We start from the raw sequence: 72,089 nt of genomic DNA, 5'->3' as shown, positions 1-72,089 counted from the left end.
CAACATTTGTAATTTAAATAAATGGTTTATAAAATAACAAATTTTTAAGGCAAACATGTAGAAGATTTTGATTTAAATTAAAATTATATAGTTTCGCTAATGCATAACTGAAAATGTGTTTTAGATGTGGACATAAAAATTTTCAACAAAATGATGAGTTCCATTACACACGTATTAATTGACAACAAATAATGACATATAACCTACATGACAACAACGCAGCCTGAAACAATATTTTCGCTAGTACTGCTTATCAGGGGTGTAAAAAAAATCAAATGAACTAAATTAAATTATGAATTGATCCAAACCGTACTAAAATAATCATATTTTTTAAAAAAACTGGATCAAAACCAAAATCATTTTCTTCGAACCAATTCAATAACTGAATTTAAAAAAAAAAAAACAAGAGTAAATATCTTTTTTGGTCCTCACCAAATTTTACGATACCCGCTTTAGTCTCTAGCAAATAAAAAGTCTATCGTGGTCCCTTAAAAATTCAAAATGGACTCATCTTAGTCTTTTTAGGGGCTAATATGGGTCTTTTTTGAATTTGTGAGAAATTACGATTTCAACTAAATGGATATATTTTGAATTTCTTAGGGACCACGATGGACCTTTTTATTTGCTAGGGACTAAACCGGGCATTATGAAATTTGTTGAGGATCAAAAAAGATATTTACTCAAAAACCAAATCACTTTATCAATTCGAGTTAAAAATTGTACCGAACAAAATCATATTTAGTCTTAGGAGTGTGAACAAATTATTAAATGAACCAAATTGAACGACAAACCAAACAAAACCACATCATATTTTTTTGAACCGGTTTAAAAATCAAACAATTTTCTCTCAACTCTCAAGACTGAATCACTTTTTAAAAAAAGTTTGGTTTTTCCCAACTGAACCACTTTTACGGTTTGATTTAATATAAAAAACCAAACGTGCACATTCCTACTGATCATTTTTTACATCATTTTTAAAAAAGTAATACATCTAACATAGAAACGTAATACATCTCACTTTTTTTACATTAGATAAAGGAAAAAATGTTTATTCTTTAAAATGACACAACTTATATTCTTTTACTCTCACAAAGAGGTAGGACCCATACTTTTATTTTATTTTGTCAACTCTCTCTTCTCCTTTATCTATCTCTTTTTCTTTCTTAAAATGACATTACTTTACATCTTTTAAAATGATACACACTTTTCTTTCAGATAAAACAGTATCTATATGGGAGCACTGTGCTAGCAGCCTGCGTCGTTATGTTGGGTGATGATCCTTTTTCTTATGTCATCATCACAACTTTTGAGGTCATATTCAATGAAGAAAAAGGCATTAAGTGTCTGTATACATCGTACAATAATTTCAAAAAACATGAGCGCATGCATGGAAAGTGGCTATTTTCACACTGCATTTTGGTCTAAATTTTCTTTTTACTCCACGCCACCCTATCTCTTTCCTTCCTTCTTTCGCAACTGCAACCGCAAATTTCCAAACGCAGCCATGACAACTGTAACGCTTCATTTCCTTTCAAACAACTTAGACAGCCAAAGCTCCTCTGAGAAACAATAATGCTCAGTATTTAAAAAAATAAAATAAAATAATGCTCATCACATATTAATCTTAGGAAGAGATTATCTCTTTTGCCTTACAACCTGTTACCATTATTTTTATAATTATTAGATCAAAATCAAATCAAAGTGAGAGTCGTTAATTTGATGTTAATCCAACGACAATAAAAATAATTATAAAAGAGATTGTGAATATAACCTCCTTTTTATACATAATTCTAGCACTTTTTTTCAATATAATAAAATAAAAAAATTATGAGATTACACTTTGTTTGTGAATTGTTTAAATTGTATTATTGGAATGCAAGATCCCATTGATCATTTCATTTACCAGTTATCTTACCCGCGTTCTGCATAATTTATTTTATATTTTTTAGACAGAAATATTAAAAGCTTTTATGATTATATTACATTTTTGAATATTTAATATTGAATAAATACTTTTACAATTTTTCCCTGTATGTAGGTAAATAGAATGTTGAAAATTAATCTCAATTTTGTTATATGTTGATAGTTATATATAAGAATTATTTTCTAATAAATTGCTTTTAATTATTATTTTGAGAAACTTTATAAGTTCATAAATATGCCTTTCCCTTTCAAATCTCTATGGTTCATTTGAATCTCATTCTTAGTTGTTTTCAGAGGTCAGTTGAGGAAAAATAAAGGAAGAGAAATATAGGAAGAGAAACTTTCATTATTCCTTCGTCCTGGCTTTTCAAATTCCAACATGGAGTATATAGAATTATGGGAGTTGAAGGACATATATTACATGAATTTTATAGCTCCGACAAATGAATTTTTTTTTTTTTTTTATAACTCTCATATTATAAGTTTAAAAAATATTAACAAATACACTAAGCCTCGTTTTACTGGCAAAAAAATTTATTTATTGCAATTTAATTAAATAATTACGCAAATATGACAGTTTTTAAAAATTTTACAGATCTATTGCACAATGTGACGCCACTTTTGGGCGTCTCTACCCTAGGGTAAGACGCCCCATTGGGGCGTCACATGTGACGCCCAAAAGTGGCGTCACATTGTGCATCTTATATAATCCTCCACCCCTCCATTCACTCTTCACACCTCTTCTCTCTCTTCACACCTCTTCTTCTCTCACTCTTCATATTTATTCCCTTTAATTTAGTATTTGAATTTTATTTCTACTATTTAAGAATGAGCTTACGTCCTGATTCTGTTCGTGTTGTGTTATATTACAATGGTAGGAAGGTAGAAGATCGACGAGGTGTCATGTTTAAAGGTGAAAAAAGGCGGACATGTATCCAACGCAACGCAACCATTGGCGAACTGCATCAGAGAATTCGGCAGAAATTAAGTCTTCAAGGAAATCAATGTATCACTCAGATCACGACAAGGTTATTGCAATGTGATAAATACATTAGTTTGCAGGTGGTTGACGATGAAGACCTAGAGATGACAATGGAAGAATTTTTCAACCAGTCAAGGACAGATTTTTTGGAGTTGTATGTCAACATCGCCGCAACCGAGAATGTTCCCTTACCGGTGAGGTCAGTTGATTTAAATTCTCCCCGTCTTCCATCTTTGTCTGCCGCTCATGCGTCTCCAGTTGGTAACTATTCTGAGGGAGATGAAAATGATCCGACTTGGGAAATGCACGACGACGACGACAACGATGAAAATATCGCAATGGAAGAACGTCTTCTGGGGGAGGATGCTAGTGCTTCCGAAGGAGATGAAGGTGCCGACATGGGTGCGTCTCAAATCCCAATATTCCATCAACCAGTGGTCGCGCAAATGCCGCAGTTGCATGACGTCTGCCCCATTAGGTATTCATCATGAAGGTAATTGAAATAATGTGTATATAGTTGAGTAGATACCTTATTTAATACCTGAATTAGGAAGTTTGAATTAAAAAGTTACAATCCGCAGTTGCAGGTGACGAAGCTGTTATTCCTTTTTGGGAAGGAATTCCGCCTTATTCCTACATTGATTTGAGTTATCGAAGCGAACAAGAATCTTGCACTGATGGTACGGTCTTAGGATCAGATTCAATACAAGGTCTGTGGCAACTGGGTGACAAGTTAATTGTCAATCAAGAATTTGTAACAAAAAAAGATGTCCAAATGGCACTTAAGCACCTCCTCATTAGGGAGCATCAAGAAGCAATTGTAATTGAGAGCACGCCTACAAAGTTATCCATGAAATGTTGTGCGTATGATAAGGGTTGCCCGTGGCGCGTTAGGGCCATGAAACCAGTGTTTGGTGAAAATTGGAAGATTACGAGATGGGGTGGAGATCACAATTGTTTGAATGAGCACATTTCCCAGGGACATAGACCACTCGATGCAGACATTATTGCAGATCTCGTCATAGGTACGTATTTATTTACTGTAATGACATGTCAACGTTTACGTACTGCTGTGTAATTAAATTCGTTCGATGTTATCGATATATGGGTCCTCTTTAATGCAGGAATGATAAAGGAAGAACCATCTGTGTCAATCTCTTTGGTGCAAGAAAGGATAACCTCTAAATATGGCTTTAAAGTTTCTTACAGAAAGGCGTGGTATGCGAAGCAGAAAGCGATGACAATTATGTACGGTGATTGGGAGGAATCGTATGCTTTTTTGCCAAGGTGGTGCGAATACATGCTTCGCTTTTCTCCAGGTTCATTTTATAATATCCAAACAAATGATCTTTATGCAAAGCAGAGCTTAGTTACTAGAAAAAAGGTGTTTCATCGCATATTTTGGACGTTTAGACAGTGTTGTGAGGCGTTCAAATTTGCGAAACCCGTCATATAAAGGCAAATTGTTGGTGGCCACAGCCCAAGATGGTAATGATGAATGTTTACCGATTGCTTTTGCCATCGTTGAAGGCGAGACCTTGGATGCATGGAACTATTTTCTTATTAATATTTGTGCTCATGTTACTGACATGTCAAACATATGTTTGATCTCTGATCGGCATCGTAGCATAATATCTACTGTGGAGAATAACCCTAATTGGCAGCCACCAAATGCATATCACGTATTTTGTATTCGTCATATTGCAAGTAACTTCAATCAAAAGTTTCGGAATGAAGGTTTGAAGCGGATGTTAAAGAATTTATGTATACTCATTGACACGATGCATATTTATGTCATTCCATTATGTTTATCAATTTATGTTTAATTTGTGGATGTCCATTATGTGCAGGTTATACTCCAGCCATGGTTGATTTTGAAAGGAATCTTGCGGGCTTCCGTGAAAGTAGTCCTCAAATTGCTGAGTGGATTGATGCGATTCCTAAGAAAAAGTGGTCGCGAGCCTACGATATTGAAGGACGGAGGTACGGTCATATGACAACAAATTTGGCAGAATCTGTCAATAGGGTGTTGAAGGGGGCCAGAAATATGCCTATAACTGCATTGGTTAAGCATACATATAGCAGGTTGGTTCATTATTTTGTTGAGAGAGGAACAAATGTTGTTGCACAACTTGAATCAGCTCATCGTCACTTCAAAAATGTTGTTGAATTGGTCAAGAAGAACCAGGTAGATGCACGTCCCTCAACTCGCTTACGGGGAACATCCAAGGACAACTACGGATCTGGCTGTATCTGGACTGGTGGTGCCTCCGGTCCAGGCTCATCAACTTGTGAATTCTCACGAAAGATACCAATAAGCTTGCCAATCTCTTCATAAATATACTCAATGCTGACTCGAAAAAACTCCTCCGCAGACAAGGCATGATACAACATCTCTAAACCGTCAATCTGTATAACAAAATGTGTGAGCAATGTCATAATTTAAGTTTAAATATGAATGTGTGCACAAATTTTACAAACTCACAATTCGTCCCAACTTTGCTGCCCTCCGAGAGATGTATCTCTTTCCCCTGGCTCTGTACCACTCCAAGTACGCATGATTATGTGACATCAACCCTAGCAATGGAGAGGGGACAACAATATGATGGTGCCTGGCCTGCCATCTCGCAATCCACGGACTTAGCTTAAGCCTCCAATTCTCTTCAACCTTCTGTAACACCCCGTATATATCCGGTAATGTTATCATACTATCGTATTAAGCAGCGCTTAATTAAAAATGCGGAATATCTTTTTCTTTTCAATTATGATGTCATTATCATTACCAACTTGCTTATTAATCAATTAATAAAACATCGCATGTATGTAATTGCAATAAAACAGCTAACTGAAATACTTCATAATATAGATAATCAAAGTGTGGCTCTAGTCACGGAACTACAACAACGTAGACCGGACCATCTAACAGTTTATACAACTCCAGTCTAAAAGTACTAACAAAAGTGTCATGGACAATCCCCATGCTCACTCAAATAAGGCAACATGCCCAACATCAGTCTCAACAACAACATAATCATAAATAGCGGAAAACATAAACAGCACCCAAATCCAGTCATGGCAGCAATACAGCATAATATCATAATCAGCTAAGCTCTGGCCTCCTGCCACCAGAGGCATCAGTCACCATACTACCTGAACCTGAAATAAGCATTCCCCAAACGTGGGGTGAGATCTCTAAACAAGAAATCTCATAAAGACAAGGGGTCCTCAAGGATCTTCCACCCCAAGCTCACTTACATGTGCAATATAAGTTCAAAAGCAGTTTATCATCATCAGTTCTAAAATAGTGCAATGTAGCAGATAATCATGTCATGTGTGTCAATTCTATTCTACTGGCCAGAGAAATGCAGGATTTATATACGCCAAATACCCACACATAGTGCAAGACGCCACTTGCATTTACCTCGGATCACCATATCGTATGACGCCACATACTCAGGCTTACCGTCAAGATGAAACAACACATGCATATTAAAAGCCATTACAAATAAAGCTCAACAGCAATTCAAATATTCAAAGCATGTAACACAGCATGCATATAACCACACCCCCATGGGACATGGTGGAACCACAACATGGCTAAACTGATGACACGAAAGCTTACCTTGCAAGCTAACACCCAAAGCCAAGAGTCCACCGCTCAAAGTCAGAACACAGCAGACTCACAATCTGTTATGGACCAATACTATATCAATAATAATGCACCACAAGCATATAACTTAAAGACAACGCCTTTCCTTTACGTTTTACGTCTTAAGGCTCCATACCAAGCCATAAGCCCTTAATCACTTGATTCTGACTTAGTTCATTAATTACAGAAGTTCAACTTCATAAATCTAGGGTCCACAAACCCCCAATAGCCTACTGTACACACAGCACAACTACTGTTCTACGAAATCCCAGAATATCCGGATATTCCTCGGGACCATATCCGGATATGCAATATCCGGATATTTCACTGTACATATCCGGATATCCAGATTCCCATATCCGGATATCCAAATCCCATATCCGGATATCACATATCCGGATATTTCTCGGGCAGATATCCGGATATTTCACGACAGAATGCAGAAACTGCATTTCGTGAAGATATCCTTCCAAGGTTGGGTTTTTACCGATTTTAAACACCTAAACATGCATTTCTAGGTGTGTTTGACATTACCCAACGTTAAGTGATCATCTTTTAACCTTTACATGCATCAAGGTTCCATTTTTAAGCATAAAACTCATGATCAAAGGGTGGTACAACATACCAAGGCTCAAAACTCAGAACCAAGAGGCCCTTGGAGCTCACCAACAATCCCTCAACCTCTGACTAGAACAGAACACGAAAATGCTAGCACAAGATGGTTCCTTTCTTCACAAAGGTAGCTTCTTGAAGCTTCACAAACCAAGAAGAAGGTGGCTCTCAACCCACACCCCAACTCAGCACACCCCCTGACCAGAAACAGTGACTAAAACCCCAAGCAAAGCACCCTCACACCCTCACAAAGATGATTCCCAAGTGTTTACAAGGAGAAAAGAGAAGGATCAATGCCAAAGGTCCCAACTTGGCTCAAGAGAAGGTGAAGGAGACCAAGGAGAACAGTTCTGGTCAGCCACCAACACAAACTCACGCAGCCAATTCTATTTTCTAGGGTATTGTGCCATTAAAGAGGGTATATATAGCTCACTCACAGATTAACACGCAGTATTAACTTTAATTGTTACGCTTAGCATTTTAATTCCAAACTTTGGAATATGAAACTACACATTTTTCCAAGAATTATCATATTTTTCTTATAATTTTCGGAGCACCTTTTCGGTACGCGCTTTTCAAAGCCAGTACCGGTTTCTAGCACAATCTCTCATTATTTGGACTTAAAACTCGTTTTACAAGTCCTACATATTAATCTAGTAATTATCATGCACTTATTATAATTTTCCGGGATACTTTTTCGATACGCATTTATACCGACTAGCAGAACTGGTATCTGCACTTTTCGTCAGAAAAGCGACTTTCAGCATTGTTACTCACTTACTGTAATTATTAGAGCCTCATAATAATTATTAGGGTCAATTATGAAATTATTTCCTAATTTTGCATAATTAATTAATTAAAATTCCTTAATTAACGGTGCGGGTTCTTACATTCACCCCACCTTTTTAGGATTTTGTCCTCAAAATCAGAATATACATGTCTCGGAAGTCGGGATATTGCCGGAGAAGCTCTTCCTCTCGCTCCCAGGTACATTTCTCAGGAGTTCTTCCTGACCATTGCACTTTGACCATCGGAATGATCTTGCTCCTCAGCTGCTTCTCGCCACGACCGAGAATCTAGAGTGGTCCTACGGGAGTCTTTAAGTTCTCCCGAACCTCCACATCATCCGGTTGCACCACGTGCGAAGGATCCGCTACATACTTCCGTAGCAGAGACACGTGAAACACGTCGTGAATGTTGGTTAGGTTCGGAGGCAAGGCAAGCCGGTAGGCAACAGGCCCTACTCTACCAAGAATCTGATATGGCCCAATAAACCGTGGGCTCTGCTTCCTCACTCCGAGTGCCCGTCCAACCGTGGGCTCTGCAGGGTGATATCTTGGACAAAATCCAAGCCAAACAACTCACGATCCCCAACCTCAGACCAGCAGGTAGGTGTACGACACCTCCTACCGTAGAGCGCCTCGTAGGGTGCCATGCCCAGGCTAGCATGGAAACTGTTGTTATACGAAAACTCCACCAATGGAAGGTACCTATCCCATGTCGAGCCCTACTCCAACGTGCAAGCCCGCAACATGTCCTCCAAGGTCTGGCTAGTCCGCTCAGTCTGTCCATCAGTCTGAGAGTGATAGGTTGTACTCAGTCTCAACTGCGTACAAAAAGCTCCCTGCAGCGCCTCCCAGAACCGAGATGTGAACTTCGGGTCCCTATCACTAATGATACTCTTGGGAACCCCGTGAAGCCTCACGATCTCGCGAACAAACAGTTTGGCCAACTGCTCTGTAGTGAAGCTATCCTTCACTAGAAGAAAATGGGCAGACTTTGTCAATCTGTCCACAATGACCCATATCGAGTCACAGCCAACCTGAGTCTTCGGCAAACCCACAACAAAGTCCATGGAAATGCTCTCCCATTTTCACTCTGGAATCTCAAGAGGTTGAAGCTTACCAGACGACTTCTGGTGTTCAATCTTCACCTTCTGGCAGATCAAACACTTAGACACATACACAGCTATGTCCTTCTTCATTCCTGGCCACCAGAAATTCCTTTTCAGGTCTTGGTACATCTTCGTAGCACCAGGGTGAACAGTAAACTGCCCCTTATGGGCCTCCGCCATAACCTCTTCAGTCAAAGGACCTCGAGGAATCACAACACGTTTATGAAACAACAGAAGTCCATCCTCATTCCAAGACACACCGTCTTGGTTCTTCACGTAGTTGAGACACTCTCTCTGCACTTGCGCCTCTTAGATCTTCTCCATAAGCTCATTCCTGACTCTCACAGTCTCCATCTCGAGAAGTGAACCCCCAAACAAGGTGGTCACCTTCAGATCTCGAAACTTCTCTATGAGGTCGAAGTCACCCATCGTCAAACTGGATAGACTCACGGATTTCCGACTCAAAGCATCAGCTACCACATTGACCTTGCCAGGATGGTACTTCAACTCAAAGTCGTAGTCCTTCAGAAATTCCATCCATCTCCTCTACCTCATGTTCAGCTCCTTCTGATCAAACAGATACTTCAAGCTCTTGTGATCACTGAACACCGCAAACTGCATGCCAAACAGGTAATGCCTCCAAATCTTGAAAGCAAACACAATCGCAGCCAACTCCAAATCATGAGTCGGGTAGTTCTCCTCATGAGGCTTCAACTGCCTCAAAGCAAAAGCAACAACTCTACCAGACTGCATCAACACACAGCCCAGCCCCTTTCCAGAAGCATCACAGTAAAGCTCAAACTGCTCCTCAGGATCAGGAAGGATCAACACAGGTGAAGAAGTCAATCTCTCCTTCAACTCCTGAAAGCACACCTCACACTCGTGAGTCCACACAAATCGAGTCTCCTTTCGGGTAAGGCGAGTCAAAGGGAGAACCATCGTGGAGAAACCCTTGATGAACCTCCGATAATAACCTGCCAAACCTAGGAAGCTCCTCACCTCCGTAACTGTCTTGGGCCTCTCCCAATCCAGCACGGCCCCAATCTTGTTGGGATCCACTGCAACTCCATCTGCTGAAATCACATGCCCCAGAAACTTGACTGATTTCAGCCAAAACTCACACTTAGAAGGCTTAGCATAAAGCTTTTTCTCCTTTAGAACTTGCAAAACAATCCTCAGATGCTCTGCATGCTCCTCCTCAGTCTTGGAGTAAATCAGAATGTCATCAATGAAGACGATAACAAATTGATCCAGATGCGGCTGGAAAATCCTATTCATGTAATCCATGAACATTGTCGGTGCATTGGAGAGTCCAAACGGAATCACCAAATACTCAAAGTGACCGTATCTCGAACGAAACGCGGTCTTAGGGATATCTTCCGGCTTCACCCGAATCTGATGGTATCCGGACCAGAGATCAATCTTGGAATACACGCAAGCACCCCTGAGCTGATCCAACAGATCATCAATCCGAGGAAGGGGATACTTGTTCTTGATCGTCACCTTGTTCAACTGCCTGTAGTCGGTGCACAATCGCATTGTCCCGTCCTTCTTCTTCACAAAGATGACTGGTGCTCCCCAAGGAGACACACTCGGTCGGATGAAATCTTTTGCTGAAGGATCCTCAATATGCTTCTTCAGCTCAGCCAACTCCAGTGGCGACATCCGATATGGAGCTAAAGAAATCGGCCCACACCAGGTAACAAGTCAATGGAGAACTCTATCTCCCGCTATGGCGGAAACTCAGGAATCTCCTCAGGAAACACCTCGAGGAACTCCCCCACCACAAGAATGCCAGTGATATTCTCCCGTGTCCCACTCACCAAACCTCCCAACATGACATAACCAAATGCCCCTGCTCTCAAGGCCTTCCTAGCCTGCAGCAAAGAAATATATGGCGAGGAACTAGCTGTGGAATCACACGGAGACATCACCATGTGCTTTGCACAGCAATCAATCAGTGCACAGTTTCTAGACAACCAATCCATGCCCAGAATAATCTCCAAGTTGGCCATCGGCAATCCTATCAGATCCACCGAGAACTCACGGCCATCCCACTGAAACGCTACATCGCGATGTACAGTGGTAGAATCACATATTTCTCCGGTGGCGGTAGTCACCCGAAACGGTGGAGAAAGCACAGACATGGGCAACTCAAGCCCCAAAGCAATCGAGGTAGCAACAAACGAATGCGTAGCCCCGGAGTCAAACAATGCATCAACAACAATACCACCAATAGACACAGTACCTTTAACAAGGTTCGGAGCGCAGTCCGACAGCTGCCTATCCAAGGTGTACACACTCCCAACAGAAGGTGGCACTGCAGGTGCCGAAGTAGAAGCCATCGGAACCATCTACAAAGGAACTGCCTGAACAGCTGCAGCTCTCGCCGTCGATGACGGACAGTCTCTAGAAAAGTGGCCCTCCTTGCCACACTGGAAACAGATCAACTGACCCGAAGCACAACGGCCAGCATGCTCCTTTCCGCACCCCGCACGTCTCGGAGTGGAAGGAGGCCTAGCAAAACTCCCCTGCTGTGAAGCAGCCCTCTTGAACTGACCAGGCGCCTGCCTAGTCTCCAACTGTTTACCCTTGCCCTTCCCAGCAAACCTCTTGTCCTTCCAGGACGTAGGAACAGGAGTGGAACTAACAGTCCCCTTGGTCTCGTCGCCCTTGGCCCTCTTTGTAAGAACCTGCACCGTTAATTAAGGTATTTAATTAATTAATTATGCAAAATTAGGAAATGATTCCATAATTGACCCTAATAATTATTTATGAGGCTTAATAATTATAATAAGTGGGTTAGAATGCTGAAAGTAGCTTTTCGGAAGAAAAGTGTAGATTCCGGTTCTGCTGGTCGGTATAAATGCGTACCGAAAAAGTATCCCGGAAAATTAATGTAAGTGCATGTTAATTACTAGAATAATATATAGGACTTGTAAAACGAGTTTCAAGTCCAAATAATGAGAACTGGTGCTAGAAACCGATACTGGCTATGAAAAGCGCGTACCGGAAAAGTGCTCAGAAAATTATAAGAAAAATAAGATAATTCTTGGAAAAATGTGTAGTTTCATATTCCAAAGTTTGGGATTAAAATGCTAAGCATAGCAATTAAAGCTAATACTGCGCGTTTAAGTGGCTTGAGACTATTTATACTCATTTAAGGGCTCACAACCCTAAATAACAGAAAACCAGCGTGAGTTTCTCCTTGGTGGCTGACCTCCTATACTGTTCCATTGCCATCTTCTTCATTTTGAGACTTTGTGATCATTTTATGCTTGTTTCTTCTTAAAACCTTCTTCCTAAACACTTGTTCTTGTTTGAGTGAGCCTTGGGAGGTTGGAAGACACCATTTTCTGAGTGACCAGCCACTGTTCTTGTCTGTTTGGGGGCTGACCTTGGTGGTTGGGTTGAGAGAAGCCTTGTCTTGGTTTTTAGTGGTCCAAGTGTTGATCTTTTGTGCTAAAGGGTCAACCTTTCTTACCATTTTCGTGCATCCTCGTGTGACAGTAGCTTGAGACTGATTGTGAGCTCCAAAGGGCAACCTTTCCTTCTGTTTTGAGCTGGGGTATGTGTACCAACCTTTAACTTGAGTTTAAATGCTTAAAAATGGTACCTTGATGTATCTAATGACTAAAAGATGATAACTTGTTGTTGGGTAATGCTTAACACACCTAGAAATGCATGTTTAAGTGTTTAAAATCGGTAAAAACCCAACCTTGAAGGATATCTTCACGAAATGCAAAAACTGCATTCTGTCGTGAAATATTCGGATATCTGCCCGTGGAATATCCAGATATTGGATATCCGGATATGATATCCGGATATGTGATATCCGGATATGGGGTTTTGGGATATCTGGATATTGGATATCCGGATATGGGAATCTGTATATCCGGATATTACATATCCGGATATGGACAGTGAGATATCCGGATATTGCATATCCGGATATGGTCCCGAGGAATATCCGGATATTCTGGGATTTCGCAGAACAGTAGTTGTGTTGTGTGTACAGTAGGCTATTGGGGGTTTGTGGACCCTAGTTTGATGAAGTTGAACTTCTGTATTTAATGGACTAAGCCAGAATCATGAGATTAAGGGCTTGTGTCTTCGTTAGAAGCTTTAAGACATTAAAACGTAATGAAAAGGGGTTGTCTTTAATTTGTATGCATGTGGTACATGTTTATTGATTTATATTTGGTCCATATCAGATTGTGATCTGCTGTGATTGGACTTTGAGCTTGTGGCATTGGATAGCTAGCTTAGAGGTAAGCTTTCGTGTCCTCGGTTTAGCCATGTTGTGGTTCCACCATGTCCCATGGGGATATGGTATATGCATGCTGTGTTACATGCTTTTGATGTTTTGGAAATGCTGTTGAGCTATGGTATGTTAGTGCCTTGTTGATATGCATGGAGGTGTTCCACCTATACGGTAAGCATGAGTATGTAGAACATACAAGAGGGTGAGACTGTGGGTGAGGTGCAAGCGGTGTTCCTTGTACTACATGTAGGGAATAGACGTATTCCTACATTTCTCTGGCTAGTAGATAATGATTACACACATGCCATAGATATCTGTTGCACTACATAGTTTTGGAACTGATAATGATATAAATGCTTTTAGAACTTATATTGCACATGTAAGTGAGCTTGGGGTGGAAGATCCTTGAGGACCCCTTGTCTTACTGAGATTTCTTGTTTAGAGATCTCACCCCACGTTTGGGGAATGCTTATTTCAGGGTCAGGTAATGTTGAGACCTCAGGCGGCAGGAGGCCGGAGTTGAGTTAGATTGCTGTTATATTTTGCTGCCATGATTGGATGCTGGATATGCATGCTGCTTATATGCTTATAGCTTCAGTTTATGGTTATGGAGTTTTGTGTTGAGACTGGTTGTTTACTGTGTTTATTTGGTGAGCATGGGGATTGTCCATGACACATAGTGTGGTTATGTCTTGTTTATGTCTTGAGTCTTTGGAGTTGTAATAATATATCAGGATATTGTCCGGATTACGAGATGTAATGCCGTGATTTAGATACACACTTTATTTATATATTGAGGTATTTCAGTAGATGTCTTATTGCAATTTACATACAGGCGATATTTTATGAAATTGATTAAGTAATCAAGTTGGTGATTGATAATGACGTCATAATTGAAAAGAAAAAGAATATTCCGCATTTTTAATTAAGCACCGCTTAATACGATGTAATGTTAATATTCCAAGTATACACGGGGTGTTACATTTTATGGTATCAGAGCAACGGTTCAAGGGAAAAGCCTGTATGTATTGCAATGATTAGGATGTTTGGTTGTGTTTGTTTTGTGTGTTTGCTCCGTCGAGTATTATTATGATAATGCATATGTGACCACATTGCGTGGGCCTGATCAACTCATTATTTGTGTAACTTATGCAGAGTTATGGTAAGACCCGGGAGAAACCGCGAGACTTCGGAGGATCGGCCCGATCCTGTCCTGGCTGCATTGGCTGAGATGCAGGCGGCTCGACAATCCGACCAGGAGGCCATGAGAATGGCAAACCAGGCCATGCTGGACGCCGTCAGAGAGGCGAACAGGAAGGCCACTGAGGACGTGTTGGAGGCCAACCGTCTGGCGAACATGACGATGTTTAGAGTCATGTTGGAGGAGATGAGGAATGGCCTTGATGTTGGTCATGTTCCTCCGCCACCACCTCCACCACCACCTCCACCCAGTCTGCAGGATGACTCTCAGAGTCAGATGGGTGATGGCATTCATCTTACGGGGGCTATGCAGACCGTCCCTGTTTTTGTTGAGGATCGAGATGAGATCGACCGCCTGCTGAATGCTTTCCGTAAGCATAAGCCACCTACCTTTGATGGATCCTTTGATCCTGTTGCTGCGGCGCGTTGGCTACAGGCGTTGGACAAGATATTTCGGGTCATGCAGTGCACAGATCCGCAGAAGTTGATGTTCGCTACTTATATGCTGGAGGCCGATGCCCATGAGTGGTGGACAAACCTTTCTCATGTCTACGAGATGCAGGGTCATGTGATGACTTGGCCTATGTTCGAGGATTTCTTCTTGGGTCAGTACTTTCCATATGACGCTCAGGAGAGGCAGCAGGGAGAGTTTGACAGATTGGTTCAGGGCTCGTTGTCTGTGGACGAGTACCTGGCCAAGTTCAACCAGTTGGTGAAGTTTGCACACTTCAGGATGGCGAGGCCTACTCCTACATTTCTGGCTGCTAAGTTCCGCAGGGGACTTAGTGAGGATATTGTTGGTTACCTAGCTGGTTCTGCTTCTAGAGATTTTAGGACACTGGTTCAGCAGTGTCGTGATATTAAAGATTATTACAGCTCGAGTAAGGCCAAGAAGGCCAAGGTTGCTGAGGCGACGAAGGTTGCAGCTGGTAGTTCCACTTCTTGGCGAGACAGGAAGTTTGGGAACAACGGCAAGGGTAAACAGTTGGCAGCTCGGCAGGTGCCGAGTCAGTTCAAGAGGACTTCTGCTCAGGGGAGTGCAGCGAGACCTCCTGCTCCCAGGTGTTCGGGATGCAAGAAGACTCATTTTGGGCCGTGCTCTACCGGCCAGTTGATTTGCTTTTAGTGTGGCAAGGAGGGCCATTTCTCCGGAGACTGTTCGTCGGCGACGGCGAGGGCTACTGCAGTGCAGGCAGTGCCACTTCAGATGGTTCCCCTTCCATCTACTTCGGCACCGGCAGTGCCACCATCTTCTGGAAGAGTTTATACTCTGGATCGTCAGCAGTCGGATCGAGCTCCGAACCTTGTTAGAGGTACTATTACGATTGGTTCATCAGCTGTCGATGTTTTGTTTGACTATGGGGTTACGCATTCTTTTGTTGCTACCCCGATTGCTGTGGGGCTTGAGTTGCCCATGTCTGTGCTTTCTCCACCGCTGCGGGTGACTACCGCCACCGGAGAAAGATCTGATGCTACCACTGTTCATCGCGATGTGGCGTTTCAGTGGGATGGCTGTGTTTTCTTGGTAGATCTGATAAGGTTGCCGATGGCCAACAAGGAGGTTATTCTGGGCATGGATTGACTGTCCAGAAATTGTGTGATGATTGACTGTTGTGCCAAGCGTGTAGTGTTGTCTCCGTGTGATTCCACAGCCAGTTCCTCGCCGTACATTTCGTTGCTGCAGGCTAGGAGAACCTTGAGAGCAGGGGCATTTGGTTATGTCATGTTGGGAGGTTTGGTGAGTGGTACACAGGAGGATATCACTGGAATTCCTGTGGTGAGGGAGTTCCTCGAGGTGTTTCCTGAGGAGATTGCTGAGTTTCTGCCACAGAGGGAGATAAAGTTCTCCATAGATCTGTTGCCTGGTGTGGGGCCGATTTCTTTAGCTCCATATCGGATGTCGCCACCAGACTTGGCAGAGCTGAAGAAGCATATTAAGGATCTTTCAGCGAAAGATTTCATTAGACCGAGTGTGTCTCCTTGGGGAGCACCGGTTATCTTTGTGAAGAAGAAGGACGGGACAATGCGATTGTGCACCGACTACAGGCAGCTGAACAAGGTGACAATCAAGAACAAGTATCCCCTTCCTCGGATTGATGATCTGTTGGATCAGCTAAGGGGTGCTTGCGTGTATTCCAAGATTGATCTCCGGTCCGGATACCATCAGATTCGGGTGAAGCCAGAGGATGTCCCGAAGACCGCATTGCGCTTGAGATATGGTCATTTTGAGTACTTAGTGATTCCGTTCGGTCTCACCAATGCACCTGCTGTGTTCATGGATTACATGGACCAGATTTTCCAGCCGTACTTGGATCAGTTTGTGATCGTCTTCATTGACGATATTTTGATTTACTCCAAGACGGAGGAAGAGAATGTGGAGCATTTGAGAACTGTTCTGCAAGTGCTGAAGGAGAAGAAGCTGTATGCGAAGCCTTCCAAATGTGAGTTTTGGCTCAAGTCTGTGAAGTTTCTTGGGCATGTTATTTCTGCTGAGGGAGTTGCAGTGGATCCGAACAAGATTGAGGCTGTGCTAGATTGGGAGAGACCCAAGACAGTTACAGAAGTGAGGAGCTTTCTGGGTTTGGCAGGTTACTATCGGAGGTTCATCAAGGGATTCTCCACCATGGTTTTGCCATTGACTCGCCTTACTCGGAAGGAGACTCCATTTGTGTGGACTCACGAGTGTGAGGTATGATTTCAGGAGTTGAAGGAGAGACTGACTACTGCTCCTGTGTTGGTCCTTCCTGATCCTGCGCTTGAGATTGAGCTTTACACCGACGCCTCCGGGGAGGGGCTAGGTTGTGTGTTGATGCAGTTGGGCAAAGTGATTGCCTATGCTTCGAGGCAGTTGAAATCTCATGAGGAGAACTACCCTACTCATGACTTGGAGTTGGCTGCTATTGTGTTTGCTTTCAAGATTTGGAGGCATTATCTTTTTGGTTTGAGGTTTGTGGTGTTCAGTGACCACAAGAGTTTGAAGTACTTGTTCGACCAGAAGGAGTTGAACATGAGGCAGAGGAGATGGATGGAGTTCATAAAGGACTACGACTTTGAGCTAAGGTATCATCCTGGCAAGGCCAATGTGGTAGCTGATGCTTTGAGTCAGAAATCCAGTAGTTCATCCAGTTTGCTACTTGGTAACTTTGATGTGGTTGAGAAGTTCCGAAACCTGGCTGTGACCGCTCCGTGTGAGAGTGTACTTCTCGGGTTGGAAGCAGCAGATGTTGTGAACGAGCTGCTAGAAAAGATTAAAGAGGCACAAGTTTAGAGAGAGTGTCTGGATTATGTGAAGAACCAAGACGGTGTGTCTTGGAACGATGATGGATTGCTTTTATTTCAGCAGAGGATTGTGGTTCCTCGAGGCCCGTTGACAGAAGAGGTTATGGCAGAAGGCCATAAAGGTCAGTTTTCTATCCACCCTGGTGCTACTAAGATGTATCAAGACTTGAAGAAGAACTTCTGGTGGCCGGGCATGAAGAAGGATGTTGCTATCTTTGTGTCCAAGTGTTTGGTTTGCCAGAAGGTGAAGATTAAACATCAGAGACCGTCTAGTGAACTTCAACCTCTTGAAGTACCACAGTGGAAGTGGGAAGGTATTTCCATGGACTTCATGGTGGGATTGCCGAAGACTCAGGCGGGTTGTGACTCTATTTGGGTCATTGTGGACAGACTGACGAAGTCTGCCCATTTTCTTCCAGTGAAGGTGAGCTTCACTACATAGCAGTTGGCCAAGCTTTATGTCCGCGAGATTGTGAGGCTTCACGGGGTGCCCGAGAGTATCATTAGTGATAGGGACCCGAAGTTCACATCTCGGTTCTGGGAGGCGCTGCAGGAGGCTTTTGGTACGCAGTTGAGATTGAGTACCGCCTATCACCCTCAGACTGATGGACAGACTGAGAGGACCATCCAAACCTTGGAGGACATGTTGCGAGCTTGCACATTGGAGCAAGGCTCGGCATGGGATAGGTACCTTCCGTTGGTTGAGTTTTCTTACAACAACAGCTTTCATGCTAGCGTGGGCATGGCGCCCTATGAAGCACTGTATGGTAGGAGGTGTCAGACTCCTACTTGCTGGTCTGAGGTTGGAGACAAGGAGATTTTTGGCTTGGACTTTGTCCAAGATACCACCTTGCAGATCCAGATGATCCGTGAAAAGTTGAAGCAGGCGCCGAATCGCCAGAAGAGCTACTATGATGTCAAGCATCGTCCACTGGAGTTCAGTGAGGGTGAGCACGTGTTTGTGAGACTTTCACCTGTCACCGGTGTTGGTCGGGCACTCGGAGTGAGGAAGCTGAGCCCGCGATATATTGGGCCATACCAGATCCTTGGTAGAGTAGGACCTGTTGCCTACCGGCTTGCCTTGCCTCCAAACCTGGCTAACATCCACGACGTGTTTCACGTGTCTCAGCTTCGGAAGTACATAGCAGATCCGTCGCACGTGGTGCAACCGGATGATGTGGAGGTTCGGGAGAACCTGAAGACTCCCGTCGGACCACTCAGAATTCTCGATCGTGGCGAGAAGCAGCTGAGGAGCAAGATCATTCCAATGGTCAAGGTGCAGTGGACCGGAAGAACTCCTGAGGAGTGTACTTGGGAGCGTGAGGACGAGCTTCTCCGACAGTACCCCGAGTTTCGTCCAGGTATGTTCTGATTTTGAGGTCAAAATCCTAAAAAGGTGGGGTGAATGTAAGAACCCGCACCGTTAATTAAGGTATTTAATTAATTAATTATGCAAAATTAGGAAATGATTCCAATTGACCCTAATAATTATTAAGAGGCTTTAATAATTATGGTAAGTGATTAAGAATGCTGAAAGTCGCTTTTCGGAAGAAAAGTGCAGATACCGGTTCTGCTAGTCGGTATAAATGCGTACCGAAAAAGTATCCCGAAAAATTAATGTAAGTGCATGATAATTACTAGAAAAATATGTAGGACTTGTAAAACGAGTTTCAAGTCCAGATAATGAGAACTGGTGCTAGAAACCGGTACTGGCTGGGAAAAGCGCGTACCAGAAAGGTGCTCAGAAAAATATAAGAAAAATATGATAAATCTTAGAAAATTATGTAGTTTCATAATCCAAAATTTGGAATTAAAATGCTAAGCGTAGTAATTAAAGTTAATACTGCGCATTTAAGTGGCTTGAGGCTATTTATACTCATTTAAGGGCTCACAACCCTAGATAACAGAAAATCAGCGTGAGTTTCTCGCTGGTGGCTGACCTCCTATACTGTTCCATTGTCATATTCTCCATTTTGAGACTTTGTGATCATTTTATGCTTGTTTCTTCTTAAGACCTTCTTCCTAAACACTTGTTCTTGTTGGAGTGAGCCTTGGGAGATTGGAGGACACCGTTTTCTGAGTGCCCAGCCACTGTTCTTGTCTGTTTGGGGGTTGACCTTGGTGGTTGGGTTGAGGGAAGCCTTGTCTTGGTTTTTGGTGGTCCAAGTGTTGATCTTTTGTGCTAAAGGGTCAACCTTTCTTACCATTTTCGTGCATCCTCTTGTGACAGTAGCTTGAGACTGATTGTGAGCTCCAAAGGGAAACCTTTCCTTCTGTTTTAAGCTGGGGTATGTGTACCAACCTTTAACTTGAGTTCCATGCTTTAAAAATGAAAGCTTGATGCATGTTAAGGCTAAAAGATGATAACTTGTTGTTGGGTAATGTTGAACACGCCTAGAAATGCATGAGTAGGTGTTTAAAATCGGTAAAAAGGGAACCTTTAAGGGATATCTTCACGAAAATGCAGAAACTGCATTCTATCGTGAAATATCCGGATATTTGTCGAACAGATATCCGGATATGTGGTTTTGGGATATCCGGATACTGGGTATCCAGATATGTGAATCTGTATATCCAGATATTGCATATCCGGATATGGACAGTGAGATATCCAGATATTGCATATCCGGATATGGTCCCGAGGAATATCTGGATATTCTGGGATTTCGCAGAACAGTAGTTGTGCTGTGTGTACAGTAGGCTATTGGGGGTTTGTGGACCCTAGTTTGATGAAGTTGAACTTCTGTATTTAATGGACTAAGCTAGAATCATGGGATTGAGGGCTTGTAGCTTTGTTAGAAGCTTTAAGACTTGAAAACGTAATGAAAAGGCGTTGTCTTTAATTTGTATGCATGTGGTACATGTTTATTGATTTATATATGGTCCATATCAGATTATGATCTGCTGTGATTGGACTTTGAGCTTGTGGCATTGGATAGCTAGCTTAGAGGTAAGCTTTCGTGTCTTCGGTTTAGCCATGTTATGGTTCCACCATGTCCCATGGGGATATGGTATATGCATGTTGTGTTACATGCTTTTGATGTTTTGGAAATGCTGTTCAGCTATTGTATGTTAGTGCCTTGTTGATATGCATGGAGGTGTTCCACCTATACGGCAAGCCTGAGTATGTAGAACATACAAAAGGGTGAGGCTGTGGGTGAGGTGCAAGCGGTGTTCCTTGTACTACATGTAGGGAATAGACGTATTCCTACATTTCTTTGGCTAGAAGATAGTGATTGCACACATGCCATAGATATCTGTTGCACTACATAGTTTTGGAACTGATAATGATATAAATGCTTTTGAACTTATATTGCACATGTAAGTGAGCTTGGGGTGGAAGATCCTTGAGGACCCCTTGTCTTACTGAGATTTCTTGTTTAGAGATCTCACCCCACGTTTGGGGAATGCTTATTTCAGGATCAGGTAATGTTGAGACCTCAGGCGGCAGGAGGCCGGAGCTGAGTTAGATTGCTGTTATATTATGCTGCCATGATTGGATGCTGGATTTGCATGTTGTTTATATGCTTATAGCTTCAGTTATGTTTATGGAGTTTTATGTTGAGACTGGTTGTTGACTATGTCTATTTGGTGAGCATGGGGATTGTCCATGACACATAGTATTGTTATGACTTGTTTATGTCTTGAGTCTTTTGGAGTTGTAATAATGTATCAGGATATTGTCCGGATTACGTGATGTAATGCCGTGATTTAGATACACACTTTATTTACTTATTGAGGTATTTCAGTAGATGTCTTGTTGCAATTTACATAGAGGCGATATTTATGAAATTGATTAAGTAATCAAGTTGGTAATTGATAATGACGTCATAATTGAAAAGAAAAAGAATATTCCGCATTTTTAATTAAGCACCGCTTAATACGATGTAATGTTAATATTCCGAGTATACACGGGGTGTTACATTCCACCCCAAGCTCACTTACATGTGCAATATAAGTTCTAAAAGCAGTAATTCAATATTAGTTCCAAAATCAGTGCAATGCAGTAGATTTTTATGTCATGTGTGTTATAACTATTCTACTGATCAGAGAAATGCAGGAATACTTCTATTACCCACATAAGTACACACCCATGTTGTACCCGCCCACAGGACCACCCCATTTCTTCCTGTCTAGGCGAAACACCACATACATATCATATAGCATTTGCATTTAACAACTCAATAGCATTTCAATAAAACAATACATGAAAACACATCATGCATATAACCATCCCCCAATGGGACATGGTGGAACCAACAATGGCTAAACCGAGGACACGAAAGCTTACCTTGCAAACTAGCTATCCAAGCCAAGAGTCCACACAAGCTCAAAGTCCAAACACAGCAAGATCACAATCTGTTTAGACCAACATTCATACTCTACAAGCATACGATATAAAGACAATGCATTTCCTTTGCTTTCCAAGTCTTAAGGCTTCTCACAAAGCCACAAGCCCTTAATCCCTTGATTCTGACTTAGTTTAATTATTATTGAAGTCCCACTTCATCAATCTAGGGTCCACAAACTCATAACTCAGTTCTGTATGAACAATACCCTTATTGTCCTCGAAAACGCAGAATATCCGGATATTTTTCGGGGGCATATTCGGACATCAATATTCGGATATCTATCTGGCAATATCCGGATATTTATATCCGGATATTCAGAACCCCATATCCAGATTCAATATCCGGATATTTATAACCCAATAGTCGGATATTTCGCGGCAGAACTCAGATTCTGCATTTCGCGAGATATCAATCCAAAGATGGTTCATTTCACGATTCCAGAGGCTTAAACATGCATTTTAAGGTGTGTTTAACCTTACCCAACCTTAAGTTATGATCTTTAGCTTGCTGCATGCATCAAGGTTCCATTTTTAACTAAGAAGACTCATGATCAAGGTGATGGTGCTTACCCAAAGGCTTTAAAACAGAGTCACAAGAGCTCTTGGAGCTCACACAACAGCTCCAAGGTACAAACTTCAACAGTATGCGAAAAGGATGATCAAAGATTGGTCCTTTGCACAAAAGATGGCTCCTTGGCACCACCAATGCCAAATAAATGGCTCACACACACACCAAGTTCGAAGGCAGCAGCTGCACCTCCCCCAAATGGTTCCCACGCCCCAGCAAGTACTGATCTTCAGCCTCACAATGCACTCTACCAAGTGTTTACTTGTTTAGAGATGAAGAAATCCAGCGAAGGTGACAACTTGATCTCAAAATGGTGAAGAGAAGCAATGAAACAATAACACACAGTTCAGCCTCCAAGAGTGTCACGTAGAAGTCTGATATGGCCTAGGGTTTTGTGCCAAACTTGCGTATTTATAGCGTTTTAAGCCCTAAGCACACAGTATTAGCACTAATAGCTACGCTTAGTATTTTAATCCCAAACTTAGGATTCCGAACCTACTCATTTTTCTAAGATTTTTCATATTTTTATTTTATTTTTCACAGTACCTTTCCTGTACGCGCTTTCCCATAGCTAGTATCAGTTCTGGCACCAGTTCTCATTATTTTGACTTGAAACTTGTTTTACAAGTCCTACATATTATTCTAGGAATATTTCCACACTTATTATAATTTTTAGGGGTACTTCATCGGTACGCATTTATACCGAGTAGCAGAACCGGTATCTGCGCTTTTCGTCGGAAAAGCGACTTCTAGCATTATTACTCACTTACCATAATTATTTAAGCCTCATAATAATTATTAGGGTCAATTATGGATTATTTTCTAATTCTCACATTTAATTAATTAATTATGTGAAATTAAGAAATAATTCCGTAATTGACCATAGTAATTATTATGAGGCTTAAATAATTATAGTAAGTGGGTAATAATGCTGAAAGTCGCTTTTTTGACGAAAAGTGCAGATACCGGTTCTGCTAGTCGGTATAAATGCGTACCGATAAAGTATCCCGGAAAATTATAATAAGTGCATTATAATTCCTAGAATAATATATAGGGCTTGTAAAACGAGTTTCAAGTTAAAATAATGAGAACTGGTGCCAAAAACTGATACTGGCTATGGAAAAGCGCAGACCAGAAAGTTGCTGCGAAAAATAAAATAAATATATGTCAAATCTTAGAAAAATGAGTAGGTTCAGAATCTAAATTTTGAGATTAAAATGCTAAGCGTAGCTACTATTGTTGGTACTGTGTGTTTAATTGAGTGGACCTATATAAGCCTTAGGGCATAATGCCCTAGGTCAGAATTATAACACACTACGTGACTCTTTTTGCTGAAGTTGGCAGCAGCCATTGCCACCTCCATTTTCCTTAGCCTTCTTCCTCTTGAAACCCCATCAAAGTGACCACCTTTCTCCATAGTTTCTTCACCTTAACACCATAGTTTGGTGTGAGCTTGTCTTGTGAGGGAGGGAAACACTTGTTGCTGAGTTGAGCCTCTGTTTTGTGGGAGTTTTGAGGGCTGTGTTGGTGGGTTCTTTGGTAAGAGCATTGTTCTTGCCTTTGGTGGTGCCAAGAAGTGATCTTTTGACTTAAAGAACCAAGCTCGGTAGTCAAATTCGTATCTTGGTGAAGTCAGAACCTTGGGGTTGCATTGGAGGTTTCCTTTCTGTTTCATTTTCGGAGTTTAAAGCTCTTGAGGTGAGCCATGATCACCTCTTTGCCATTTTGGAGTTTAAAGCTTGTTTAATCCATTAATAAGTGAAACTTTAACCATTTGAGTAAAGGGATGTGTTTTTGGGTTCATAATATGTTGTTGGTTATCTGTTTAGGGAGTCATTGGACTCCCAATCGCTTTTGGATCCTTAAACTTGGCGTTATGCAGAAGTTGGCTCGAATTTCTGCATTCTGTTGGAGAAGTATTCGAATACTTTTCGTGTAGTATTCGAATACTTGTCCTTGGTAATCGAATACTCCTTGCAGGACTATTGGAATACTTTTCTGGAAAGAAAAGTATTCGGATACCTATGAAGAAGTATTCGAATACTGGAAAGTATCCGAATACAGTGAGGTTTGGTATTCGGATACTGTGGTATTCGGATACTGGGGGAAAAAGTATTCGGATACTTAGTAGTATTCGAATACTTAAATGAAAGTAATCGAATACTTTCTAGAGAGCTGGAGTATTCGAATACTACTCGTGGAGTATTCGAATACTTCTTGCAGAAACAACATGTAATGAGTTAAAACGAGTAAGAAAGACTTAATCACTTAATGTAATCTGAGCTATGATTATTGATTATTAATTATGGTATGGACAAATTGTGATTGTGCTGTTTGTGGTCCTCGAGCTTGTGTGGACTCTTGGTTTGGATAGCTAGCTTACAAGGTAAGCTTTCGTGTCCTTGGTTTAGCCATTGTTTGTTCTACCATGTCCCATGGGGGGATGGTTATATGCATGATGTGTTTTCATGTATTGTTTTGCTGAAATGCTATTGAACTGTTAAGTGCAAATGCTATATGATATGTATGTGGTGTTCTATCTAAACAGGAAGCCATGGGGTATTCCTGTGGGCGGGTACAGCATGGGCTGGTACAACATGGGTTGGTATTCATTTGGGTAATAGACGTATTCCTGCATTTCTCTGATCAGTAGAATTGTTATAACACACATGACATGAATATCTGTTGCATTGCACTGATTTTGGAACTGATATTGGAATACTGCTTTTAGAACTTATATTGCACATGTAAGTGAGCTTGGGGTGGAAGATCCTTGAGGATCCCTTGTCTTACTGAGATTTCTTGTTTAGAGATCTCACCCCACGTTTGGGGAATGCTTATTTCAGGTTAAGGTAGTATGGGGATTGATGCCTCTAGCGGTAGGAGACCAGAGCTTAGTTGATATTATTGCTGTTATATTTATGCTAGCATGACTGGATTGGATGCTATTTATGTTTTCTGTCATTTATGGTTATTGAGTTGAGACTTATGTTGGGCTTTGTTGCCTTATTTGGGTGAGTGTAAGAACCCGCACCGTTAATTAAGGAATTTAATTATTAATTACGAGAAAATAGGAAATGATTCCATAATTGACCCTAATAATTATTATAAGGCTTTAATAATTATAGTGAGTAATAATGCTGAAAATCGCTTTTCGGAAGAAAAGTGCAGATACCGGTTCTGCTAGTCGGTATAAATGCGTACCGAAAAAGTATCCCGAAAAATTATAATAAGTGTATGATAATTACTAGAATGATATGTAGGACTTGAAAAACGAGTTTCAAGTCTAAATAATGAGAACTGGTACTAGAAATCGGTACTGGCTTGGAAAAGCGCGTACCGGAAAGGTGCTCAGAAAATTATAAGAAAAATATGATAATTCTTAGAAAAATGTCTAGTTTCAGAATCTCAAGTTTGGGATTAGAATGCTAAGCGTAGCAATTAAAGTTAATATTGTGTGTTTAAGTGCGTTTGGGCTATAAATAGGCACACTTGGGCACAAAACTCTAAATAACCACTGCATGTACGTGGCTTGGGTGAGGGTGGCTGACCAGAATAGTGTCCAAAGGCCTTCTTCTCCATTTCTTGGCCAAGTAATCACCTTTTTCTTGGTTTCTTCACCTCCAAACACTTGAGCCTTGTGTGAGTGGCCTTGTGAGTGTGTAGAGAGCTTGTGTTCTGAGTTAAGAGGCTGTTGGAAGTCAGCTTTGAAGGCTGGGTTGGAGAGTTGAGTTGTGGGAACCTTGGAGTTGGCTTGTTAAGCTTCAAGGTGTGTTCTTTGTGGAGAAATGACCAACCTTCAACTTACATTTTCGTGTGCAGAGAGAGACAGAACCTTGGAGTGACATTTTGAGCTCCAAGAGCACCTCTTGTTGGCTGATTGAGCTTTGGTAAGCCTTGTCACCTTTGGTCTTGAGTCTTTGAACTTAAAAATGAAAGCTTGATGCATGTTAAGGCTTAAAGCTGATAACTTATTGTTGGGTAATGTTGAACACACCTAGAAATGCATATTTAGGTGCTTTAAATCGTTAAAAACCCAACCTTGGAAGGATATCTTCACGAAATGCATTTTCTGCATTCTGTCGTGAAATATCCGGATATGTGCCCGATGAATATCCGGATATGTGATATCCGGATATGGGTTTTGAGTATCCGGATAATAGATATCCGGACATGGGATTCTGGATATCCGGATATTGCATATCCGGATATGTCCAGTGAGATATCCGGATATTGCATATCCGGATATAGTCCCGAGGAATATCCGGATATTCTGGGATTTCGTAGAACAGTAGTTGTGCTGTGTGTACTGTAGGCTATTGGGGGTTTGTGGACCCTAGATTGCTGAAGTGAAACTTCTGTAATTAATGAACTAAGTCAGAATCAAGTGATTAAGGGCTTATGACTTGGTGAGAAGCCTTAAGACATAAAGCGTAATGAAAAGGCATTGTCTTTAATTTGTATGCATGTGGTACATGTTATTGATTTAGTATTGGTCCATAACAGATTGTGAATCTGCTGTGTTTGGACTTTGAGCTGTGGAATCTTGGCTTTTGGAGTTAGCTTGCAAGGTAAGCTTTCGTGTCCTCGGTTTAGCCATGTTGTGGTTCCACCATGTCCCATGGGGGTGTGGTTTATGCATGTTGTGTACATGCTTTTGGATATTTGATATGTTGATTGAACTTTACATGTAATGGCTTTTAATATGCATGTGTTGTTTCATCTTGACGGGAAGCCTGAGTATGTAGCGCCATACAAGACGGTGTACCGGGGTGAATGCAAGTGGTACTTGCATGGTGTGTAGGTGATAGACGTATACTTGCACTGTCTCTGGCCAGTAGATTAGTATTGACACACATGGCATGATTATTTGCTGCATTGCATGGTTTTAGAAATGATAAATGATAAACTGCTTTTGAACTTATATTACACATGTAAGTGAGCTTGGGGTGGAAGATCCTTGAGGACTCACTGACTTACTGAGATTTCTAGATTAGAGATCTTACCCCACGTTTGGGGAATGCTTATTTCAGGATCAGGTAGTATGAGTACTGATGCCTCAGGCGGCGGGAGGCCGGAGCTTAGTTGATTATGTTGTTTCCGCTTATTTGTTAGCATGACTGGATATTGATGCTGATTATGTATTATGCCTTTTATCATTATGTTGTTGTTGAGACTGATGTTGGGCATGTTGCCTTCTTTGAGTGAGCATGGGGATTGTCCATGACACTCTCTGTTAGTACTTTTTAGATTGGAGCTGTGTAAACTGCTAGATGGTCTGGTCTACATTGTTGTAGTTCCGTGACAAGAGCCACACTTATATTATCTATGTTATGAGGTATTTCAGTTAGCTGTTTTATTGCAATTACATACAGGCGATGTTTTATTAATTGATTATTAAGCAAGTTGGTAATGTTAATGGCATCATAATTGAAAAGAAAAAGTAATTCCGCATTTTTAATTAAGCGCAACTTAATACGATATTATGATAACATTGTCGGATATATACGGGGTGTTACAGTGAGCATGGAAGTTGTCCATGCCACTATTTTGTTCGCACTTTTAGCTTGAGTTGTATAAACTACTAGTTGGTCCGGTCTACGTGTTGTAGTTCCGTGACTAGAGACATATATCTATTAGTTCTATTAAAGAGGTATTTCAGTTAGCTGTCTTTTGCAATTTACATACAGGCATAGTTTTATTTAAACGATTAATTAAGAAAGTTGGTAATGATAATGACGTCATAAATGAAAAGAAAAAGATATTCCGCATTTTTAATTAAGCGTAGCTTAATACGATGATATGATAACATTACCGGATATATACGGGCTGTTACACACTGCACTTTGACCATCGGAATGATCTCTCTCCTCAACTACTTCTCGCCACAATCGAGAATCTTGAGTGGTCCGACGGGAGTCTTTAGGTTCTCCCGAACCTCCACATCATCCGGTTACACAACGTGCGAAGGATCTGCTACATACTTGCGAAGCTGAGACACGTGAAACACGTCGTGGATGTTGGCCAAGTTCGGAGGCAAGGCAAGCCGGTAGGCAACAGGTTCTACTCTACCAAGGATCTGGTATGGCCCAATGAATCTCGGGATCAGCTTCCTCACTCCAAGTGCCCGACCAACACCGGTGACAGGTGAAAGTCTCACAAACACGTGTTCATCCTCACTGAACTCCAGTGGACGATGTCGCACATCATAGTAACTCTTCTAGCGATTCTGCATCTTCTTCAGCTTTTCCCTGATCAATTGGATCTGCAAGGTGGTATCTTGGACAAAGTCCAGTCCAAGCCAAATAAATCCTTATCTCCAACCTCAGACCAGCACGTAGGAGTCCGACACCTCCTGCCATACAACACATCGTAGGGTGACATGCCCAGACTAGCATGGAAACTGTTGTTGTATGAAAATTCAACCAATGGAAAGTACCTATCCCATGCTAAACTCTGCTCCAAAGTGCAAGCCCTCAACATGTCCTCCAATGTCTGGATGGTCCGCTCAGTCTGTCCATCAGTCTGAGGGTGATAGGTTGTACTCAACCTCTACTGAGTACCAAAAGCTCCCTACAACGCCTCCTAGAATCGAGATGTGAACTTCGGGTCCCTATCACTGATGATACTCTCGGGCACCCCATGAAGGCTCACAATCTCGCGAACATACAGTTTGGCCAACTGCTCAGTACTGAAGCTCACCTTCACCGGAAGAAAGTGGGTAGACTTCGTCAATCTGTCCACAATGACCCAGATAGAGTCGCAACCAGCCTGAGTCTTCGGCAATCCCACCACAAAGTCCATGGAAATGCTATCCCATTTCCATTCCGAAATCTCAAGAGGTTGAAGCTTACCAGACGGCTTCTGGTGTTCAATCTTCACCTTCTGGAAAATCAGACATTTGGACACAAACACAGCTATGTCCTTCTTCATGCCCGACCACCAATAGTTTCTCTTCAAGTTCTGGTACATCTTGGTAGCACCAGGGTGGACAGTAAACTGGCCCTTATGAGCATCTGTCATCACCTCAACAGTCAATGGACCTCGAGGAACCACAATCCTCTTCTGGAAGGTCAACAATCCATCCTCGTCCCAAGACACACCGTCCTGGTTCTTCACATAATCTAGGAACTCTCTCTGCACTTACGCCTCTTTGATCTTCTCTATGAGCTCGTTCTCAACTTGCACAGTTTCCATTTCTAGAAGTTCACCTCTAAACAAAGAGGTCGCCGTCAGATCTCGAAACTGCTCGATGATAACATAATCACCCATGGTCAAACTGGATAGACTCACAAATTTCTGACTCAAAGCATCAGCTACCACATTGGCCTTGCCAGGATGGTACTTCAACTCGAAGTCGTAGTCCTTCAGATACTCCATCCATCTCCTCTGTCTCATGTTCAACTCCTTCTGATCAAACAAATACTTCAAGATCTTGTGATCACTGAACACAGCAAACTTCATGCCATAGAGATGATGCCTCCAAATCTTGAAAGCAAACACAATAGCAGCCAACTCCAAATCATGAGTCGGGTAGTTCTTGTAACACCCCGTGTATACCCGGTTTGTTAACTTATCATCGTATTAAGCTGCGCTTAATTAAAAATGCGGAATATCTTTTTCTTTTCAATTATACGTCATTATACTTAGCCAAGTTGATTACTTAATCAATTTCATAAAATATCGCCCTGTATGTAAATTGCGAAAAGACATCTAACTGGAATACCTCATAATATAGATAAAGTGAGTATCTATGTCACGAATCTACTACACATAGTCCGGACAATATCCTGGTACATTAATACAACTCCAAATTAAACAAGACAATAATCAAGTCTATGTGGCATGGACAATCCTCATGCTCACCAAATCAACAGCATAACCACAGAGTCTCAACAGAGGAATACATAAACTGAAACTAAAAGCATAAGACAGTAAATAGGATCCAACATCCAATCATAACAGCATATCAGCATAACAGCATAAACATGTAACATCTATCAGCTAAGCGCTGGCCTCCTGCCACTAGAGGTATCAACCCCCGCATTACCTGAACCTGAAATAAGCATTCCCCGAACGTAGGGTGAGATCTCTAAACTAGAAATCTCAGTAAGGCAAGGGTTCCTCAAGGATCTTCCACCCCAAGCTCACTTACATGTGCAATATAAGTTCAAAAGCAGTAATTTCCAATATAAGTTCCAAAACTATACAGTGCAACAGATATTCATGCCATGTGTGTCAATACTATTCTACTGGCCAGAGAAATGCAGGAATACGTCTATCACCCACATGTAGTACAAGGAACACCGCTTGCACCTTACCCACAGCCTCACCATATTGTATGTATCACATACTTAGGCTTACCGTATAGGTGGAACACCACATGCATATCATAAAGGCACTAGCATATAACAGCTCAACAGCATTTCCAAAACATCAAAAGCATGTAACACAGCATGCATATAACCATACCCCCATGGGACATGGTGGAACCACAACATGGCTAAACCGAGGACACGAAAGCTTACCTTGCAAGCTCACTATCCAATGCCAAGAGTCCACACAGCTCAATTCCAACACACAGCAGATCACAAGCTGATTAGGACCAGCAAGCATATCAACACTCATAGCTCATAAGCATAAACATAAAGACTACGTTTTCCTCTTACGATTTATGTCTTAAGGCTTCACACATAGCCATAAGCCCTTAACCACTTGATTATGACTTAGTTCAATTAAAACAGAAGTTCAACTTCATCACTCTATGAACGGTGCAGCTACTGTCCTTCAAAATCTCAGAATATCCGGATATTCGTCGGGGTCATATCCGGATATCAATATCTAGATATCTCTATTCCAATATCCGGATATTCAGATCCCCATATCCGGATATCAATATCCGGATATTCACAACGAAATAACCGGATATTTCGCGACAGAACCCAGATTCTGCATTTCGCTAAAATCCAAACCAAAGGTCCAGCTTTTATCGATTACAGAAGCTTAAACATGCATTTCTAAGTGTGTTAAGCATTACCCAACGTTAGGTTATCATCTTAAGCTCATTACATGCATCAAGGTTCTATTTTTAACCAAAAACTCATGATCAAAGGTTAGGCAACTCACCAAAGCTTCAAACTCAGAAAATGGCAGGGAAATGGAGCTCCCTACACCACTCCACTGTGCAGCAACCAAGGGCCACAAAAATGCACAACAAGATGACTCTTTTCTTCACAAAGGTGACACTTTGAAGCTCAAAATGTCAAGACCAAGGCTTTCACCACTCACCCTCCAAACTCAGCCCTCAAAACTGACTCACACAGTGGCAAGGACTCAGAAAATGCACCCTCACACCCTCACAAGGATAACTCTCAAGTGTATACAAGCTCAAAGATGAAGAACCCAAGCAAAGGTGACAACTTGAGCTCAAAAAATGGTGAAAGGAGGCAATGGAACAATGTTAGAAGAACTGGTCAGCAACCCTTCACGTAAGAAAATGCTGAGTGCCTAGGGTTTTGGGCCAAGTGTGCCTATTTATAGCGGTTTAACACTAAAACACACAGTATTAACTTTAATTGCTACGCTTAGTATTTTAATCCCAAACTTTGGATTCTTAACCTACTCAATTTAACAAGAATTATCATATTTTTATTATATTTTTCGGAGCACCTTTCTGGTACGCATTTTTCATAGCCAGTATCATTTTTTGGCACCAGTTCTCATTATTTTAACTTGAAACTAGTTTTACAAGTCCTATATAATATTCTAGGAATATTCAAGCACTTACTATAATTTTTCGGGATACTTTTTCGGTATGCATTTATACCGTCTAGCAGAACCGGTATCTGCACTTTTCTTCTGAAAAGCGACTTTCAGCATTCTTAACCACTTTCTATAATTATTTAAGCCTCATAATAATTATTAGGGTCAATTATGGAATTATTTCCTAATTCTCATATTTAATTAATTAATTTTCTTAATTAACGGTGCAGGTTCTTACAGTTCTCCTCATGAGGCTTCAACTGCCTTGAAGCATAGGCAGTCACCTTGCCCAACTGCATCAACACACATCCGAGCCCCTTTCCGGAGACATCAGTGTACAACTCAACTTCCTCAGCAAGATCAGGAAGGACCAACACAGGTGCAGTAGTTAGTCTCTCCTTCAACTCCTAGAAACATTCCTCACACTCGTGAGTCCACACAAATGGAGCCTCCTTCCGGGTAAGGCGAGTCAATGGCAGAACCAGCATGGAAAATCCCTTGATGAACCTCCGGTAGTACCCTGCCAAACCCAGAAAACTCCCCACTTCAGTTACCGTCTTGGGCCTCTCCCAATCAAGCACGACCTCAATCTTGTTCGGATCCACTGCAACTCCTTCTGCAGAAATAACATGCCCAAGGAACTTCATAGACTTGAGCCAAAACTCTCACTTTGAAGCCTTAGCATAAAGCTTTTTCTCCTTCAGCACTTGCAACACAATCCTCAAGTGTTCTGCATGCTCCTCCTCCGTCTTGGAGTAAATCAAGATATCATCAATGAAGACGATCACAAACTGGTCCAGGTACGACTGGAAAATCCTATTCATGTAATTCATGAACACAACAGGTGCATTGGTGAGTCCAAACGGAATCACCAAATACTCATAGTGACCGTATCTCGAGTGAAATGCGGTCTTCGGGACATCCTTCGGCTTCACCCGAATCTGATGGTATTCGGACCGGAGATCGATCTTCGAATACACACAAGCACCCTTCAGTTGATGCAACAGATCATCAATGCACGGAAGGGGATACTTGTTCTTGATTGTCACCTTGTTCAACTGCCTGTAGTCGGTGCACAATCGCATAGTCCCGTTTTTTTTCTTCACAAAAATGACCGGTGCTCCCCATGGAGACACACTCGGTCGAATGAAGCCTTTCCCTGAAAGGTCCTCAATGTGCCTCTTCAGTTCCGCCAACTCTGGTGGCGATATCCGATATGAAGCCAATGAAACGGACCCCACACCAGGCAGTAAGTCAATTGAGAACTCTATCTTCCTCTGCGGCGGGAACTCAGGAATGTCCTCAGGAAATACCTCAAGGAATTCCCTCATCACAGGAATGCCAGTGATATCCTCCTGTGCCCCACTCACCAAACCTCCCAACATGACATATCTGAATGCCCCTGCACTCAAGGCTCTTCTAGCCTGCAACAATGATATATAAGGCGAGGAACTGGCTGTGGAATCACAGGAGACATCACCACTCGCTTGGCACAACAGTCAATCATCACACAATTCCTGGACAACCAATCCATGCCCAGAATAATCTCCAAATTGGCCATCGGCAATCCTATCAGATCTACCGAGAACTCACGACTATCCCACTGAAAAGCTACATCGCGATGAACAGTGGAGGTATCACATTTTTCTCCGGTGGCGGTAGTCACCCGCAACGGAGGAGAAAGCACAGACATAGGCAACTCAAGCCCCACAGCAATCGGGGTAGCAATGAAAGAATGCGTAGCCCCGGAGTTAAACAAGACATCAACAGATGATCTACCAATGGAAATAGTACCTCTAACTAAGTTCGGAGCTCGGTCCGACTGCTGACGATCCAAAGTATACACTCGCCCAATGGCAGGTGGCACAATAGGTGCCACTGTAGGAGGAAAGGGAACCATCTGTAATGGAACTGGCCGAACTGCTGCAGCTCTCGCCGTCGACGACGGACACTCTTTAGCATAGTGGCCCTCCTTGCCACACTGGAAACATATAGTCTGGCCGGTAGCACACGGCCCCAGATGAACCTTCCCACATCCCGTGCATCTGGGAGTAGGAGGTCTCGCTGTACTCCCCTGAGTCGTAGTCCTCTTAAACTGATTTGGCGCTTGCCTAGCCACCAACTGCTTCCCCTTGCCATACCCGACAAACTTCCTGTCTCTCCAAGAAGCGGAACTACATGTTCCCTTCGTCTCAGCAATCTTGGCCCTCTTGGCCTTACTCGTAATGCAGACACCCTCAATGTCCTTACACTGTTGTACCAGTGTACCAAAGTCTCTCGATGCAGCTCCAGCAATATCCTTTGTAATCACCTCACTAAGTCCCTTGCGGAACTTAGCAGCCAAAAAGGTCGGAGTGGGCACAGCCATCTGAAAGTGGGCAAACTTCACAAGCTCATTGAACTTGGCCAGGTACTCGTCAACAGACATCGAGCCCTGCACCAACCTATCAAACTCCCCCTGCTTCCTCTCCTGCGCATCATAAGGGAAGTACCTCCCAAGGAAACAGTCCTCAAAGAATGACCATGTCATAACATGACCCTGCATCTCATAAGCACGAGAGGTGTTCATCCACCACTCATGTGCATCGCCCTCCAGTATTTACGTGGCGAACATCAGCTTCTGCGGTCAGTATACTGCATAACCCGGAAGATCTTCTCCAATGCCTGCAGCCATCTCACAGCAGCAATGAGATCAAATGACCCATCAAAGGAAGGTGGCTTATGCTTGCGGAAAACATTAAGCCAACAATCAATCACGTCGCGGTCCTCAGCAGGCTCCACATAAGGCTCCATCAACCCAGTAACATGACCAGTGCCCTCAACATGGCTTTGGTTGTCGTCCTGAAGACTAGGTGGAGGCGGTGGTGATGGTGGAGGAAACTGACCTTCAGTGCGGCCAACCCTCATCTCCTCCAACATGACCCTCATCATGGTCATGTTCGCCAGCCTGTTTGCCTCAAGAACGTCCTCCGTGGCCTTCCGGTTCGCCTCTCGAACGGTGTCCATCATTGCCAAGTTGGCTAATCTAGTGGCCTCCTGATCGACTAATCTAGCCGCCTGCATCTCAGCCATTGCAGTCAGGATAGGTAATGTCTCGGTTCCTCCGAGGTAGTACCATGACTCAACACAAGTTACACAAGGAATGAGTTGATCAGGCCCACGCAATGTGGTCACATATGCATTATCATAGCAAAACCCAAAAGAGAGAACACACAGACACGACTCGCAACAAAACATCCTAGTTATTGCAATACATACAGGATTTTCCTTAGAAAATGCTCTGATACCATAAAATGTAACACTCCGTGTTAACCCGGTTTGTTAACATGTCATTGTATTAAGCCACACTTAATTAAAATTTGCGGAATAACTTTTTACTTTTCAATTATGACATCATTTTACTTAGCCAAGTTGATTACTTAATCATTTTCATGAAAACATCGCCTGTAGTAAATTGCAAAAGACAGCTAACTGAAATACCTCAATATATAAATAACTGAGTATCTAAGTCACGGATCTACAACACGTAGTCTGGACAATATCCTGATAGATTATTACAACTCAAGTCTAAGCAAACAAACCATAATCAAACGTGGCATGGACAATCCCCATGCTCACCAAATAAGAAAACAATGCCCAACAACAGTCTCAACAACAGCAACATAATCACAACAAGCTAATAACATATCATCAGCAGATATAATCCAGCATTCAAACATGTCAGCATATAAACAGCAATATCAGCTAAGCTCCGGCCTCCTGCCGCTAGAGGTCTCAACCATCGCATTACCTGAACCTGAAATGGTGCCCCAAACGTGGGGTGAGATCTCTAAACAGAAATCTCAGTAAGACAAGGGGTCCTCAAGGATCTTCCACCCCAAGCTCACTTACATGTTCAATATAAGTTCTAAAAGCAGTAATTCAATATCAGTTCCAAAATCAGTGCAATGCAGTAGATATTCATGTCATGTGTGTTATAACTATTCTACTGATCAGAGAAATGTAGGAATACGTCTATTACCCACATAAGTACACACCCATGCTGTACCCGCCCACAGGACCACCCCATGGCTTCCTGTCTAGGTGAAACACCACATACATATCATATAGCATTTGCACTTAACAGCTCAATAGCATTTCAATAAAACAATACATGAAAACACATTATGCATATAACCATCCCCCCATGGGACATGGTGGAACCAACAATGGCTAAACCGAGGATACGAAAGCTTACCTTGCAAACTAGCTATCCAAGCCAAGAGTCCACACAAGCTCAAAGTCCAAACACAGCAAGATCACAACCTGCTTAGACCAACATTCATATCAATATTCATATTCTACAAGCAAACGATATAAAGACAACGCCTTTCCTTTGCGTTCCAAGTCTTAAGGCTTCTCACAAAGCCACAAGCCCTTAATCTCTTGATTCTGACTTAGTTTAATTATTACAGAAGTCCCACTTCATCAATCTAGGGTCCACAAACCCATAACTCTGTTCTGTATGAACTTACTGTCCTCGAAAACCCAGAATATCCGGATATTTGTCAGGGGCATATCCGGATATCAATATCCGGATATCTATTTGGCAATATCCGGATATTCATATTCGGATATTTAGAACCCCATATCCGGATATCAATATCTGGATATTTATAACCCAATATCCGGATATTTCGTGGCAGAACTCAGATTCTGCATTTCGCGAGATATCAATCCAAAGATGGTTTATTTTACGATTCCAGAGGCTTAAACATGCATTTTAAGGTGTGTTTAACCTTACCCAACCTTAAGTTATGATCTTTAGCTTGTTACATGCATCAAGGTTCCATTTTTAACTAAGAAAACTCATGATCAAGGTGATGGTGCTTACCCAAAGGCTTTAAAACAGAGTCACAAGAGCTCTTGGAGCTCACACAACAGCTCCAAGGTACAGACTTCAACAGTGTGCGAAAATGATGATCAAAGATTGGTCCTTTGCACAAAAGATGGCTCCTTGGCACCACCAATGCCAAGTAAATGGCTCACACACACACACACACCAAGTTCGGAGGCAGCAACTGCACCTCCCCCAAATGATTCCCACGCCCTAGCAAGTACTGACCTTCAGCTTCACAATGCACTCTACCAAGTGTTTACTTGTTTAGAGATGAAGAAATCAAGCAAACACTACTAGAAAAATCTTGTATAGCGAGGAAATTGCTATGAAAATTCCGTCGCTAATTTCATCCTCGCTACTACTTTCCCTCGCAAACGATTTTGCGAGGGAAATTGCGAGGGAAAGTAGTAGCGAGGATGAAATTAGTGAAAGGTGACAACTTGATCTCAAAATGGTGAAGAGAAGCAATGAAACAGTAACACACAGTTCAGCCTCCAAGAGTGTCACGTAGAAGTCTGATATGGCCTAGGGTTTTGGGCCAAACTTGCGTATTTATAGCGTTTTAAGTCCTAAGCACACAATATTAGAACTAATAGCTACGCTTAGTATTTTAATCCCAAACTTAGGATTCCGAACCTACTCATTTTTCTAAGATTTGTCATATTTTTATTTTATTTTTCGTAGCACATTTCCGGTACGCGCTTTTCCATAACCAGTATCAGTTCTGGCACCAGTTCTCATTATTTTGACTTGAAACTTGTTTAACAAGTCCTACATATTATTCTAGGAATATTTTTACACTTTTTATAATTTTCTGGGATACTTCATCAGTACACTTTTATACCGAGTAGCAGAACCGGTATCTGCGTTTTTCGTCGGAAAAGCGACTTCCATCATTATTACTCACTTACCATAACTATTTAAGCCTCATAATAATTATTAGGGTCAATTATGCAGTTATTTCCTAATTCTCACATTTATTTAATTAATTTCCTAAATTAACGGTGCGGGTTCTTACACATACCGCGCATAAAGGACATATATCTCCCAGCTTTTCCAAATATCAAAGTTGCGAGCCAGGGGGCAACTGATCTGGATAAAATATGATAGGCCCATCAAAGGCCCAAATATATAGAGCGAGGCCCAAACCCACAAGGCCCAGAGTGAGATCGCGCATAACAGGACGCGATGACACCATCGCGCATGAAACCGCCCATTAACATAACTTTAGAGATAAGGAAGCAATCTCGGAAACTAATAAAGATTCACCGCACCATTGTACAAATAAACAGAAGGCAGCACCAGCTTGCCACCACTCTATCAAGGTAGCCTGACATCAAGAGATTAGGCTATGGAGGCACTAGCAGAACCTGCAGTCCTTGAACAACCAATCAGAGACCATTCCGCCTTCCTAAGGCGACATCATAACCACTATATAAACAGAGAGTACATGCCCAAGTATTATCATCTAATTCACTAAGAATACACATAAACCTGTCATTGATACTGACTTGAGCGTCAGAGTGTCATTGCAACCCCCAGTCAGAATCATCGTGCTGAAGGAGAACCAAAGTCCTCCCAACAACATCAACAACCTCCAACCCAGAAAATAGATTACCCAAAGGCCTTCTCACTTCAACCGTGTGATTTGGCCCGATACACTTTTGCCAACCCTGATCAAAAGTTTTATTGAAAGAGCAATATTGGTCTTTCTTTATTCGATATATTATTTTCTTTTTAAGTTAATCAAATTAATTTATGACACAAATCGTTCTACACAAGAGCTGGCTCACGGGTTAGTGATCTGCAACTCGTTTAATTCACAAATTAAATAGACCAAGATCATAAGTTTGAGTTTGAACAGATTTGTAAAATCCCTTATTTTATTTTATTTTTCGAAAAGTAAAATCCCTTGCATGTACTAATTCAGGCAAATTGTGAATTATACCGGACCTTCATGAACACAATCCTTGTCTGCAAAATTGTTTACCAATTTGTTTTCTGAAGGTTATCTGGATCATTAACTGTAGGTAAAAATAAATAAAATGAAATTTCAAAAAGAAGCCTATTAGAAAATTAATTGATAATTATTTTAAAACATATTTCTTGAAATCATATATATATGTTTACCAAAAAAGTAATCATATATATATATATTACAATAGTATTATATCAAAATCATCACAAATTCCTATTACTAATCATGATAAAAAAAATAGTTTAAAAAGTAAAAAAGGTACATAAAGTTGGGGTTTTATTTTTTTAAAAACAAAATGAGATTTTTAGTACTCAGCTTTTTCTTATTAACAGCTACGTTATTAAATTAGGGATAAGATATTGGTACTATCAAATAATGTTATTATTAATTTCATTATCATATCTTAATCGTTGATTTTCGTCAATTAACGGTTATTATTTTCATAAATCAAATTTATTAATTAATTATTAATTCACAATAAATGATAATCATTGATTGACAAGAATCAATGATTAAAATTTGATAAATAACATTATTTTGCAGTAATAATATTCTATCCCTTAAATTATTGGGGGAATACACAATACTAATATTTTGTCATGATCAACAGCAATGTTATTATATTATTAAAAATGACTTATATTATTGGGTACAAATCTGGATTCTACATATCAACTTTCCAACAACAAATATTGTAAAGCAATAAGAAAAACATTAAACACACTTCTCCTTAATTCATACAACAACCTTAAGCACTGCCTTCAAAAAAAGGGTAATCAGTGTAACCTATAACTGGATCAGTAGTGTAGAACGTGTCCCTGTTATACTTGTTGAGTGGTGCATCAAGCTCAAATCTCTTAGGCAAATCTGGATTAGCCAAGAACACACGACCATATGCAACAAGATTTGCTTTGTTCTCAGCTATAACCTTATTCCCTTCTTCTCTATCATAACCTCCAGCAACAATGAAAGTTCCCTTAAAGACCTTTTTCATTGGTACAAGACTATAAGGGCTTTCAACATTTTTTCCAGAAATATCCCATCTCGGCTCAACCATGTGACAGTAAACAACACCATATTTGTTCAGAGATTCAGCCATGTAGATACCCAATGCTTCAGGATTGGAGTCAACACATTCATTGTAGTCTGAAAAAGGTGATAACCTTATTCCAACTCTTTCTGAACCTATTTCTTGAACAACAGCTTCAACAACTTCTTCTGCAAAGCGGCAACGGTTCTCAAGGGATCCACCGTATTTGTCTGTTCTATCATTAACTTTATCTTTCATAAATTGGTCAATTAGAAAACCATGCGCCCCATGGATCTCAACACCATCAAATCCTACATTTGAGAAAGTATATTCATTTTAAAGTATGCTGCAATATATATGTAATAGAAAGCTTGTTTCCCAATAATGTGTTGGTTTTGTATTTGAGCGATCCTACAAGTTTTTTTTGTAGATACACAAGTATGGTTGTCTCTTGCATCTGTATGGATATTCAATTCTAACATAATGGACAAAATGATCTCCCTATATGGTCCGAATAACTTGGGTAATCGATTAATTGATGGAGAAATAAAAAATAAAAATATATATATATGCTGTAAACGGTTAATGGTGGTGTTATTGCACTCTCTTATTTCTGTTCCCTTATCACATAAAATTCATTATCTCATTCATTATACATACTCATATCATCATGGTTTTAAATTATAATTGCGATCGGAGTTGCCCTTGTATATTATTACCGAAACTGCAAAAAACTTTTAAACTGTAATATTGCAGCTACATTCGTGGTTGCGGACGTACTACAATTTAAAACCATGGTTATCATAATAAATGGGAAATCCACTCATGACTATAGCTGCATTTTTCTTTTTCCAATTCATCAATTCAGGCAATGATACCTTCAATTTCTTAAAAAAAATTGTATTTATTAATGGGCATAACAATTGTACTATTTAGTTAAGGTTCAATCCATCGCCCCCTTTGTTAAACTTGCTTTCATACTAGACTAAAATAAAACCATTCTCATTAAACCGATTCCAGCATTGTTTCAATCACAAAGCAATAGCTTTTCTCACTATTTCAGGCTCGCTCCCTTAAAAATATTAGAAATATTAGATTAATCATGGAAACTTGCAAAAATAAGATGTTTTGATGTTGAGTACACTTTAAAGAACCGTTTTTATCTCTAAAACGCAAAACCAATTTGATTTGAACTATTAGCATATATAGTTCTTTCCCTAAGTAATAGCCTATCATCTAGATTCTAGCCTTTAGTGTTGCTGTATAATAACTGCTATACTTGTCAATTATAGTTCGTGACTCACCAGCTTCCATGGCATTCCTTGCAGCAATTCTGAACTCATTGACAATATGAGGAATTTCATCTGTCCTTAACTGCCTTGGTGCAATGCCATTACTTTGTGATGTGAGTGGCTTGTTTGTTGATGATATAAGAGCTTGTCCATTTGGATGAAAATCTGCACAAAAAGTTCATGTGTTCACTTATATTCGTATTAAATTGACTAAGAAAAAATATACATAATACAAACATAATATGGTACATGAAAACGTCATGAAGTAATTTACCTGAATCTGAAACCCTTCCAACATGAATAATCTGACAGAAGAATATACCACCTTTGGCATGAACAGCATCCACAATTGGTTTCCATGCTTCGACTTGCTCTCTTGACCATATGCCAGGTGCGTTTCGAATGCTTTACACACAAATCAAAATGCATCAAATGTAAGTAAATGATATCTTTCATAGGAATATAGAACCATTTCCATTAAATCCGAACTAGTGAGGGTAGATGTGAGGATAATTCTTGTACTCTTAAAAAATCAATTTTACCTGCAGACTCGCCATTTTTCCTGGAAATATATAATATGAGAAGGGATCCGTTTATAATTTTTTTTTTAAATTATATTAAATATGATTGGTCATAGACTTTTGATTGAAGTATGATGGGTCATACTTAGTATAGTTTGTAAACAAAAAGCTTGTAAATATAACTTTCTTCGTATAATATACATAATTTTGTGTTCTAAAGCTCAGTAAATGATATGATGCAATTAATAAAAACGTAAATTACGTTTGAGAATTGGCTGAAATAGCAGCAGCTTCACATATCAGAAGGCCTCCCTTGGTTGTTCTTTGAGAGTAATATAAGGCAGCATGGGGCTGAGGAACATTGTTGTAAGATCTTGCTCTATACAGTGGTGCTAAAACAACTCTGAAAATGCAAAAACAACACATTTATAAAATCCAACAATTCTTCATAATTATGGTCTTTTTACAACATTGATTTCATCATTTAGGCCACTAGAGCAAGCGAAAAAGCAAGTTTGTTATACATCTTAGATAGTTCAACACCAAGAGACATTACCTGTGTGAAAGATTGAAGTTCCCCATCTTGTAAGGAGTAAGAAGAGGGATAACATGATCTTGTTCAGACATTTTTTTTCCTTTTTCTTTTTACTATGGCTTCTCCTAGTTGCTCTTTCTTTTTGTTTTTTGAGTATGAAATAAATGCAGCTTCAGTTGTGTATTTATACATATCGGGTTGCTTGCTTTTATTTGTTTGTTCGTTTGTTTTCTTTTTTTTTAACAAAGTCGTGCCGTCATAGAATTGTTAATATTCGATGATGACGTGTTGGAGTGCGTTAGAACTGTTATGCATTTCCACATCTTGGGGGTGGAGAAAAGTTTTGATGCAGCCAACATCCGATGGCGCAAGTGGCTAAGGAGTCGGCATATATCTTAAAAGGGTGTGGGTTCAATTTCTTCTGGTTGCTTTGAGACTCATGTTGATAGGTAAAAGAGGAATTTTTTCCATTATTTTTGGCGTAAATTCTCATAGACATTGAACAAGTCTGCCGTGATCATGATATGGTAGATTACATACCGATGTCTCCTCTACTAAAAGTTTTAGAAATTTAGAAAAGTTTTGATGCACCTAGAACACTGAAATTCGGTGGCTTTTTTTACAAAAAAAAAAAATGAAATTTTTTAGAATTTAAAAGAAAATATATAAAAAAAGTATAGAAAAAAAAAATCATTTTAGTAAAAATACGATCAAGTTTTAATGGTCCGGGTGCATCAAAAATTTTGTCGTCAGCGTGCATGCTTTTTTTCAAACAATGTTAGCATGGAATTTTATTTTTAGTGATCCAGACCTAGCATGGTCCTTCCATTCAAAAAGTGACATGTGAACAAAAAGTTATTTTTTATTTTTTCTCTCCTCTCTCTTCTCGTTAGTTATATAATTTTGATTGATCTGGACAACTGAATAAATAGTAATCCGATATCAATGAAATTCTTCTCGCCATGTCATCATGGTCAATACTGATGATGACGTGTGGGATGCTCTAGGAATAGGGAAATCAAAAAAATGTATTGAGTCGTTCCCTTTGAACAATGCGTTGAACACTCTTTTACCTTTCAAAGGTGGATGCATTTGTCCAACTTTCAGGGTCACATGCATTCCTGAAAAATTTAATCAAGACGAGAGTAAATCATCAATTTAGTCTTCTGGGTATATGCTAGTGTCTTCATATAAATTTGGGGTGACAATTTTAAACGCGGGCCTGCTGACATAACACAAACACAATGCGAGAAAATTTGTGTACAGGGAGGGAATAAAAATATTTTACAAGCCATTAAATATAAAATAATCTGAAATAATTACAAGGAATAATGACAAAAAGAATGCTGATTACAAAAAATAATTATAGCAGGTGGAAAGTAGTTAAAAGTCTTAATCCCGGAATCCATTCTGAATCGTAAAACAATAAACTTATTAAAATATCTCAAAAAAAAAAAAATTATATAAAAACGAGAATCAACTAAATGCATTAAAATTGAACTGATGCATGAATTGTAAGAAAATCATTATCTTTACTTTCTTGAAATATTTTTTATTATTATGTAATACTTTTTAGTCATATTACACTATATATAGGCAAAAGTATTTATGCAGTTGTGGCATAAACACTTTTGTCTCCCACACACACACACAAATTTATATATAGGCGGATTCTGGTAAATTTTTTTTAAAAAATGTGGGTCCCAGTATGTTGTGTCTGTGACAGATATTTTGTTTATCACTGTTGCCGAATCGAACGACCCATATATATATATATATATATATATATATATATATATATATATATATATATAGGAAAAATTGGGTGTCATGTGACTGCATACAAGCTTTTGTCTGGTTAAAAAATTATAACTATGTACTATGGGTAGTACATAGTTATAATATTAAAATTATTTTTTTCTCTTTCTACGGGTAACATATAGTTATAATATTAAAGTTATTTTTTTCTCTCGCCTACGTTATAACATCTCGTAGATTCAAAACACCTAATTGTACTTAAATTGAGGATTAAAGGGTAGGATTAGTAAAAATCCTGAGTTTTAGGTTAAAATACGTAAAAAAGGTAAAACAGTAATTTAACAAATACGTAATCCTAAACAGTAAAATGATAGTATAAGGTCTCAAATGAGAAAAACAACCTTAGAAATGGATTCATAACAAAAAATTGAGTGGTTAGGCATGTTTCTGGAAATTTGATGAATAATGTTTTACCAGATGAAAATACAACGGTACAATTACACCCAAAAACGTGTTGTGTAAACATGTTAAGATACCTCTGGAGAGTTTCTCCGGGTTGTTGTCGTATCTTTCCCAGGGTAAACTCAGACTTCAGATGCTTTTTGCTAGTTGCAAAATTCAGGAGAAACTTTTGTCCAAATTCCTCAAAAGATCCAATGGAATTGACAAGAAGAGTTGAGAACCATGCTCACGCTGCCCTAGTCAAGGTTATGGAAAATATCCGAGATATGAGGGGCTCATCAATTCCTCGGTTATACATGTCCGTATCAAACGCATCTATGTAGACCTGTGGGTCCTGACTTCCATCGTATTTTGGCAAGCGTTCCGAATCAAAATCCTCCGAGAAAGAAGCATTCAATATTTCATCAGTAAAGGGACTATTATTATATTACCCCATATTGTATTTCCTCTTATAGCCACTGGGTTCAGCACGCCCTCTGGCAACTTGAGCATTTTGGTTGAGATGTATATCATCCAGTTTCTCTGCCCATTTGCATAGCCGCGTTCTGATCAGTTGTTCCAATGTCCTCTAGGTTCGGACCCATCATGCTCGCAGGATTGGGTCTTTCATTGTTCCTTGGGTTTGTACCCGGTGTGATCACTGGATTGGGCCTTCCTTGGTTTCCTACCTCAGTAACCGGGTTGCGGTCCCCTTCACGACCATTGACATCTCAACCTTGGATCTCTCTGGCCCCAGGCCCTGTCCTCTCCATTAAACGCTGCTCCAGATCCTGCTCCAGATCCTTTCGAAGTCTTATTTTCGCTGGAGGTTATTTCGATTCTCCATCTCTTCCATTCACCGCAAAATTGCAGCGAACGCATTTTGGGCAAGCCGAGTATCAGGATCTGCAGATTGGGCAATACGCGCAGCAAAATCCCTGGGATGCTAGGGAGGATTGTTCATAGTTGGAGCCACAACCCGATCATGATGTGTTGGGGTGGAAGCTGTGTCTGACACATCCTCACTGACATGAACATGATCATAATCTATTTCATTCCCAGGTTGGTTTTGAGGTTGATTCACCTCTTCCAAGACTGGATCCAGCGGCTGATTCTGAGGGTGTGGTTGTTGGCTATTACTTCTTGTACAGACTGCCATCTTTCAGTCAGAATGGTGGGAACTTCAAATTCAAAGAAGAAGGTTCCCACAGACAGCGCCAATGTTCTGTCTTGGTGACAGATATGTCTAGCCCAACATGCTGGTATGTTGATCTTGGATCTAGTGTCCTCTCTAAGGTATCTATGAAGGAGATACCTGTAAGAACCCGCATCGTTAATTAAGGAGGTTAATTAATTAATTATGAGAAATTAGGAAATAATTCCATAATTGACCCTAATAATTATTACGAGACTTAAATAATTATGGTAAGTGATTAAAAATGCTGGAAGTCAATTTTCTGACGAAAAGTGCAGATACCGGTTCTGCTACTCGGTATAAAAGCGTACCGACGAAGTATCCCAGAAAATTATAATAAGTGCATAAATATTTCTAGAAATATATATAGGACTGTGATTTCAAGTTTAAAGTTAAAATAATGAGAACTGGTGCCAGAACTGATACTGGCTATGGAAAAGCGCATACCGAAAAGGTGCTGCGAAAAATAAAATAAAAATATGATAAATCTTGGAAAAATGAGTAGGTTCAGAATCCTAAGTTTGAGATTTAAAATGTTAAGCGTAGCTATTAGCGCTAATGCAGTGCGATTAGAACTTAAGTGAGCTATATAAAGGGTGGCACATGATCCTAGGTCAGAAAAATTGCATTCCTACGTGACTCTTGTGCCTCCATTTCTGAGTTGGTGTTCTCCAAGCCTTCTATCTCCATTTTCTTCTTGAACAAACCCAAGTTGTCACCTATTTGCTTGGTTTTCCCCTCTTTAGCTCAGTAAACACTTGGTTGAGTGACTTGTGAGGGTGAGGGTCAGTCATTTCTGAGTTGGAGGTGTTGTTCCCTTGTGTTTGAAGGCTGACTTGTTGGTTTGAGTGTTAGGAAGCCATTGTTCCTTGCTTGTTGAGCTTCAAGGAGCCACCTTTAGTGAGAAAGAACCTTGCTTGCTTGTCATTTTCGTGTCATTGTGGAAACAGAAACTTGAGGAGCTGTTGGTGAGCTCCAAGAGCATCCTTTGCTCTGTTTTGAGCCTTGGGTAAGTTGTACAACCTTTGATCATGAGTTTTAATGGGTAAAAGTGGAGTCTTGGTATGTTTAATGAGTAAAACAAGTAACCAACTAGTATTTGAACCTAAATGGGCTTAAAGATGCATGCTTTAACGTTTTAAAGTGTTAAAAATGGAACCTTGGAAGTGATTTCTCGCGAAATGCAGAAACTGCATTCTGTCGCAAAATATCCAGATATGGATATCCGGATATTGATATCTGGATATGGATATCTGGATATGGATATCCAGATATGGGCTTTGAGATATCTGAATATGGATATCCAGATATGATATCCGGATATGCATATGCGGATATTGATATCCGGATATCGATATCCGGATATGCCCCCGACAAATATCCGAATATTCTGGGTTTCCGAGAACAGTAGCTGTATTGTTCATACAGAAGGCTGTTATGGGTTTGTGGACCTTAGATTGATGAAGTGGGACTTCTGTAAAAATTAAACTAAGGCAGAATCTATGTGATTAAGGGCTTGTGGCTTTGTGAGAAGCCTAAAGACATGAAACGTAAAGGAAAGGCATTGTCTTCATATCGTATGATTGTTGTGCTTGAATTTTAATATTATTATTGGTCCAAAACAGATTGTGATTTTGCTGTGTTTGGGCTTTGAGCTTGGTTGGACTCTTGGCTTGGATTGTTAGCTTGCAAGGTAAGCTTTCGTGTCCCCAGTTTAGCCATTGTGTGGTTCCACCATACCTCATGGGGGAACGGTTTATATGCATGATGTGTTTACATGCTTTGATAAATGTAAATGCTGTTGAGCTTTATGTGCAATTTCTTATAATATGTATGTGTTGTTCCACTTAGACGGTAAGCCTGAGTATCTGGCGTCATACAAGATTGTGACACTGTGGGTGGGTGCAAGTGGCGTCTTGCACTAGTGTGGGTAATAGACGTATTCCTGCATTTCTCTGGCCAGTAGATTAGTTATAAAACACATGACATGATTATCTGTTGCATTGCACTGTTTTGGAACTTATACTGTTTAATTGTTTTTGGAGATTATATTGCACATGTAAGTGAACTTGGGTGGAAGATCCTTGAGGACCCCTTGTCTTACTGAGATTTCTGCTTAGAGATCTCACCCCACGTTTGGGGCGCTTATTTCAGGTTCAGGTAATGCGGGGGTTGAGACCTCTAGCGCCAGGAGGCCGGAGCTTAGTTTTTTGACATGTTTATCTGCTTATGCTGACTGTGCTTGGATGCTGGTTTATGTCTGTTGATATCATGCTTATAGTTTCATTTGATGTTGTTGTTGAGACTCTGTTGGCTATGCCGTTTATTTGGTGAACATGGGGATTGTCCATGCCACACTGACTTGACTTTCTAATTTTAGTTTTGAGTTGTATTAATGTATCAGGATTTTGTCATGTAACACCTCGTGTTAACCCGGTTTGTTAACATGTCATCGTATTAAGCCACACTTAATTACACTATTTGCGGAACAACTTTTTACTTTCAATTATGACGTCATTATACTTAACCAAGTTGATTATTAATATCCAATTACAAAATATCGTCTGAATGTGATTGCAATCCAACAACTAACTGAAATACCTCTTAACATAGATGTGAGTATCTAAGTCACAGAACTACAACACGTAGTCCGGACAATATCCTGATACATTATTAATTACAACTTGAAACAACTAGAACATAAAGTGAAGTCAATGTGGCATGGACAATCCCCACGCTCACCAAATAAGGCAACAACGCCCAACAACAGTCTCAATCAAATAACATAACAGTAAAGATAAAGCAATATCAGCATCTAGCAAAATCATTATAATAGCATGCAATCAGCTAAGCTCCGACCTCCTGCCGCTAGAGGTCTCAACCCCCGCATTACCTGAACCTGAAATGGTGCCCCAAACGTGGGGTGAGATCTCTAAACAGAAATCTCAGTAAGACAAGGGATCCTCAAGTATCTTCCACCCCAAGCTCACTTACATGTGCAATATAAGTTCAAAAATAATTTAGCAGTATCAGTTCCAAAATAGTGCAATGCAGCAGATAATCATGTCATGTGTGTCAATACTAATCTACTGGCCAGAGAATGCAGGAATACATATATTACCCACACTAGTGCAAGACGCCACTTGCACCCACCCATAGTGTCACCTTATATTATGCCACATACTCAGGCTAACCGTTGAAGTAGAACAACACATACATATTATAAGCAATTGGACATAAAGCTCAACAGCATTTCCATTTATCAAAGCATGTAAACACATCATGCATATAAACCATTCCCCCATGGGGTATGGTGGAACCACACAATGACTAAATCGGGGACACGAAAGCTTACCTTGCAAGCTAACAATCCAAGCCAAGAGTCCAACCAAGCTCAAAGCCCAAACACAGCAGAATCACAATCTGTTTTGGACCAGCAATCATATCAATAATCATACTCTACAAGCATACAACAAAAAGACAACGCCTTTCTTTACTTTACATATCTTTAGGCTTCTCACAAAGCCCCAAGCCCTTAATCACTTAGATTCTGACTTAGATTAAATATTATAGAAGTCCTACTTCCTCAATCTAGGGTCCACAAACCCAAAACTCAGTTCTGTATGAAGAGTACAAACACTGTCTCGAAATTCCCAGAATATCCGGATAATTGTCGGGGACATATCCAGATATGCATATACGGATATACGGATATGCATATCCGGATATCCACATTCGGATATCACAAGACCTCATATCCAGATATCATATCCGGATATCAATATCCGGATACCATATCCGGATATTTCGCGAGAGAATGCAGTTTCCGCATTTCGTGAGATATCACTTCCAAGGTTCCATTTTTAACACTTCTAAACGTTAAAGCATGAATTTTTATTCTGTTCAAGGTTTATATATAAGTTGGTTAATTAAATAACTCATTAAACATGCCAAGACTCCATTTTTAACTAAGAAAACTCATGTTCAAGGTGGTGACACTTACCCCAAGGTTCAAAACAGCAACCAAAGGTGCTCTTAAAGCTCACAATGCCACTCTAAAGTCTGACTTCAAGGGTGCACGAAAATGACACCCAAGCAAGAACCTTTCTCTTCAAAGATCACACCTTGAAGCTCCTACAACCAATAAAAAGGCTCTCAAAACTCACACAAAGAAACTCAGCCCTCAAACTCTTCCCAACAGAGGCACAAACTCAGAAACAAGGTCCTCTCACTCACACAAGGTAGCTCACACCAAGATATGTTGATCAAGAGAAGGAACAATGATCAAAGGTGGTATCTTTGGTGAGAAAATGAAGAAGGAAGAGAGTGACAAGGTGGCTGGTCACAAGCCTTAAGAAATTCCAACTATGGAGGCACAAAATAGACCTAGGATCATGTGCTACTAGGTATATAGTCACTTAAGTCTTAATCGCACTGTATTAGCGCTAAATGCTACGCTTAACATTTTAATCCTAAACTTAGGATTCTGAACCTACTTAATTTTACAAGATTTTCCATAGTTTTATTTTATTTTTCGCAGCACATTTCTGGTACGCGTTTTTCCATAGCCAGTATCATTTCTAACACCAGTTCTCATTATTTTAACCTGAAACTCGTTTTACAAGTCCTATATAATATTCTAGGAATATTCATGCACTTATTATAATTTTCCGGAATACTTCATCGGTACGCATTTATACTGAGTAGCAGAACTGGTATCTGCACTTTTCGTCAGAAAAGTGACTTTCATCATTATTAATCACTTTCCATAATTATTTAAGCCTCATAATAATTATTAGGGTCAATTATGGAATTATTTTCTAATTCTCACATTTATTTAATTAATTTCCTTAATTAATGGTGCGGGTTCTTACATTCACCCTTTTTCGGATTTTGTCCTTAAAATCAGAAGCATACCTGTCTCGGAAGTCGAGATACTGCCGTAGAAGCTCGTCCTCTCGTTCCCAACTACACTCCTCAGGAGTTCTTCCTGTCCACTGCACTTTGACCATCAAAATGATCTTGCTCCTCAACCTCTTCTCGCCACGATCGAGAATCTTGAGTGGTCCGACGGGAGTTTTTAAGTTATCCCAAACTTCCACATCATCCAATTACACCACGTGCGAAGGATCTGTTATGTACTTCCGAAGCTGAGACACGTGAAACACGTCGTGGATGTTGGCCAAGTTCGGAGGCAAGGCAAGCCGGTAGGCAACAGGTCCTACTCTACCAAGGATCTGGTATGGCCAATGAATCGCGGGCTCAGCTTCCTCACTCCAAGGGCCCGACCAACACCGGTGACAGGTGAAAGTCTCACAAACACGTGCTCACCCTCACTGAACTCCAGTGGACGATGCTTGGCATCGTAGTAGCTCTTCTGGCGATTCTACGCCTGCTTCAGCTTTTCTCTGATCATCTGAATCTGCTGGGTGGTATCTTGGACAAAGTCCAAGTCCAAAAAGCTCCTTATCTCCAACCTCAGACCAGCAGGTAGGAGTCCGACACCTCCTACCATAAAACGCTTCGAAGGGTGCCATGTCCAAGCTAGCATGAAAACTGTTGTTATACGAAAACTCCACCAATGGCAGGTACCTATCCCATGCTGAACCTTGCTCCAAAGCGCAAGCCCTCAACATGTCCTCCAAGGTCTGGATGGTCTGCTCAGTCTGTCCATCAGTCTGAGGGTGATAGGCGGTATTCAATCTCAACCGTGTACCGAAAACTGCCTGCAGTGCCTCCCAGAATCGAGATGTGAACTTCGGGTCCCTATCACTGATGATACTCTCGGGCACCCCGTGAATCTCACAATCTCGCGAACATACAGTTTGGCCAACTGCTCAGTAGTGAAGCTCATCTTAACTGGAAGAAAATGGGCAGACTTCGTCAGTCTGTCCACAATGACCCAGATAGAGTCGCAGCCAACCTGAGTCTTCGGCAAACCCACCACGAAGTCCATGGAAATGCTCTCCCATTTCCATTCCGGAATCTCAAGAGGTTGAAGTTTACCAGTCTTCTGGTGTTCTATCTTCACTTCTGGCAAATCAAACACTTGGACACATACACAACTATGTCCTTCTTCATACCCGGTCACCAGAAATTTCTCTTCAAGTCCTGATACATCTTTGTAGCACTAGGGTGAACAGTGAACTGGCCCTTATGGGCCTCTGCCATAACCTCTTCGGTTAAAGGACCTCGAGGAATCAAAATCCTCTTTTGGAACAACAGAAGTCCATCCTCATTCCAAGACACACTGTCTTGGTTCTTCACGTAGTCCAGGCACTCTCTCTGCACTTGCGCCTCTTGGATCTTCTTCATAAGATCATTCTTGACTCTCACAGTCTCCATCTCGAGAAGTGCACCCCCAAACAAGGAAGTCACCTTCAGATCTCGAAACTTCTTAATAACATCAAAGTCACCAATCGACAAACTGGATAGGCTCACGGATTTCCGACTCACAGCATCAGCTACCACATTGGCCTTGCCAGGATGATACTTCAACTCAAAGTCGTAGTCCTTTAGGAACTCCATCCATCTCCTCTGCCTCATTTTCAGCTCCTTCTGGTCAAACAAGTACTTCAAGCTCTTGTGGTCACTAAATACCGCAAACTGCATACCAAACAGATAATGCCTCCAAATCTTGAAAGCAAAAACAATCGCAGCCAACTCCAAATCATGAGTCGGGTTGTTCTCCTCATAAGGCTTCAACTGCCTTGAAGCATAAGCAACAACTCTACCGGTCTGCATTAAAACACAGCCCAACACCTTCCCAGAAGCATCACAGTAAAGCTCAAATCGCTCCTCAGGATCAGGAAGGATCAACACAAGTGCGATAGTCAATCTCTCCTTCAACTCCTAAAAGCATTCCTCACACTCGTGAGTCCACACAAACGGAGTCTCCTTCCGGGTAAGGCAAGTCAGTGGAAGAACCAACGTGGAGAATCCCTTGATGAATCTCCGGTAGTAACCTGCCAAACCCAAGAAACTCCTTAAATCAGTAACTGTATTGGGCCTCTCCCAATCCAACACAGCTTCAATCTTGTTGGGATCCACTGCAACTCCCTCAGCAGAAATCACATGCCCAAGAAACTTCACAGACTTGAGCCAAAACTCACACTTTGAAGGCTTAGCATAAAGCTTTTTCTCCTTCAGCACTTGCAACACGATCCTCAAATGCTCAGCATGCTCTTCCTCCATCTTGGAGTAGATCAAGATATTGTCACTAAAGACGATCATAAACTTATCCAGGTACGACTGGAAAATCCTGTTCATGTAATCCATGAACACAGCAGGTTCATTAGTGAGTCCAAAAGGAATCACCAAATACTCAAAGTGACCGTATCTAGAACAAAATGCGGTCTTAGGGACATCTTCCGGTTTCACACGAATTTGATGGTATCCGGACCGGAGGTCAATCTTCGAATACACACAAGCACCCCTGAGCTGATCCAACAAATCATCAATATGCGAAAGAGGATACTTGTTCTTGATCGTCACCTTGTTCAACTGCCTGTAGTCGGTGCACAAACACATAGTCCCGTCTTTCTTCTTCACGAAGATGACCGGTGCTCCCCATGGAGACACACTCGGTCGAATGAAGTCTTTCGCCGAAAGATCCTCAATATGCTTCTTCAGCTCCGCCAACTCCGATGGCGACATCTGATATGGAGCTAATGAAATTGGCCCCACACCAGGCAACAAGTCTATGGAGAACTCTATCTCCCACTGTGGCGGAAACTCAAGAATCTCCTCAGGAAACACCTCGAGTAATTCCCCCACCACAGGAATGCCAGTGATATTCTCCTGTGTCCCACTCACCAAACCTCTCAACATGACTTAACCAAATGCCCCTGCTCTCAAGGCTCTCCTAGCCTGCAGCAATGAAATAAATGGCGAGGAATTGGTTGGGGAATCACACGGAGACGTCACCACACGCTTGGCACAACAGTCAATCAATGCACAGTTCCTGGACAACCAATCCATGCCCAGAATAATCTCCAAGTTAGCCATCAGTAATCCTATCAGATCTACCGAAAAGTCACGGTCATCCCACTGAAACACGACATCTCGATGTACAGTGGTAGAATCGCAATCTTCTCCGGTGGCAGTGGTCACCCTCAACGGTGGATAAAGCATAAACATGGGCAACTCAAGCCCCACAGCAATCGAGATTGCAATAAAAGAATGTGTAACCCCAGAATCAAACAAAGCATCAACAATAATTCCACCAATGGAAACAGTACCTCTAACAAGGTTCGGAGCTCGGTTCCACTGCTGCCGATCCAAAGTATACACACGTCCAGTAGCAGGTGGCACTGCAGGTGCCGAAGTAGGTGGAAGGGGAACCATCTGTAGTGGAACTTCTTGAACTGCTGCAGCTCTCTCCGTCGACAACGGACAATCTCTAGAGTAGTGGCCCTCCTTGCCATAGTGGAAACATATCAGCTACCCCGAAGCACAACGTCCTGCATGCTCTTTTTCGCACCCCAAACACCTAGGAGTAGAAGGAGGCCTAGCAAAACCACTCTGCTGCGAAGAAGTCCTCTTGAACTGGCCCGACGCCTGCCTCACCGCAAACTGCTTCCCTTTTCCCTTCCCAGCAAACTTCCTGTCTTTCCAGGAAGTGGAACTAACTGTTCCCTTCGACTCAGCAATCTTGGCCTTCTTGGCCTTACTCGTGATACAGACATCCTTGATGTCCCGACACTGCTACACCAGTGTCCCAAAATCTCTCGAAGACGCTCCAGTAATAGGAACAACTATCTCCTCGCTAAGTCCCCTACGAAACTTACCATCCAAGAAGGTCGGAGTAGGCATAGCCATCCGAAAGTGTGCAAACTTCACCAGCTCATTAAACTTGGCCAGGTACTCGTCAACAGACAACGAACCCTGCACCAACCTGTCGAACTCCCCCTGCTTCCTCTCCTACGCATCATAAGGGAAGTACCGACCCATAAAACAATCCTCGAAGAAAGGCCATCTCATCACACGACCCTGCATCTCAAAAGCGTGAGAGGTGTTCATCCACAACTCATGGGCATCTCCCTCCAGCATATACGTCGCAAACATCAACTTCTGCGGATTAGTACACTGCATGACCCAGAAGATCTTGTCCAATGCCTGAAGCCATCTCACCGCAGCAATAGGATCATACGACCCATCAAAGGAAGGTGGCTTATGCTTGCGAAAAGCATTAAGCCGACGGTCAAGCACATCGCGATCCTCAACCGGCTCCACATAGGGTTCCATCACCCCAGTAGCATGACCAGTGCCCTCAACATGGCTCTGGCTCTCATCCTGCAGACTAGGTGGAGGTGGTGGCGGAGGGAACTGACCAATAATAAGACCAGCCCTCATCTCCTCCAACATGACCCTCATCATGGTCATGTTTTCCAGGCGGTTCGCCTCGAAACATCCTCAGTGGCTTTCCTATTTTCCTCTCTGACGGCGTCCAGCATAGCCTGGTTTGCCATTTTCATGGCCTCCTGGTCGGCTAGTCGAGTCGCCTGCATATCAGCCAATGTAGCCAAGACAGGATCAGGTTGATCCTCGTTAGTGTCTCGATTCCTCCGAGGTTGCACCATGACTCTGCACAAGTTACACAAAGAGTGAGTTGATCAGGCCCACACGATGTGGTCACATATGCATTATTATAGCAAAACCCAATAGAAGGAACACACAGACAAGACTCACAACAAACATCCTAAGTTATTGCAATACATACAGGCTTTTCCCTAGAAAGTTCTCTGATACCATAAAATGTAACACCCCGTGTTAACCCGGTTTGTTAACATGTCATCGTATTAAGCCACACTTAATTAAACTATTTGCGGAATAACTTTTTACTTTCAATTATGACGTCATTATACTTAACCAAGTTGATTATTAACATCCAATTATAAAATATCTCCTGAATGTAATTGCAATCCAACAACCAACTGAAATACCTCATAACATAGATGTGAGTATCTAAGTCATGGAACTACAACACGTAGTCCAGACAATATCCTGATACATTATTAATTACAACTTGAAACAACTAGAACATAACGTCAAGTCAATGTGGCATGGACAATCCCCATGCTCACCAAATAAGGCAACAACGCCCAAATGCAGTCTCAATCAAATAACATAACAGTAAAGCTAAAGCAATGTCAGCATCCAACAAAATCATCATAATAGCATGCAATTAGCTAAGCTTCGGCCTCCTGCCGCTAGAGATCTCAACTCCCGCATTACCTGAACCTGAAATGGTGCCTCAAACGTAAGGTGAGATCTCTAAACAGAAATCTCAGTAAGCCAAGGGGTCCTCAAGGATCTTCCACCCCAAGCTCACTTACATGTGCAATATAAGTTCAAAAACAGTTTAACAGTAAAAGTTCCAAAATAGTGCAATGCAGCAGATAATCATGTATGTGTGTCAATACTAATCTACTGGCCAGAGAATGCAGGAATACATCTATTACCCACACTAGTGCAAGACGCCACTTGCACCCACCCACAGTGTCACCGTCTTGTATAACGCCACATACTCAGGCTAACCGTCGAAGTGGAACAACACATACATATTATAAGTAATTGCACATAAAGCTCAACAACATTTCTATTTATCAAAGCATGTAAACACATCATGCATATAAACAATTCCTCCATGGGGTATGGTGGAACCACACAATGGCTAAATCGGGGACACGAAAGCTTACCTTGCAAGCTAACAATCCAAGCCAAGAGTTCAACCAAGCTCAAAACTCAAACACAGCAGAATCACAATCTGTTTTGGACCAGTAATCATATCAATAATCATACTCTACAAGCATACAACAAAAAGACAACGCCTTTCTTTACTTTACATATCTTTAGGCTTCTCACAAAGCCCCAATCCCTTAATCACTTAGATTCTGACTTAGATTAAATATTACAGAAGTCCCACTTCCTCAATCTAGGGTCCACAAACCCAAAACTCAGTTCTGTATGAAGAGTACAGACACTGTCTCGAAATTCCCAGACTATCCGGATATTTGTCGAGGACATATCCGGATATCCCATATCCGGATATGCATATCCGGATATCATATCCGGATATCCACATTCAGATATCATTTCGGATATCCACATTCGGATATCGCAAGACCTCATATCCAGATATCATATCCGGATATCAATATCCGGATACCATATCTGGATATTTCGCGACAGAATGCAATTTTTGCATTTCGCGAGATATCACTTCCAAGGTTCCATTTTTAACACTTCTAAACGTTAAAGCATGCATTTTTATTCTGTTCAAGGTTCATATATCAGTTGGTTACTTAAACAACTCATTTAACATGCCAAGAAGCTCACAATGCCACTCCAAAGTCTGACTTCAAGGGTGTACGAAAATGGCACACAAGCAAGAACCTTTCTCTTCAAAGATCACACCTTGAAGCTCCTACAACCAAGGAAAAGGCTCTCAACACTCACACAAAGAAACTCAGCCCTCAAACTCCTCCCAACAGAGGCACAAACTCAGAAACAAGGTCCTCTCACTCACACAAGGTAGCCCACACCAAGATATGTTGATCAAGATAAGGAACAATGATCAAAAGTGGTGTCTTTGGTGAGAAAATGAAGAAGGAAGAGAGTGACAAGGTGGCTAGTCACAAAGCTTCAGAAATTCCAACGATGGAGGCACAAAATAGACCTAGGATCATGTGCCACTAGGTATATATAGTCACTTAAGTCTTAATCGCACTGTATTAGTGCTAAATGCCACGCTTAGAATTTTAATCCCAAACTTAGGATTCTGAACCTACTTAATTTAACAAGATTTCCATATTTTATTTTATTTTTCGCAGCACATTTCCGGTATGCGCTTTTCCATAGCCAGTATTAGTTCTGGCACCAGTTCTCATTATTTTAACCTGAAACTCGTTTTACAAGTCCTATATAATATTGTAGGAATATTCATGCACTTATTATAATTTTCTGGGATACTTCATCGGTACGCATTTATACCGAGTAGCAAAATCGGTGTATGCACTTTTCGTCAGAAAAGCGACTTTCATCATTATTAATCACTTACCATAATTATTTAAGCCTCATAATAATTATTAGGGTCAATTATGGAATTATTTCCTAATTCTCACATTTATTTAATTAATTTCATTAAAAAAAACGGTGTGGGTTCTTACATGTCCGGACTGCGTGTTGTAGTTCCGTGATTTTAGATACTCACAGTTTTTTATATATGTGGTATTTCAGTTAGCTGTCTTTTTGCAATTTACATACAGACAATGTTTTGGATATGAATTAAGTAATTCAACTTGGTAATAATAATGACGTCATAATTGAAAAGAAAAAGTTTATTCCGTATATGTAATTTTGCGTGGCTTAATACGATGACATGTTAACAAACCGGGTATACACGGGGTGTTACAATACCCTTGAGCCAAGAAGATCACTGCACAGTAAACTAATAACGACTTTAGCCAATGGGGGGTGTGTGTGCGCATAGTGACAGTATAACTGTAAGAGAGAGAGCGTAACATACCTTTAGAGTTTACCTTGTATTTATAGAGGTTACCTGTGGGTAGTATGATGTGGGCCTTTGGTGCCTCTGATGAGGGCCCAGGACTGTCTATTACGTTGTCGTATTAGGATTAGTATCCTTGATGGATACTATCCGCAATTACCTTTGATTTGAGTCTTGGATTGCCTCTTATTGGGCCTACCATTCAATGGGCCTGTTATACGGGCCCATAACAATTATGAAATTTGAATATTTGATTGGTTATATGACTTATTATGGACTGTTATATGTATTAAATATAAATTATATTATATATAATAAAAATATTATTTGATATCAAAACATGTCACAACGTGTCGAAATATGACATTTTTTAGAATTAACGTGTCGGCGTGTCGTGTCGTGTCCCGTGTCAGCGTCGGTGCAACATAAGATAAATTATCTCATGTCATAGAGACAAACTTGTGGGGTCCACCACCTGGAAAAATAAAAAAGAAAAGAAAAGAAAAAGGTGCACAGTTGTCAAAAGATTTGTAGAAGGAAAAATTTATCTCATGTAGCATGAGAATAGTTTTTCCCTTATTCTTAATACCATTAGAAACTTGTGGCATGATATATTTATCACCAAAAAAGTTTATCATTTTTATAATCAATTTAATCACAGTTAATTTCTCTAGAAACTTATGTAATATGTTTACTTTACCCTTTTTACAAAATTACTTCAACTACCTTGTATCATGTTGTCCCCAAGAACAAAATTTCTTCAATTTCATTATTTGTTTCATGTTACAGCCAACAATATTTAATTTAGTTTATACTTTACAGCTTGAAACTTAGATCTAGAAATACTAGGTCTTTTAATTTTTTTTTTGGTTATGTAAGGTTAATATTTATTATTTTTCGATATTTTGTACATATAAAAAAAAATATTGAAGTATCGTGTCTCAAAAATAAAAATAAAAGCAAGTAGGACGTATATACGTTGAATGAGTAATAGCTTCCCTATAACTTTTTGGGTAAGTGGGTTATTTGTTGAATGAGTGCTGCGTTTTTTCTAATATAATTTTGACTGGACCAGAATTTTTCAATTAGCTATGGTAATTGATAAAACCATATATAAAATAAAGCTTTAATGTTTTTATTGTAGATAAATTATCTATATTTACTCTGTCGTTTTAGGTTAAAAGAATTAAAAAATTATAATAAGAAAGACTATTATAATCCTGAAATAAATTATAATTACAAAAATACTTTTATTTTTGTCACAAAACAACATCATTTTGGACTCAGTATAATTAAAACGAACCCATATAATAATCTATGGAAGACAAAAAAAATTAAATAAACAAACAACTATTAATCACATTGATTCAATTTTCAATTTGTCAGACACGTATTAATTTTTATTGTAAATTTTTTCCCTTCTTTTTGTTACAATATAAAGTATTTAAAAAAGACATTGTGAGTGACACTTCGATATCCAGTCTTTCAGTAGTGTACGTCTTGATCATTACTATAGGTAACGTTGTATCAATTGAAATTAATTTGATGAAGCTGTTTAAAGTTTCCAATATAATTTGGGAACAATTTATCATAGTGTGTGGGCTGCAAATTGAATTTAGATAAAAGAAATTTGAACAAGAAATTAGATATTGTAAAAGAAATGGATTCTATTAGTTCTAGTATTTTTAATTTCATTAAATAAATGTTGGCTCTGCAGAAGTATATTGATTAATTAAAGAAATGAATGTCTTAGAAATTATTTTAAAAGGTGTACCCTTTATCCAATTCATAACAAATGGAGGCCAGCAAGTTTTTAAGAAGGGTAAGTGCTTTTTTTTATATATAACTAGGAACTATTCTTATTTAACTTTCTTCAGTTACCTTGTCCTCAGAATATAGCCCTAGAACTAGCTCTTCATTAAAGCACACGATACATTATCATTGTATAAATGATAAGACTAAACTCCTATTAAGACATTGAAGAATTAAAGACGGACTTGGATGGGAAAAAATATAGAAGGTAAGTGGTAAAAGAATATAGTATAAAGAGGAAGGGAGGGAGGTAAGGGATTCAAAGGCAAACTAAGGGATTTTTTTTGAACTTTTCCCTTTTAATAAGTGATAACTTCTTGACCATCTAACTCTACCTACTAAATCATAAAGCTTTCGCGCTAGGGCTAAAATAAATCCTGTTACAAAGTAGATTTTGTGAGTTAGGACCAAATATAAAACTTTTGGCCTACAAGCTCTAACCGATTTTGACAACTCTAGATATTAGACATGTTGAAGAAGAATACCTATTGATTGCTAGGGTTTTTGGGTTTTTAAAATATAAAAAATTCTATTTAGGTTCCTATTTTTCATCTTAATGTTTTAAAAATTTGTTTCCATAATTAATATGTTTTCAGAGCAATTTTTTTTTGAATTTTTTATTTAATTCTCTAATCTCTACTCTCATTTTAAATTATTGATTTCATAATCGGAGGTGTAACTAGGTCAAAACGGCCTACCAAGAATCTATATTCTCGCCTATCTTAGGCAAGGTTTGTCCTAAGTCCTAACATATTTAACAAAATAAAGCAGGTTTGGTCCAACGAAAAAAAAAAAAAAAAAACTGATCTAAAAACCAGTCCAGAGACTTATTTTGAAATGCTTAACTTTTATGCTTGTAGGTCAACCTTGTATATCATAATTCTAAAATAAAGTATATTTTTATAAATTATATAATCTATTTATTTAAATTCCTAACACTATCAATCAATCAATTATTTTGATAAATTATAATTGATCAGACCAATACAATATGGGCTGGACAAGGTGTAAAGGGCCGAATCACACACGGTTGAGGTTAGAAGACTTTGAGTTAGGCTGTCTATTTCCTAGGCTTGAGATTGTTGTAGATGATGGGTGATGAGTGATTCACCTTTGGCGCGATGATCCTGACTGGGGGCACCTGTAATGACACTCTGACGCTCAAGTCAGTATTAATGTCAGGTTTTATGTATATTCTTACTGAATTAGATGGATTTACCTAGGCATGTACCCTGTGTTTATATAGTGAATCTGATGCCGCCTTAGGAAGGCGGTGTGACTTTTGATTGGTTGCTCCTGGGCTGCAGGTTCAGCTGGTGTTTCTATAGCCTTATCTCATTATGTCAGGCTATTTTGGTAGAGTGGTGGCATGCTGGTGCTGTCTTCTGTTTATTTGTTCAATGTCGCGGTGGATCTTTATTAGTTCATGTGATTGCTTCCTTATCTCTGAAGTTTATGCTGAAGGGCGGTTTGGGCGTGATGGTAACATCATGCTCTCTAATGCGCAATTGATGACATCGTGCCTTATTCTGGGCCTGGTGGCTTTGAGCCTTGCTCTATGGATTTTAGCCTTTGATGGACCTATCATATTTTATCCAGATTAGTTTCCCCCTAGCTCGTAGCTTTGGTATTTACAAAGTTGGGGGAGATATATATTTTCCAAGCGTGGTAAGTCTTTGGCGTGCTCACTCGATGTCGTCCATGTCATGCCAAAGAATCATCATTACTTAGCCGTTTAGAATGGTTGATTAGATGTTTAACAGTCAAAGGCATTAAATGCCACCGTAATTACATGGGTGTATTAGTGACTAACGTGGGATGTTTTAGATTTTAATCAATTTACCTTCTGCCCACGTGCCCTCCTTCTAATCCGCTTAACTCAACACGTTTTAACCCTTTGGGTTTTCTAGTGGTGACTTTTCATATTTGTACTGAGCTTTTTAGTTGGAGGGAAATCATTCTAAGCTTTCACTCTCTTTCCAAAAAGGTTTTCTTCTCTAGTGTTCTTTCGCCGGTGATCTTTTTTGATGTGTTGACACGTCTTGCTTCCACTCTTATTTCGTTGACATATAAAACGCATGTATGTTTCTACCTTTTTTATTCCTTGTGTTCTTGTTGTATGGTTGCGTTTTTCTTGTATTTGAGCTTGGGCATGTCTGATAATCGCAAGTTTGTGAATTTTATCAGAACGGCCAAACGGTCAGGCTCCAATAGTCCTCCACCAAGGTCCTTACCTAGGTCGAGGTCATTGGGGACAGGGGAGTTGTGACTAACTGGCAAGTGTGCTGCCCCCTGGAAGAAAGTTAGTGTGAATGATTGTGGTTCTTCTTTCTGATGTTTTGAAGTTGGATCTTTGTCCCGGAATCTTAATCGCGGGATAACCAGAACTTTGTCACAACAAAGTTCATCTCCTTTTCCAAAATCTTTCCCTAAAATGACGAATCCTATTTTCATACCCAGTGATTCTTCTTCAAATTCTGGGTCTGGCCATAACCTTGTTAATGCCCTAAACTCCGATTTTTCTCCTTCAATTTCATTGCGCAGTATTTTGCCTTCTACCGCGCGCGATCAGTCAAACCGAAAAAGTCCAAGTCCTCTACCTTTAAATGTTATTTACCTAGCTGGGTACCCATATAAAAAATGGAATTTTGATAACTTTAAACATATATTTGCTAATCCTCGTCTACTTGTTCTAACTCTTCTAATACCTCATATTCTGAATGAGATCTCATCTCACCTCAAATTAAAGAAATCATGGCCAGCGCAGTGCAGGTGATAAAAAGAAGAAATGGTTTGTTAAGGTATATGAAATGGTTTGTAAAGCATATAACCTATTTCAATCCCCGGAGTCCTTCCTATGTTCATTTAGTGTTTTGGGACCGCGTTCCAGCTGGGTTTCTTTCAGGGGAAATTCCAAGCATAGATTCTGCGATTCTTATCTAAGGAAGATTAACAAATTGACTCCAGATTACTTCAAGATTTACGCAATGAAAGGCTCCCAAGCTTTTCTCTTGAATGAAGAAGATAATACTCCTATCTTCCCTCTATATTGGACACAACATCCTTCAGAGGATCATAAGCTGAACTATAATTTTGAAGATTTGAATGATTACGAACAGCATACCGTGACAACTTGGTGTAAGATTGCACGAGAAGCATCTGATACTGGTTATCTGAATACCTATACTATCTTGAATGAATATACCGATGATGACATTAGAGTTTTCTTGAGTAAATAGTTTATGAATTGATTGCTTCACTATGTCATGAATTTTTATCTTTACGTATATGGATCTGTCTTCTAATGTGATATGTTTTGTGTATTCCAGATAGCGAGATGGCTGCTACTTTATTAAAATTGGAAGTAATAGCGGCGATGAGAGCTGCTGAAGGTGCCACCCCCTCTGGCCCTACAATGCCATCAGCCACTGCCTCTCCTGTTGGTGCCGAGTCCAGTCATGGCGCAGTGCGTTGGAAGTCACCTGGACCAACGGTGGTGACCCATGCCCCTTCTCCAAAGAATAAAGAAGTGGTTCATTCAACATAGGGACAGAAGAGAAAGTCTGCAGAGACTGATGCAGGTTTTCTGGATTCTACTTACTTTGGAGATGGTTGGGGGGGTTAGCGCGGACTTGTTCGCGAAAGGAGGGGAAGTTGGCCCGCTAATTGAAGACACTTTAATGGATAACTGGCTGAGAGCTGTGGGGAAGCTGAGTGTTGCCAACCAGCACATCATGTCTGTGCCGGGTAAGCATCACTATACGTCATTTTTGTGTATAAAACTTTGTCCTGACCCTTAACGTCGTATTTTCTGTGTGGGACGATTTCTTATCTTAAGGAACATATTGTACATTTGAAGGGCAAGAAGGCTCTTTCGCGCGCTGAGTTTGAATAATTTAAGAAAAAGGCCGAGGATGATCATGCCAAAATTACGCAGGAATTAAAAGAGTTAAAAGCAAGCCATAAGGAACTGAAGACGGAAAAGACTACTCTTTCGAAGCTCATCATGGATCTTGAGGCTGGCGTGGATACTCTGGAGGAGGAGAAGTCTCATTTGAAGAGTGAGGTACAAAAATATCAAAATTTATTTGAGAAGGAGGCCGAAGGGACCTATGTGAATATCCTTAATCAAGTGCATCTCTTCAATCCAACTATGAAGTGGAAAAACGTCCATTATCTTCACTTCATCAAAGATGGAAAGCTGATGACTTTGAACGATAATAATGAAGAAGAGCTAGTGGATTTAGTTAGCGCAATGGACACTGCGACTCCGCCCCAGACAACTGTGCCAGCAAACCAAGATGAGGACCTTAGGGTGGAAAATGAAGATCCCTAGGACATGTCTATTGAAACAGTCTGAAATATTTTGATTGTTGAAAAATTGGTTTGTAACTAGGTTGTCCCAATTGACATATCTTATGTATGTTTTTCATTCCTAAACTTATCCTTTTATCTCATGAAATTTTTATCATAAGATATATTATGTCGTGATCTATTATGTCACTATTTCAGAATAAGGATAGGCCAACACACAGGATGATAGTTAATCAACCTTGGTTTATATCAAGGCGTATATCTTCCCTGTTATTCGAATACCTAGTGGTATTCAGATATTTTAGTGAAAGTATTCAGATACTTTCTGGAGACATGGAGTATTCGAATACTCATCGAGGAGTATTCGAATACCTCCTGCAGATTAAGCCTAAAATCACTTAAAACAAGTTGGAAAGTCTTAAACACTTAGTGAAACATTGGGCTATGAATATTAATGATTGTTTCTGATATAAACAGACTGTGATTGTGTTGTTTGGTGACCTTGGGCTGTTGTGGACTCTTGACTTGGGATTGTTAGCTTGCGAGGTAAGCTTTCGTGTCCTCGGTTTTGCCCATTATTGGTTCCACTATACCTCATGGAGGGGTGGTTATATGAATGAAGTGTGTTTATGAAATTATCTGATGATTACTGAAATGCTATTGAGCTATTTTATTGAATGCAATTGTCATATGATATGTATGTAGTGTACCACCTAGACGGTAATCCTGAGTATGCGGAGACATACAAGATGGCAACCCGTGGGTGAGGTGCAAGCGATGTTCCTTGTACTGTGGGTTGTAGACGTATGTAATCCCTACATTTTTATTCTCTGGCCAGTAGGATTCTTACACTCATGACATGGATATATGCTACATTGCACAGATTTTGGAAATGATATTATCATATTATTTCAGAACTTATATTGCACATGTAAGTGAGCTTGGAGTGGAGAGATCCTTGAGGACCCATTGTCTTACTAAGATTTCTTTTTAGAGATCTCACCCCGTGTTGGGGTACATTTTCAGGTACAGGTACCTCGGGGGTTGAGAGTCTTGAGACCTCTTGCGTTAGGAGGCCGGAGCTGAGTTGATATATGCATGTCTTCTTGTTATCGCTTTTGGATTTATACATGCCTTGATATTATAATATAACTATTGATTTGAGACATTGTTTGGATTTGTTGCTTGATTTGGTGAGCATGGAGGTTGTCCATGTCATATTGATTTATGTTACTTTGAGTTTACTTGAGTTGTATAATGTATCAGGATATTGTTCGATCTACGTGTTGTAGCTCCGTGACTAGATACCCATATATTGAATGAAGTTATTCAGTGTAGTTGATGATTGCAATTTACATACAGGTGTTATTTTGAAAAGGATAATTAAGTTAACTTGGTTGATATAAATGATCATAATTGGAAAGAAAAAGTTAGCTTCCGCATTTATTTAGCTGTGTCATTACCATATGTATGTTTAATACGTCGGGTGCACACAAGGTGTTACATTTTATGGTATCAGATCACTTTCTAGGGAAAAAGCCTGTATGTATTACAATAACTTTTGATGCCTTGTTGTGTAAATTGTCTGTTGTGTTTTTTTAGGGGGAGTTTTACTATGATGATGCATGCGTGACCATATTATGTGGCCTGATCAACTCATTCTTTGTGAAACTTGTGCAGAGTCATGGTACTACCTCGGAGGAACTGAGAGACGAGGGAGGGTCAGCCTGACCCGGTCATGGCTGTATTAGCGGAGATGCAGGCGATTAGACAAGCCGACCAATAGGCCATTAGAGTGGCCAATCAAGCGATGTTGGACGCCGTTAGAGAGGAGAACCTAAAAGCTACAGATGATGTCGCGAGGCGAACCGGCTGGCGAACATGACCATGATGAGGGTCATGTTGGAGGAGATGAGGACTGGTCATGTTGGTGGCCAGCAACCTCTGCCGCCACCGCCTCCACCCAACCACCAGGATAGGCATGGAGGAAGTGGAACGCACATTCCTGAGGATGATACTCAGTCGCATGGAGGGTGTTAGTCACCTCACTGGGATGATGCAACCTTTTTATGAGCCAGCGGAAGACAATGAGACATGAGACCGCCGGCTGAATGCTTTCCGTAAGCATAAGCCACCCTCCTTTGATGGATCCTATGATCCTATTGTTGCTGCGAGATGGCTCCAGTCTTTAGACAAGATCTTTAGAGTTATGCAGTGCACCGAACCGCAGAAGCTGTTGTTTGCTACTTACATGTTAGAGGGGGACACTCATGAGTGGTGGCCGAACACCTCTCAGGCTTATGAGATGCAAAGTGTAAGAACCTGCACCGTTAATTAAGGAAGTTAATTAATTAATTATGTTAAATTAGGAAATGATTCCATAACTGACCCTAATAATTATTATGAGGCTCTAATAATCATATTAAGTGATTAAGAATGCTAAAAGTCGCTTTTCGGAAGAAAAGTGCAGATACCGGTTCTTCTAGTCGGTATGAATGCGTACCGAAAAAGTATCCCAGAAAATTATAATAAGGGCATGATAATTACTAGAATAATATGTAGGACTTTTAAAACGAGTTTCAAGTCAAAATAATGAAAACTGGTGCCAGAAACTGATACTGGCTATGAAAAGCGCGTACCGGAAAGGTGCTCCGAAAAATATAATAAAAATATGTTAATTCTTGTAAAATGGAGTAGGTTAAGAATCTTGAGTTTGGGAGTAAAATGCTAAGCGTAGAAATTAAAGTTAATACTGTGTGTTTAATGATTAAGTGGACTATAAATACTCTTATTAAGGGCACACAACCCTAGAAAACATACTTCTATGCATGAGTTATTGAGAGGCTGATCAGTTTGGCTGCTTTTTTGGGTTTTCTTCTCCATTTCTTGAGCAAGTTCGCTCCTTTGGCTTTAAGTCTTCTCTTTTCCTCATCCTTAGCACTATGGTTGGGTGTGATGGCACTTGTGAGTGGGAGAGGAGCTTATGTTCTGAGTTGTGTTGCTGTCTTAGTGAGCTTGAGGTGCTGTCTTGTTGAGTTGGGGGTTGTGGAGTCATCTTCTTGGTTTGTGAAGCTTCAAGGGGCTTCCTTTGTGAAGAAAGGGCCAAGCTTTGTGGCATTTTCGTTGGTCTTGTGTAGTCAGTTTGTTGGAGCTGGTTGAGAGCTCCAAGAGCAGCCCTTGTTTCTGCTTTGAAGCCTTGAGTATGTACCTCAACTTGATCATGAGTTTTTATGCCTAAAAATGGAACCTTGATGCATATAATGGTTAAAAGATGATAACCTAACTTGGGGCAATGTCAAACACACCTAGAAATGCATGTTTAGGCTTCTGTAATCGGTAAAAATGGAACCTTTGAAGGGTATCTTCGCGAAATGCAGGAACTGCATTCTGTCGCGAAATATCCGAATATTGTTATCCGGATATGGATATCCGAATATTGATATCCGGATATGGGGATCTGGATATCCGGATATTGATATCTGGATATTGCTAGAGAGATATCTAGATATTGGATATCCGGATATGTCCCCGAGAAATATCCAAATATTCTGGGATTTCGTAGAACAGTAGCTGTGTTGTGTGTACAGTAGGCTATTGGGGGTTGGTGGACTCTGGATTGATGAAGTTGAACTTCTGTTTTAATGAACTAAGTTAGAATCATGTGATTAAGGGCTTGTGGCTTTGTTGGAAGTCTTAAGACGTAAATCGTAAAAGGACAACGTAGCCTTTATGTTAATGCTTTGAGCTATGTATGTTGATATACTTGCTGGTCCTAAATCAGATTGTGATTTGCTGTGTGTTGGACTTGAGCTGTGAGGACTCTTGGCATTGGATAGTGAGCTTGCGAGGTAAGCTTTCGTGTCCTCGGTTTAGCCATGTTGTGGTTCCACCATGTCCCTTGGGGATATGGTTATATGCATGTTGTGTTACATGCTTTTGATGTTTTGGAAATGCTATTGAGCTTTTATATGCTAGTGCCTTTATGATATGCATGTGGTGTTCCACCTATACGGTAAGCCTGAGGATGTAGTACATACAATATGGTGAGGCTGTGGGTGGGGTGCAAGCGGTGTTCCTTGTACTACATGTAGGTATAAATGTATTCCTGCATTTCTCTGGCCAGTAGAATAGTGATAAACACACATGGTATGAATATCTGTTGCACTGCATTGTTTTGGAACTTATATTGATATAAATGCTTTTAGAACTTCTATTGCACATGTAAGTGAGCTTGGGGTGGAAGATCCTTGAGGACCCCTTGTCTTACTGAGATTTTTAGTTTAGAGATCTCACCCCACGTTTGGGGAATGCTTATTTCAGGATCAGGTAATGTTGGGGTTGAGGCCCCAGGCGGCAGGAGACCGGAGCTGAGTTAGTTATTGATGATATTCTATGCTGACATGTTGGATGCTAGATATGCTTGCTGCTTTTATGCTTTTAGCTTCATGTTATGATTTTGGATTATCTTGTTGAGACTCCGTCGTTTTTGCTGTTGATTTGGTGAGCATGGGGATTGTCCATGCCACGTAAACTTGTTATGTCTTGTTTTAATTAGAGTTGTATTAATGTATCAGGACATTGTTCGAATTACGTGATGTAATGTCGTGACTTAGATACTCACTTTATATTTTATATTGAGGTATTTCAGTTAGTTGTCTTGCAATTTACATACATGCATTGTTTTTATGAAATTGATTAAGTAATCAACTTGGCTAAGTATAATGACGCCATAATTGGAAAAGAAAAAGATATTCCGCAAATTTTTAATTAAGCGCAGCTTAATACGATAGTATGATAACATTACCGGGTATACACGGGGTGTTACATTTTATGGTATCAGAGCAACGGTTCAAGGGAAAAGCTTGTATGTATTGCAATGATTAAGATGTGTGGTTGTGTCTGTCTTGTGTGTTTGCTCCGTTGGTTGTTATTATGATGATGCATATGTGATAACAATGTGTGGGCCTGATCAACTCATAATTTGTGTAACTTGTGCAGAGTCATGGTAAGATCCAGGAGAACACGTGAGACTGCTGAGGATCAACCCGATCTAATCCTGACTGCATTGGCTGAGATGCAGGAGGCCACTAGATTGGCCAACGTGGCAATGATGGACGCTGCTAGAGAAGCGAACCAGAAGGCCACAGAAGATGCTCTTGAGGCAAATCGGTTGGCGAACATGACCTTGATGAGGACCATGTTGGAGAAGATGAGAGCTAGTCCAGCTGTTCGTCAGTTCCCACCGCCACCACCTCCACCGCCACCACCGCCGCCTCCACCTAGTGTTCAGGATGAGACCCTGAGTCACATTGGTAGTGCTACGCATGATGTTGGGGTGACGGAACCCTTTGTGGAGCCCGCTGAGGACAGAGATGCGATTGATCGCCGATTGAATGCTTTCCGTAAGCATAAGCCACCTACTTTTGATGGGGTCTTATGTTCCCATTGCTGCTGCAAGATGGCTTCAAGTGCTAGACAAGATTTTTCGAGTCATGCAGTGTTTAGATCCGCAGAAGTTGATTTCGCTACTTATATGCTGGAGGGCGATGCCTATGAGTGGTGGACAAACATTTCTCATGCCTACACGATGCAGGGCCGTGTGATGACGTGGCCGTTCTTTCAGGAATGTTTTCTGGGTCAGTACTTCCCGTACGATGCACAAGAGAGGAAGCAAGGGGAGTTTGACAGGTTGGTTCAGGGCTCGTTGTCTGTTGACGGGTACCTGGCCAAGTTCAATGAGCTAGTGAAGTTTTCACACTTCAGGATGGCGAGGCCTACTCCTACATTCTTGGCTGCTAAGTTCCGCAGAGGACATAGTGAGGATATTGCTGGTTACCTTGCTGGTTCTGCTTCGAGAGACTTTGGGACACTGGTTCAGCAGTGTCGTGATATTGAAGATTTCTACAGCACGAGTAAGGCCAAGAGGGCCAAGGTAGCTGAGACGACGACGAAGAAAGCTGGTAGTTCCACTTCTTGGAAACACAGGAAGTTTGGGAACAAGGGCAAAGGAAAGCAGATGGCAACTCGGCAAGCGCCGAATCAGTTCAAGAGGAATTCTGCTCAGGGGAGTGCAGCAAGACCTCCTGCTCCTAGGTGTTCGGGATGCGGGAAGACTCATTTTGGACCGTGTTCTACCGGTCAGTTGATTTGTTTTCAGTGTGGCAAGGAGGGCCATTTCTCCAGAAATTGTCCGTCGACGACGGCGAGAGCCGCTGCAGTTCAGGCAGTGCCACTACAGATGGTTCCCCTTCCACCTACTTCAGCACCGGCAGTGCCACAGTCTACAGGACGTGTTTATACCCTGGATCGTCAGCAGTCGGATCGAGCTCCGAACCTTGTTAGAGGTACTGCTACCATTGGTGGTACTTGTGTTGATGTCTTGTTTGACTCTGGGGCTATGCATTCCTTTGTTGCTACCCCGATTGTTGTGGGGCTTGAGTTGCCCATGTCTGTGCTTTCTCCACCGTTGCAGGTGACCACCGCCACCGGGGAAAAGTGTGATTCTACCACTGTACATCGTGATGTAGCGTTTCAGTGGGATGGCCGTGACTTTTCGGTAGATCTGATAGGATTGCCGATGGCCAACTTGGAAATTATTCTGGGTATGGATTGGTTGTCCAGGAATTGTGCATTGATTGATTGTTGTGCCAAGCATGTGGTGATGTCTCCGTGTGATTCCACAGCCAGTTCCTCGTCGTACATTTCTTTGCTGCAGGCTAGGAGAGCCTTGAGAGCTGGGGCATTTGGTTATGTCATGTTGGGAGGTTTGGTGACTGGGATACAGGAGGACATCGCTGGCATTCCTGTGGTGAGGGAGTTCCTTGAGGTGTTTCCTGAGGAGATTCCTGAGTTTCCGCCATAGAGGGAGATAGAGTTCTCCATTGATCTGTTGCCTGGTGTGGGGCCTATTTCATTAGCTCCATACCGGATGTCGCCACCGGAGCTGGCAGAGCTGAAGAAGCATATTGAGGATCTTTCAGCGAAAAATTTCATTCGACCGAGTGTGTCTCCTTGGGGAGCACCGGTCATCTTTGTGAAAAAGAAGGACGGGACAATGCGATTGACTACAGGCAGCTACGATCAAGAACAAGTATCCCCTTCCTCGGATTGATGATCTGTTGGACCATCTTAGGGGTGCTTGCGAGTATTCTAAGATTGATCTCCAGTCTGGATACCATCATATTCGGGTGAAGCCGGAGGATGTCCCTAAGACCGCATTCCGTTCGAGATACGGTCACTTTGAGTATTTGGTGATTCGGTTTGGACTCACCAATGCACCTGCTGTGTTCATGGATTACATGAACAGGATTTTCCAGCCGTACCTAGATCAGTTTGTGAT

At 40.7% G+C, this 72,089-nt stretch overlaps 1 protein-coding gene across 1 annotated transcript; it reads right to left on the bottom strand.

The window, feature by feature from the left end:
- Window positions 1–40,089: 40,089 nt before the first annotated feature.
- Window positions 40,090–42,823, bottom strand: LOC133292806 (putative 12-oxophytodienoate reductase 11). The gene is made up of 5 exons (XM_061491255.1): window positions 42,741–42,823; window positions 42,447–42,587; window positions 41,938–42,068; window positions 41,676–41,828; window positions 40,090–40,682 (listed from the first exon to the last, which is right to left on the bottom strand). Exons 1-5 carry the CDS (start codon window positions 42,809–42,811, stop codon window positions 40,090–40,092), a joined length of 1,089 nt encoding a protein of 362 aa, XP_061347239.1. The 5' UTR covers window positions 42,812–42,823.
- Window positions 42,824–72,089: the final 29,266 nt, after the last annotated feature.

Source organism: Gastrolobium bilobum, unplaced genomic scaffold (assembly GCF_033153095.1).
Source record: "Gastrolobium bilobum isolate Gb01-03AN ecotype WA unplaced genomic scaffold, APGP_CSIRO_Gbil_v1 utg39660, whole genome shotgun sequence".
Lineage (NCBI taxonomy): Eukaryota > Viridiplantae > Streptophyta > Magnoliopsida > Fabales > Fabaceae > Gastrolobium > Gastrolobium bilobum.
This window is presented reverse-complemented; position numbering and strand designations above follow the sequence as displayed.

Coding starts and splice junctions, on each gene's coding strand:
- LOC133292806 (XM_061491255.1), bottom strand. CDS start 42,811: ATGTCTGAACAAGATCATGTTATCCCTCTTCTTACTCCTTACAAGATG. Junction 42,069..42,446: donor ATTTCAGCCAATTCTCAAAC/GTAATTTACGTT, acceptor TTGTGTGTAAAG/CATTCGAAACGCACCTGGCA. Junction 40,683..41,675: donor AAGGAATGCCATGGAAGCTG/GTGAGTCACGAA, acceptor TCTCAAATGTAG/GATTTGATGGTGTTGAGATC.